Source organism: Chiloscyllium punctatum, chromosome 6 (assembly GCF_047496795.1).
Source record: "Chiloscyllium punctatum isolate Juve2018m chromosome 6, sChiPun1.3, whole genome shotgun sequence".
NCBI classification, from domain to species: domain Eukaryota; kingdom Metazoa; phylum Chordata; class Chondrichthyes; order Orectolobiformes; family Hemiscylliidae; genus Chiloscyllium; species Chiloscyllium punctatum.
In genome coordinates, this window is record NC_092744.1 from 46,132,657 (window position 1) to 46,204,745 (window position 72,089).

A 72,089-nucleotide genomic window follows, 5' to 3' on the forward strand; every position below is an offset into this window, starting at 1 on the left:
TGACTCTAAGTCACGTCCCTGTCCCTGGCCGTTGACCAATTCTTAAGTCATAGAGTAATAGAGTCATAGAGATGTACAGCATGGAAATAGACCCATCAGCCCAACTCGTCTATCTTTCCCCTTTCACTCTAAATCTATGCCTTCTAGTTCTGGACTTCCTCACCCCAGGGAAATGATTTTGTCCATTTACCCTATCCATGCCCCTCATGATTTTATAAACCTCTTTAAGGTCACCCCTCAGCCTCCGACATTCCAGGGAAAACAGCCCTAGCCTATTCAACCTCTCCCTATAAATCAAGTCCTCCAACCTTGGCAACATCCTTGTAAATCTTTTCTGAACCCTTTCAAGTTTCACAACATCGTTCCAATAGGAAGGAGACCAGAACTGGATGCAGTATTCTACCAGTGGTCTAACCAATGTCCTGTACAGCTGCAACATGACCTCCCAAAGCCTGTACTCAATACTCTAACCAAAAAAGGAAAGCATACCAAATGCCTTCTTCACTATCCTATCTACCTGTGACTCCACTTTCAAGGAGCTCTGAACCTGCACTCCAAGGTCTCTTTGTTCAGCAACATTCCCTAGGACCTTACGATTAAGTGTATAAGTCCTGTTAAGATTTGCTTTCCCAAAATGCAGCACCTCACATTTATCTAAATTAAACTCCATCTGCCACTTCTCAGCCCATGGGCCCATATGATCAAGATCCTGTTGTAATCTAAGGTAACCTTCTTCGCTGTCCACTACACCTCCAATTTTGGTGTCATCTGCAAACTTACTAACTGTACTTCTTATTCTCACATCCAAATCATTTATATAAATGATGAAAAGTAGTGGACCCAGCACCAATCCTTGTGGCACTCCACTGGTCACAAGCCTCCAGTCTGAAAAATAACCCTCCACCACTTCCCACTGTCTTCTACCTTTGAGCAAGTTCTGTATCGAAATGGCGAGGTCTCCCTTTATTCCATGGGATCAAACCTTACTCACCAGTCTCCCATGGGGAACCTTGTGGAATGTCTTACTGAAGTCCATATAGATCACATCTACCGCTCTGACCTCATCAGTCCTCTTTGTTACTTCTTCAAAATAGTCAATCAAGTTTGTGAGACATGATTTCCCATGCATAAAGCCATGTTGACTATCCCTAATCAGTCCTTGCCTTTCCAAATACATGTACATCCTATCCCTCAGGATTCCCTCCAACAACTTGCCCACCACTGACGTCAGGGTCACTGATCTATAGATCCCTGGCGTGTCCTTACCACCCTTCTTAAACAGTGGCACCGGTATCCATTTTGAAATAGATACATGCAAAACCAACTTACAGTTACTGCGACAACATGAAGACAATTTCACTCGTTATTTAATACTGGTGCACACTATTCATTTTGTAGTATGCTGGGCTTTAAAATGAATAATGGAAAATTAAAATTTTGATAAAGATTTGTTAAAGACTGCAGGAGTGCATGGAAACATAAGCTGAGTGAGCAGTTAAGTCGCACCTGCAATTCAGTGTAGAAGATGATGAAATTTTGAGTAAGAACAGGGAAAGGCAGTAATTACTGAGCAGAGGTGCTTTTTTAATTTGTTCGTGAGATACGGATATCACAAGCAATGACCTGTCTGATTTGTCCTTGAGAGATCATTGAAAAGCAACCATATTGCTGTTGTTCTACTCATTTGGTAAGGTCAGCAGATGTCTTTCTTTAAAATACATTAATGAATCACACGGGTTTTTACCACATTCTGTTGTTTCATGGTTACTATTAATGATGCTTGACTTTTTTTATATAGAATAAATTTAAATTCCCAGACCATTAGCCTAAATGTCTGAGGAACCAGGCACTGATGTTGCCACTATCCCATGGTCTCCTGATTTTGTTTCTGGAGCCACAGAATCAATATAACAACTCAAGATGACAAAGTAATTTTGTGTTTGTTACTTAGTAATACGTTGTTTACAATATCTTGTAAAACATGAACATAACAGCATCCGAAGAAGCGGAAGATTGATTTACTTGCATGTTACCATAATGTGGAATTACAATTCTGAAAAATGTGAACTTCATGGAGTGACTTAGTGGAGATCGTTAAGGTTATTTTGGTCTGTACAGTGATGAATTATTTATGCTGATCAGTGAGGTTATAACAATGGCACTAATTTAAATGTACTCTGAAATGAATGTTAGAAAATAATTTGAGTAGTTTGGATGTGAAATTTTCTTCCACAAACTGATGAAATTGCCTAGCATTTAGTTTCAAGGGAATAATGATTTAGAGTCACAGAGTCATAGAGATGTACAGCACAGAAACAGACCCTTCGGTCCAACCCGTCCAAGCCGACCAGATATCCCAACCCAATCTAGTCCCATCTGCCAGCACCCGGCCCATATCCCTCCAAACCCTTCCTATTCATATACCCATCCAAATGCCTCTTAAATGTTGCAATTGTACCAGCCTCCACCACTTCCTCTGGCAGCTCATTCCATACACATACCACCCTCTGCGTGAAAAAGTTGCCCCTTAGGTCTCTTTTATATATTTCCCCTCTCACCCTTAACCTATGCGCTCTAGTTCTGGACTCCCCGGCCACAGGGAAAAGACTTTGTCTATTTATCCTATCCTTGCCCCTCATAATTTTGTAAACCTCTACAAGGTCACCCCTCAGCCTCCGACGCTCCAGGGAAAACAGTCCCAGCCTGTTCAGCGTCTCCCTATAGCTCAAATCCTCCAACCCCGGCAACATCCTTGTAAATCTTTTCTGAACCCTTTCAAGTTTTACAAAAACTTTCTGATAGGAAGGAGACCAGATTTGTATGCAATATTCCAACAGTGGCCTAACCAATGTCCTGTACAGCTGCAACATGACCTCCCAACTCCTGTACTCTCTACTCTGACCAATAAACGAAAGCATACCAAACGCCTTCTTCACTATCCTATCTACCTGCCACCCCACTTTCAAGGAGCTATGAACCTGCACTCCAAGGTCTCTTTGTTAAGCAACACTCCCTAGGACCTTACCATTAAGTGTATAAGTCATGCTAAGATTTGATTTCCCAAAATGCAGCACCTCGCATTTATCTGAATTAAACTCATCTGCCACTTCTCAGCCCATTGGCCCATCTGGTCCAGATCCTGTTGTAATCTGAGGTAACCCTTTCGCCATCCACTACACTTCCAATTTTGGTGTCATCTGCAAACTTACTAACTGTACTTCTTATCCAAGTCATCGCATCCAAGTCATTTATGTAAATGACAAAAAGTAGAGTGCCCAGCACCGATCCTTGTGGCACTCCACTGGTCAGAGGCCTCCAGTCTGAAAAACAACCCTCCACCACCACCCTCTGTCTTCTACCTTTGAGCCGGTTCTGTATCCAAATGGCTAGTTCTCCCTGTATCCTGTATTCCATGAGAATAGAACATTTAGAAAATGATATTCTAATCAAGCAAAGTCAGCATGGACTCATGAAAGAGAAACCATGTCTGACTAATTTATTAAGGATTTTCGAGGAAAGTCTTAACAAAGTTGGTGGAGGGAAACCAATAGACGTTGTTTGACAAGGTACCTCTCAAGACATTAACTCATAAGATGACAGCCCCTGGTGTTAGAGGTAGTGTATTGGCATGTGCATAGAATTGGCTCATGGGCAGGAAAGTGGGGATAGGGGGTTGTTTTTCAGGTTGGCAACCAGTAACCAGTGGGGTTCCACAGAGATCAGCGCTGGGACTGCAACTGTTTACAATTTATGTTAATGACTTGGAGGAAGGAAGTGAATGTATAGCAGCCAAATTTGCACATAACAATAATAAGTGGAAAGGTAGGTTGTGAGAGGGAAACAAATTTTACTGAGAGATATTGATGGGTTAAGCGGGCAAATATTTTACAAATGGAAGATAATGTGGATAAAATGTGAAGTTTGTTTTGGAAGAGTAGAATATTATTTAAATGGGGAAAAACTGCAGAAAGGTGTAACACAAGGCCTTGGGGTTACTTGTCCACGAAACATGGCAAAGCGAGCACACAGGTGCAGTGGATAATCATGAAGACTAATAGAATGTTGGCCCTTGTTTCAAGGGGGTTAAAGTAGAAGAGTAAGGAAGTCTTACTGCAACTGTATAAGGAGCTGGTGAGACCACATCTGAAGTCCTACTGAACATAAAGGGTATGAATGCCTCCTGGAGCAAAGTGTCCAGGTAAGTCCACTCCTTCCGAATGATTGTTCGCAACTTTGACTCCCCACTCATCCATTCTGAGGCAGAGTTGCTCAAGTTCGGTTGTCAGGGGGGTGCAAAGAATTTCACACTTTCCCACATGTTGCAGTCAGGACACACTACCTTCTCTGTAATGTCTGCCTAATCTTACTTATTTGATTAATGGGTTAAGTAGTATAGCGACAAATTTCAGTCGCCTAGCTTGGAAAATAAAGAAGGACATCAGCAACTGGAGCAAAACAAAAACAACAGTAAAAAAGTAAGTACCAACTTCACAATTGCAATAAATTCCCTACTTAGCAATTAGTTCAGGAAGCACTCTTTGGAAATAGGCAGAGTGTAATCTAATTAGTAGAACCATGATTTCTAATAAATTGATAGATTCTGATGAATGTTTTTGTTCCTTTATGTTGGAAAAGTTTCAGCTCTAGGTTTCTAGTTTCAGGTTAACTGCTAGAGTCATAAAAATTGATACAACAGGCACTTTGTTGAGTGTTGAATTATTTATTACAGCTATATTTATTTGAAATTTGCATTACTTAGAACATATGTCTTCACAACCACAAACCAGTCTTTCTTTTAATTGAAACTTCACATATTTAAAATATACCACATCCAGAGGAAATGATCCAAGTGACTCTCAGATTTAAGCATGAGTTCCTCCAGTTGCTGCAGTGATTTCTTTGGCTCACTGTTCTGTATTATTTATATTAATATCTACATTCCATAAAATACTATTTACTTCACAAACCTAATTTAAACAACTTCCAAAATATTATAAATGGAATTTTGTTTTCCTTATGACAGCTGGCATATTAGCAACTCTGCTAAGTGTGGATCTCTGTGGCCATAAATTATGTCTCTGAAATTTATGATGAGCATATAGGATATAATATAGAACTTGGCCTGTTCACTTCCAACATCACTGGACTAGATATTCTGCGCTAATTAGCAGCACAATTAGAATTTCATCTTCACTATGGCATTTCTATATATGAACTTCTGTATATAAAATGCCATTGTTTGCCTGCTTCAGAAATGCTTTGTGAAAGCAAATTAGTAGCTGCAGCTTTAGAAATTTGCAGAATTATCACTGAGGTGGATTGGCAAAAGTGAAGATCGCAATTGCAATCAAATGGTAGAAGTTAATGAAGGCAATAGGGATCCTGGTGTCAGACAGCATTATCACTTGGGATGGAAGTGACCAGACAATTAACAAGGATCTCAGTATCAAATGTTGTGTAGGGGCTTTAGGGCTGTATTAGAACCCTTTCAAGATATTTGCCCTTTAATCTTTGAACTTGTGCATCCTCCTCTCATCCTGGCTGTATACAACATCTCAGAGAGGTAGAATTAATCCACTGTGAAATAGCTTCTATTCTAACTGAGGAATTACATCTCCAGCTGGAAGAATTATATTCCAATGTGTTTAGTGTAGCATGACAAATCTGTCTCTCTATTCACCTTCATCCATTAAGGAAATTGCATGTTTTGACTGTGGAATGTTTAAAACCATTGTGTGCCTGAAGGCTTTTGCTATCTGCCTAACAGTTAAAGATCCCAAGCATATGGAAACGTGCAAGAAATCATAATATGAGTGTTCAAATTTTTCACAATTATCATATTGCATTTTCCAGCAGATCAGCAGTGATTACTAAAGGGTTGTGCATTAACCTAAATGATGCAAAGAAAGTTAGTTTGTTTCTTCCTCTCTGTTACTAGCATTTGTCTCGGGTGATATCTTTAGCTCAGTCAGAAAAGAGTGATGTTGCTCGTCCACAGGCTGTTGTTACCCATATAAAGAAATCTGTTCCTTTTTCAATATTGATCTGTTATTCCAGGTTCTGTTTAAAGGGCCAATTGCTGGCAAATGGGAGGAGATTAATTGAGGGTATTTGGTTGGCACAGACAAGTTAGATCTAAGGGTCTGTTTCCATGCTGTACATCTCTGACTCTATCTCAATCTGGTGAGAATGTATAAACTACCAGTATAAAAATGCAGAGGAACTTTAAATGTTCCTCTTTAATTAGTATGTTGAAATAGATTGTGCACCTGCTTTAACATGTTACTGTTTGGATAATATAGATGTTACTGTAAGCATAAATATATAGATGAATGAGGAGCCAATAGCACAAAAATTTCAATGATATTTTGTGCCATCTGAAAAATATGTTACAGTTTGAACAGTGAATCACCATAAAATTTATCATTTCATTCCATTTGTGTTCTATTCTTCACAGACAGGATGCACTGAGTATGAACCTATAGTAATTATAATGATTAAAGGTGTAGAGTTTTTTTTGTGATTAAAAGGACAGATGTTGATCAGAGATAGCACAGTGCATGGAACTGACAGCATGATTTCAAAATGTATGATCTACAGAAAGATTAAACTAAATTGTGATGGCACTAGGGACAGGCATAATTGAGAAAAAAAATCACAGGTGGTTTTCTGTATGCTGGACATGAGCTCAGATCTTGTAATCTTTTGAAAGGCGGGGGCTGAATTCTTTATGGGCAGAGGGGACAATTGAAATGTCTGTCAAGATACTCATGTGTATGTGTCCAGGATTTTCTCAACATCGCCCAACCACATTATGCATTGTCTCACACATTTTGGTGTTGATGATGCCTTGCTACAAACAGAGCAACATTATTAGATTCATGAGCTCTTAGCAATTCTATGAAGAGGTACTGTGTGGAGCTGCGTGGGAAACAATAAAATCAAGTCTTCATATCTTTCAGAGCAGAACTGTTGTTGTGCTGGTATTTAAAACATGCTTCAATTCTCTGCTGTTGATATGCTATCTATACACTTAGAGCTGTGTACATATGGACGTTGACACCAGTTACTGTGGAACTATACCCCAGCACAGACAAAATCCTTTGGGAGGAGAAAAAGGAGAACTGAGGATAAAACTAGTCTGATGAAACAGGGTGGGGAAAACTCCTTGTTTGATGCTGCACTCTCCAATATAATGGGCTAGGCTGAACAGACCATGGGAGTCCCAGTTCCTTGCCAAATGTAATGGAAGGCTCATTGCTGTCTGGCTGAGAAAGGGAGAATTATTTTGTTTATAGTACTCAAGGAATGACCAATTGATTCTCCATGACCATCTTTCTCTCTCTCTCTGACACACACACACACACACATACCTACCAAGTTTACTTTGTTTTCTGTATTTATAACTGAGTTTACTTTACATTATTCTGTGTAATACTTCGCATTTATTACGAGAGCATTGCAATGCCAGAAGGAGTTGTAAATCAGCTATGCTTCCTTTCCAGTATGTTTTGTGATAACTGTTTCATGTAGGCTGGCAGGAATTAAGTACAGCTCCTGCATATTCATTTGGCATAAAGAGGAAACTGAGCAGTGGCTATGATGTGGCAGATAATTGATGGCAAACTTTCTTCCTCTGACTCAAATAAGACTCAAATGGCAAACTGGACATTTTGTCTTTTATCTCATCTTCATTTTCAAGAATTGTGCCATTGTTGGAAATCAGGTTTCTTGAAAACTGAATTCTTTGATGTTCCATATTTAAGAGATGTGACTCCAATGCAGAGCTGCTGGTTTCGAGGTAAACATGCTTTCAGCATTAAAAAGCCTTACGATCTTCTACCCCATTCCCACCTGCCAAATGCTATTCCACAATTCCTTTCCCTTTTCCCTTTGTTTTCCTTCCCTCCCCCACCCCCCTTTTTCCTCCTCCTCTCTCTTAGCTTCCTTCCCTTTCATTCGTCCACATTTCATTTTGCATTCTCTTCTTCCTTTTGCCTCACTCTCTCTCTTCCCACTTTGTTACTGTTCCCTCACCTCACCCCTATCTCCTCCCTTGCCCCCTCACCCCTACTGACCACTCTACTGTGTTATGTCTGACAGCCAGTGTGCAACATAGCTTTACAGAACATGCTCATGATGTTATCATCATGTCATGGCATGAGACATGATGGTATAAAGGTCTCAGCTTCCATCAGGCTGAATCTGGAATGTGACAGGCTGATAGAGCACTTGGAGGCAATTAACATTTCAGGTTGGCACTGCTTTGAGTTCTTGAGCTTGTAATTGATTGTAATTGTGATTTTGGAAGCCAAAACAGGAAATTGGATTAATATCTGAATGGCTATAAATTGTGAGAGAGGAATTTGCAATGTGACCTGGTTGTTCTCTACACTAGCTCTGAAGGTAAGCATGCAAGTGCAGCAGGCAGTAAAGAAGGCAAATGGCTTGGTGTCCTTCATAGCGAGAAAACTCAAGTACAGGAGCAAGGATGTCTTGCTGCAGTTATATAGGACCCTGATGAGACCGCACCAGGAATATTGTGTGCAATTTTGGTCTTATCTGAGGAAGGATACTCTTGCTCTAGAGGGAGTGCAGTGAAGGTTTACCTGACTAATTCCTGGAATGGCAGGACTGACATATGAGCAGAGATTGAATTGGTTAGGATTATATTCACTAGTGTTCAGAAGAATGAGGAGGGATTTCATGGAATCCTATAAAATTCCAACAAGACTAGACAGGGTTTATGCAGAAGGGATGTTCCCAGTGGCAGGGGAGTACAGAACAAGGAGTCACAAACTAAGGATAAAGACTAACACTTAGAACTGGAATGGGAAGATATTTTTTCCCTTTGCTACCATAGGAAATAGTTGAAGCCAAAACAATATTGTTTATTTTGGTTTCAAGGAGTTGGAGCCAGCACTTGGGGCTAAAGAGGTCAAAGAATATGGGAGAAAAGTGGGAAGAAGTTTTTTTTTAGATTTGGTGCCAAAGCTTGTTTGGCATCATTGCTCCTTATTTAGCGTGAATTTCCTGTGGTGAGGCTGAATCCTTTTACTACTGGCTTGTATCTCTTAAACATATAGCTGCACAATATTTTACATAATAAATGGATTATAATATTGCAAAATAAAGAAAATAGAAGAAAAAAAAGGGCTCAATGGCAAACGAAGTAAAATGAAGGAACAAATATTCTCTGCACTATATTTCAATTTTTATAAAGAAAGTATAGACATTCAACAAGAGATAGAAGGCCAACATTTAATAATTAATTAGGCAATGAGTGACACCTTCAGTGAGTTCCAGCTTTTTGAGCAATATATATGCAAGTGTATTTCACTGATCAAACAATAAATGGTCCGAAGAGGAGATTGCTGAAAGTTTATTTGTTAGTGACAAGGACAGGTTTCACAGAATAAATGCATTCAGTCTTTCAGAGGACAATATTTGAAGATGAGTTTAAGGTAAGAAACAATTTTCAGATTAACATTCTCCAAATCATGTTGCAGATGGTAAGTTTGGATGAATTTGTCACAACATGCCACAGCAAAGGGCATGGGTGTGATTTCTCTGAATAGGTGCGAATTGAATTATTAATTAGCTCTACATCAAAATAAGCCCTTTTGGAAAGATCTTCTAGGCAAGAGAAAGGACCATACCATTGATACCTTGCTAAGAAATGGGTATCAGCATAAGGTCATAGTGGGAAGCCAACATCAAATATGTGATGATTTTCTTATTGTTAATCTACCACACCATGATGTGCAGGTCAGGTGAATTGGCCATGCTAAATTGCCCGTAGTGTTAGGTAAGGGGTAGATGTAGATGTAGATGTAGGGGTATGGGTGGGTTACGCTTCGGTGGGGCGGTGTGGACTTGTTGAGCCGAAAGGCCTGTTTCCACACTGTAAATAATCTAATCTAATCTAATCTAATCTAATCTAATCATGACAATGGTACAAGGTAAGTAAGGAAGGTACAAGGTAAGGAAGAAGGGCTTATGCCCGAAACATCGATTCTCCTGCTCCCCAGATGCTGCCTGGCCTGCTGCGCTTTTCCAGCACCACACTTTTCAACTCTGGTCTCCAGCATCTGCAGTCCTCACTTTCTCCACACCACCATGATGAGTCTGGTTTGAATCTTAGTAGTTACTAAGCTTAGATCTGTGCAGAACAGTAGTCCTGCCTCTGCTGGCATACCGGTATTTATGAGATAGAAGACTTTGGGAATTCAAGGGGACCTTGTAAATGGGCAATTCATACTCCTTTTTAAAATTTAAAATGCTTTCTTGTAGGTTTACAATGAAGCTTCACATGTTGGGGTACATGCCTTATAGAATGCATAGTGATAATATGTTGGCATTAGTTCCTATATGATTTTGCCTTCCAGGTTGTGTCAATCTGGCTTTTTGGCATATACAGTGTTGATGTTTAAAACTTACCATCTGCAACATGATTTTTCAACACTTTTCAACTCATCATGGTGGTGAGAATTAAAGAGCTACAGGACTTTCTTCTTAAAAGACAAAGAGAATGAAGGAGATCTGTGCCCAGCAAGTCAGTGGAGAACTACCATGACTTCATACCAGACAGCGAGTGTAAATCAGAAATCTAGTCACAAATATCTGAAGATTAGCAAAGGTTTCTAAAACACACAAATAGCCCAGATGATATGATGTTATTACAAATCATGACACTACATCACGAAGCCAGTTTAAACCAATATACAATATGCCATCATTTACAGAGAGAGTGAGGAGGAAAACAGCAGCAACAACAATTATGTGGTGATGTTGAGTGACAATAACTGCAGAAATTTCTTCACCAAGAGCAATTGAGAATAACATATCTCTCTCCTGATGTGTACATGATCATCCAATCAGGATGTGTTATTAAACCTACTAAATGTATTGAATTATGCACTGAATCTTGTTTAACTCTGTATTAGCTATTTGTATGCTTATTGAACTGAAAATAGATGCCTATAAATCTCTTCAAGATTTTTTTTCACTTGAATGTTGTGTTATGTCTCACAGTTAGTAGGCAATATAGCTTTGAGGGACATGCTTATGACATTGGCCAGGGCATGTAAATTAACGGTGCTTCTGTGAATGAGTTAGAAAACTATAAGACATAGGAGCAGAAGTGGGCTGTTGAGCTCATTGAGTCTGCTCTATGATTCAATGAAATCATGGCTGATCTGCTAACCTTCAACTCCACTTTCCTGCCTTTTCCCCACAATCCTAGATTCCCTTACTGATTAAAAATCTAACTCAGTTTGAATGTATTTAATGATCCAAATTCCACAGTCTTCTGAGGCAAACAATTCCATAATTTCACTACCCTCAATGAGAAGGAATTTCTCCTCATCCCTGCCCTAGATCCCCTTATTCCGAATTTACCTGCTCCTACATTCTCCCACAAGGGGAAACCTTTCTGCATCTACTCTGTCAAGTCCCCTAAGAGTTTCAATAAGGTCTCTTATAATCCTACTGAATTGTAATGAGTGCAGGCTCAATATACTCAAACTCTCGTCATAAAATAGTCCCGACATACCCGATATCAAACTAGTGAACCTTCTCTGGACTGCCTCCAATGAAAGTACATCTGTCCTTAGATAAGGGAACAAAAACTGTTCACATTATGCCAGCTGTGGCCTGACTAGTGCCTTGAGTAGTTTTAGCAAAACCTCCCTACTTTTATACTTCATTCTCTTTAAAATCGAGACCATGATTCCATTTCCTCTTCTTATTCTGCACTAAAATTAAAAGCTAGCTTTTTGTGATTCATGTTTGAGGGTTCCCAAATTCCTTTGTTCTGTAACTTTCTACAGTTGTTCTCCACTTAAAAAAATCATTTCCTCTATTCCAGCCGCCAAAGTGCATAACCTCACATTTTCCCACATTATATTCCACCTGGCAAGATTTTCCCAACTCAGTTAACCTGTTTATATGCCTCTGCAGACTCTTGTCATCTTCAACTCTTCCACCTGTTTTTGTGTCATCTCCAAACTTGGCTATTGTACGTTCACTTTCCTCATCCGAGTCATTAATATATGAAGAGTAGAAATGTTTTCATTCTGTCTTAGCCAACAGTAATCCTTGACCAACAGCTAAAACAAGATCTAGTCACCTTTTTCATTGTTGTTTATGGAAGTTTGTTGTGGACAAATAACTGCTACATTACTACATTAGACTACACTGCAAAACTGCAGAGTATTATTCAGGATGCCCCAAAGTCAAGAAAGGTGATATAAATGTAAGCCTTTCTTCATTGTTACTGGTCATGGACAAATACCTTTCAGCATTATTAAGTCCCAACATGAAAGCTGCAAGTAATTTTGTTGTGCAGTTATCAATTTATCTTTACTATTACAATTTTGCTACACAAAGTGGGCTGAAAATTTCATTCTGAAGTTAGTTATCCCTGTCCATCAGCTTTTTAAACTGTTTCCTGAGTACCTGTGATCGACATCACACCGTCAGCATTTTCCAAATCAGACCTTTATCTGCTAATTATAGATAATTATCATTGCAGAACATTGTTCAATAAAAAACACTTCAAGCTGTGATAATTTTAAACAACTTTGATTTTACTTAAAGGCACTGGAACATATTCACAATTCACGCTTATACTTTTGGAAACACGACAAGTCTTTTGAAAGTTTAATTCACAGAAACCAGACAACAATACTGAGATTGTGCAATGAAACAAGCCAACTATTTCTCTTCATGCACTATCATAGTGTGGATTACAATGAAGAAAGTACTGTTCACTACAATAGTTGTCCAAGTTCGCAGTCTGAAACCAAAAGGATATTTTTAGGAAATTTGATAACATTGACATTTAAGTAAACATTTAATATGGAAGAGTGTACAATATCAAAACTGCAAATTCTGGTTTTAAACAGAGACAAAAATAATAGTTGTTTTTATAAGCTAAATATAAGATAGTTCTTTTAGAGGTAATTGAAAAACTTCTGCTTATAGGCACATTTAAACACATTAAAGCACATTAATTAAAGCCAATTACCAAAGAGCTGCAATTTATATGGTATTAATAATAACTCACTGACAAATGAACAATGTATTGAAACTTTAATAGGTATGCCTTTGGTGTTTTCACACTTCTTTATGTTTCAATCCTGGACAGCTGTGAGTCACAGGAAAATCAAACTGCTCCAGTAATTAAACTAATCAAATGTCAGATTTATTACCTCAAAGAGTCATATAGTCATAGAGATGTACAGCATGGAAACAGACCCTTCGGTCCAACCCATCCACGCCGACCAGATATCCCGACCCAATCTAGTCCCACCTGCCAGCACCCGGCCCATATCCCCCCAAACCCTTCCTATTCATATACCCATCCAAATGCCTCTTAAATATTACAATTGTACCAACCTCCACCACATCCTCTGGCAGCTCATTCCATACATGTACCACCCTCAGTGTGAAAAGGTTGCCCCTTAGGTCTCTTTTGTATTCTTACCCTCTCACCCTAAACCTATGCCCTCTAGTTCTGGACTCCCCACCCCAGGGAAAAGACCTTGTCTATTTATCCTATCCATGCCCCTCATAATTTTGTAAACCTCTACAAGGTCACCCCTCAGCCTCCAATGCTCCAGGGAAAACAGCCCCAGCCTGTTCAGCCTCTCCCTGTAGCTCAAATCCTCCAACCCCAGCAACATCCTTGTAAATCTTTTCTGAACCCTTTCAAGTTTCACAACATATTTCCGATAGGAAGGAGACCAGAATTGCATGCAATATTCCAACAGTGGCCTAACCAATGTCCTGTACAGCCGCAACATGACCTCCCAACTCCTGTACTCTCTACTCTGACCAATAAAGGAAAGCATACCAAACGCCTTTTTCAATATCCTATCTACCTGCCACCCCACTTTCAAGGAGCTATGTACCTGCACTCCAAGGTCTCTTTGTTCAGCAACACTCCCTAGGACCTTACCATTAAGTGTCTAAGTCCTGCTAAGATTTGCTTTCCCAAAATGCAGCACTTCGCATTTATCTGAATTAAACTCCATCTGCCACTTCTCAGCCCATTGGCCCATCTGGTCCAGATCCTGTTTTAATCTGAGGCAACCCTCTTCGCTGTCCTTTACACCTCAAATTTTGGTGTCATCTGCAAACTTATTAACTGTACCTCTTATGCTCGCATCCAAATCGTTTATGTAAGTGACAAAAAATAGAGGACCCAGCACCGATCCTTGTGGCACTCCACTGGTCCTCCAGTCTGAAAAGCAACCCTCCACCACCACCCTCTGTCTTCTACCTTTGAGCTAGTTCTGTATCCAAATGGCTAGTTCTCCCTTTATTCCATGAGATCGAACCTTGCTAATCAGTCTCCCATGTGGAACCTTGTCAAACGCCTTACTGAAGTCCATATTGCTAAACCATGTAAAACCTTTAAGAAAATAGGACTCGGTCTGACTTTAGAGAAAAAGAATTAATGTTTTGGGTTCAATATGGCTCTTTGACAATGCAAAGGTGGCATACTGAACATAAAACATTAACTCTGCTTTCCTTTCCACAGATGCTCTCAGGTCTGCTGAGTTTCTCCAACACGGTCTGTGTTTTCAGATTGCCAGCATCCACAATGCTTTGCCTGAATTTTGATAATGATGTGATTGTGTACAATGATGATAGCAAGTAGGCAGTCCATTTTAATTCTCTTGATTTTTAGTTTTATAGAAGTGAACTTGTAACACCAATTTTACAATTTATTTGTAATTTTACTTATTTTGCTTTAATCTTTGTGTTTTCTCCTCTCTCCATTTATCTGCATTTCACACTTATGATTTAATATTTATTGTTACATATTTATTACACACTCTATCAGTCCAGTTATTATTTGACTTTATTGATTTCAATAATCTAAAACCATTTGGGACTTCTCCATTCACAGTAATTGATTAGATTAGATTACTGGAGTGGCTTATTAAAACTATTAAATTCAAACTCAGCTGACATATAAAGACAGGTACAGACAAATGTCTTTATTTTTCAATTTGTTCATACCTGATCTTGTACAATAAAAGCCATTGAGTAATGTTGGGAGTTAGCATTAGAAAGACTCAGTAATTTTCACCTCTTTAGTGTGCTGTCTTCAGGCAAATATGCCGTGTTGTCATACAGTTCAACATGTTTTCCTGCTACAGTGTGAAGTTCTAGATCTTCTGTATGACTTCAGAGATTCAACTGAATGAGCAGACAGACATTCATCAAACTCTTTAGAGTCAACAGTTTGATAATATTCCTTCTCTTCCTTTGATGCATTTTGCTCACTTTCCTGATCCATGCTTCAATTTCTAGAGGTCATCCAAGTTTTGTTCGCCTCACACTGCATGGATGGTGTTTAGCCATTGGCAAAACTGCACCGTATCTTGAATTTTCCATTACCAGCAGCAGCAGCTTTTCAGTGTCATCCAGGTTGGTGCAGACCACAACTGTTACACATTCACTATTTTGCTTCCACTGTTACATATTTAATTGTTAAACATTAAGTAGTGAACTGGTAAAAGACAGTGAAACAGTTTAGTTTCATCCATGCTAAAAATGTCTCATTGTGCATGCACAATCAGAACACGAGTGAGAGCATTTTGCAGCCATTGCTGTAGGCTACTTCATCGTTTTCCGCTTCAACACAGCGTAGCCTTGCTCCAATTGGTCAGTGCAGTCCCAAGACAAATCTTTACAAATTTGGTTAGTGCAGCTACCAGTCCAGAACTTTGGCTTCCAATGCACATCCTTTTCCTGGATTTGATATTCTATCTGCAGGAATGGTTAACAGTTTCACCACAATCAGAGTTCAGTTTATCCACCGTTCTGAGGAAGGGTCACTGGACCCAAAACGCTAACTCTGATTTCTGTCCACGGATGCTGCCAGACCTGCTGAGCTTTTCCAGCAATTTCTGTTTTTGCTTCTGATTTACAGCATCCACAATTCTTTTGATTTTTATTCAGTTTATACTAATTTGACTTACCGCAATTTCACTGTTGCGTCAAATCATATTTTGATCTAAATGAGCTAACATGTTAACAAAGCAGGCAGTAGAGCACTTGTGAAATAAATCATCACTTCAACAACGTCTTAGTGCCACTCCAGGACTGGGTGCCCAAAAGTGGTGTGTGCATATTGCAGCCAAACAAGTTGTGACTCCTTCTAACATGGCAGACAGTAAGGCAGAAGAGTTTCCTGGACAGTCATGAAATACAAAGAAATCCGAGCCTCTACCATAAATTCTCCAGCTCTTTGATAGAACCAACATGTAAAAGTGTATGTTGTCACAACACTTGAAATCTTTGAGTGCTGGCTGGCTCAATTGGTTGGATGGCCACTATGCATCAGACTAGTTCGAAGTGCACAGAGTATGATATCTGTTCTGACTGGGATGGAGTTCACACCTACCTCCTTGTCTACGTATGCTGGAGGTCATAGCACAATGGATCAGGCTTGCCTTTGGGCAGCAAACTTGATAGGAAAGACCAAATGATTTACGCAATGTGTTTCTGTACGTTGTATGGTCAATTCAGCTCACAATATATCTCTGGTCTTCACACAGAAAGGTTATGTTATAATGTTGGAGAAACTCAGGAGCAGGTGTAAAGATGGAAGCAGAGTTAATGTTATGAGTCCAGTGACCCTTTGTCAGAACTGTTCTCTCGACAGATATTGTCAGATCTGCAGAGTTCCTCCAGCATTTTCTGTTTTTGTTTCAGATTTCCAGAATCAACACTTCTTTGTTTTATTACATTATATCAAGTCCAACTAGCCTAATCTCACTTCTAATTGACTTGCTTTGGTGAATGATTGATATTTTTCAGAGGGAACAGACTAAAGTAAACTAAGTAAAGCCTAATATATAAAATCCATATAATGGTAAATCCAAATTAATCCATAGATGTGAGTGACGTGGGAAATGTATCTTGATTTATGAATTTAGGCTACATGCTGGAAATTGTAAATAGATCACTTCTAGTACTTGGGGCAATTGCATGAGATAAATAATCATCAGTTCTTCCAAAAAAAAATTGCTTATATGGTTTTTGCCAAAATACTAGCATAAGAGGAGAAAGACTTGACAGCTAATCTTAACCAAGACGATAATTTCTTGTAAAAGCTCACAGATGAGAGACTTCATCTCAGTTTAGAACATTAAAGTTGGTTTTCAATTGGCAGCATTTTGATTCTTTTTCCTGTGGGGGTGCGTGCTTCAGTCCACCATTGACATGTTATATGGGAAAATATCTATACACATCAACAGCATGTTTGTACCGATTTATTCTGAGGTCACTTTCTCCATTTTTCACTTTGCAGGTAATCACATACCATGTATCAGCCTTCGCTATGTTGACAGGTCATCGCTGATAAGGCTTCTGCTCATAGCTCTCTAAAGCTAATTGTTCAGAAGTGTCCCATGATTGTTCAGTATGACACTTTCTTCAATTTGAGTCTGCTCTTGTGGAAATCCCCAGTACATCTCTTTACCATAAATTGGAATGATAGCAAAAGATTAATGAGGTTAATTTAAACTGCATTTTGCTCATAGTGCAAACATACACTAGGAATCAGTAAGCCAGTTTACACCAAGCTGATTTTCAAGAAGTTATAAATCTGTTTTGATTAATTTTTAGTGCATTTCGCTCTGCTGGATAAGATCAACTTCACTACCAAAATCTTCAATATGAAAGAGCCGTAGTAGCTGTGATTGCTTCCTCATAGATGTAGTTTTTCAACAGCTGCCTTAGGCCTGAGCAATAACTTACTTCAAGACCTACAAAAGACGTTTACAGTCTCTATATGTTTTTCTGATATTCACAGGATGTGGAAGTTCCTGACAAAGAGCAGCATCTATTGCCCATCACAAAACATCCTTTAGAAGGTGGTAGTGAACGGCTTCCTTGAACTATTGTAGTTCATGGGAGAGGGGGTGTTAAGAAAACGTCATGAAAAGTAGTTCCATGATTTGGAACCAACTACATTGAACAAATAGTGATAAAGTTCCAAGCCCGATTAATTATGCCTTGGAGGAGATCTTGCAAGAGGCAGTACTCCCATGGATCTGCTGTTGTGGTCCATCTGGGTAGTAGAGATTGCAGGTTTGTTCTCTAAAGAGACTGCAGTGACTTTTTGCAAAGTTTTTTTTATCCTTTCAGATAAAAAGGATAGGATCAGGAAAGGGGATGTCCTATGGACCGAAAGTTTTTAAAATGCAAAACTCACTTCTTTAGATATATAGTTGAGAACTTTGTAAAAAAAAAACTTAATCATAGTTAAAGACATAGTACACAATGTGAATAAAATCAACAATTTAGAATGGTCACAAAATGGCCATAACATTACATAATCCAGTCAATTAAGTTTAACTTGTATCCACATTCCACATTCAAGATATTATTCATAGTCTTCAATATCAGACAATGGTATCCCATTACAGGGACTAGATTCCAATGCAGTGCTGCGGGTTGTCATGCGGGTTACACTGGCAGAATACCATCCAGGTTTGGAACCTTGGAATTTTCGGCTACACATCACTTCTTTAAACATCTCTCTGAATCGAGTTGACATGAGGTTGTAGAGAATGGGATTGACTGCAGAGCTTAAATAGAAGAATACACCGGAGACAATATGTACACACTGATACAACCTGTGCAGTTCTTCAGTCCAGTTGTTTATCAGAATCCACATTAATCGATCTGTGTGAAAAGGTGCCCAGCAGATTCCAAACACAATCACCAGAACAACTGAAAAGGACAAATTTAATCATCAGTGCGAAAGTTAAAAATGGAATAATTTGCAATGCTGCAATCATTCAAAGTAACTATAATGTTTTAATGGCCAAAAGTAACAAAGTAACATTGAATTTCGTTAAAACGAGGGCTGAATGAGTCAAGAAGCGACCACTTACAGAACTTTTAAAGTGACATTCACCTGCTTTCTTTTGCGATACTGCAGAGGTTTGGGAGATATTTCTGTGGGGTTCACAACAGTTGTTAGAGAATGAAAGGATTTTCATGTGCTTGTCCATACTGTTGGGCTGTAGGGCTTTAAGAAAGTGCATTTTTATCTGAGGATCTTTCTCAAAATTTGATTGGGTAGGGAAAGAGAATTACATGCAGAAACCATAAATTTAACCATAAATTGCATTTTCAGCAGGTAGCCACAAATATGTGCACTCATAAGAATCCACATTCCCATCCAAAAGGAAGTCTAGAATACAAAAACTGGGAGATGTGTTTCAGATTCACAATGTTCTGATATAACTCATCTAAGTACTGCATTAAGTTCTGGGCATTGCTCCTCAATAAGGATACAATGGACGAGAATGTCATGAAGATTAATCAGAACAATACTGGGCTAAATGGATACCATTATGAGGACAGATTGCACAGCTTAGTTTTTAATCTTTTTAAACATAGAAAGTTAAAGGGTGCTTTAATTGAGGTGTTTAAAATGATTACAGGATTTGATAGATTAGGTAGACACTATTTCATCTGGTGGAGAAGTCAAGTAAAAAGGAGAATTTATGATAGGTAAGGGTCTAAAGGCTCAAGAACCAGGACAATATATGGAGTTATCATTTAGATCGGTTCTGGACTAACAGAATAATAGAAGAGCCTGAGGGGTTGAATGGACTGCTTGTGTTCCTATTTAGAGAGTACAGACCCAGGGCGATATGTATCTGAACTTTGAGAAGAACAGTCACTTTCCAGAGGAGCTGTCAGAAAGTTATGTTGCCTCCTGCAAACAGCTGCTGGCACAACATTTTCTGTGACAATCAAAATTCAATGCACAATGCAGCTCTGAATTTCTTTGCCTCTGGCTCCTTCCCAATCACAACAGGAAGTAATAGTAACATTAATCAGTCAGCATTTTCTGCTTGCATTCATCAGGTGCTAAAGCTATGGTTCCTAAGGCAAACACATCCATTACTTTTCCTGTGAATTTCTAGTTTTCAGGCTCAGTATTAAAATCGGCATCACAGCTATTGTGTGGTATAAAGATTTTAAAGCAATTTATTTGAATATTAACATACAAAGTAGCCTTGTTGACTCTATAACCTCTGTATCAAAATAAGATACAGGGCTTCTGTTAAGATAACAGACAAAGGAATTCAATTTGCTACCTTTTATATTCCAGACTTATAAATCTTATGGGTTTTGATTCCAATAATGTAATTTACCTAATGTGGCAATGATTAAGCTATCTGTCATCACAAGAAACCAGGCATGGATATCGTGGTGTTGAAGAATCTAATGGACATTTATTACGGCTCACTAATCTATCTCAATAATACATTCACAGGCACATCAGTGACTGGGCTCACATTAAGCGATTAAATTGTACAGAGCAGCAGGCTGCTTCTAGCATGCCATGCTTCAAGTGATCCACGTTTAGTTCAAATATGCAATCTTTATATCCTAAGGCCACATGCCAGGATATAGTGATGATGCCATTAGTATGTCTCCAAAAGGTATATTGAGTACTATATCTCTTAAATGTATATTCACACACTGATCATGAAACTTAACACAAAATCCTCCTGTACTCTCAGAAACTGTTGCAGCCAATTGTCCAGATTCTCTGAAGTCTAAAACTGCTGTTCAGTAGATCTTCAATCAATTTTCCTAATAACTACCACTGAGATCATGGATTACTTTTATTGAAGTCCATCACTGCTAACCATGTCCTCTTTGGTGACTTTACCTGATGTGGCAATGGTTATGTTTTCCCCTGTAACATAAGAAACTAGGTGTGGATATGGCATGGTGTTGAATCCAAAAGATAATTTATTAGCTCAGCCAGCTAAGGAGTTCAACGATATATACAAATATTGTATTTATTAGCACATCAATGTCTGGGCTCATGTTAAGTTTCTTGTCATGTGTCATGCTTCAAATGATCCAAATTAAGATGCTATTTCTAATTTCTAAACCCTCAAGTCACATGCTATGAACAGTAGTGATATCTTTAGTATGTCTCCTAAAGATATACTGACTCTGGCTTCACCGGAGGCTCACTGATGATGTTAGCTAGCATGGTGACGAAACGTCTGAAAATGAACCTTGCAGCTCAGCGAGCAAACTTACATCCAGAACTGACATATTCTATCCATTAAAGATATATTGACATACCAACAATGACATATAATAAAACTGAAAAAACTAACATCAAAGTTCAGTCTACAGCTTTTATACTGTATGATATTGGTAAAGTAAATGCATTTCAGAAAACCAATTGTTTGAACAGATCACTGAATTTAAACTGGCTGAGATGCAGATCCCCTTTTGTGCCATGTTCCTCATTGGTACAATACACATCACCGAAAGATGAAAGCTTTTACTTAATGAAGCTGAAACAAGTGAGATTATTTAATTGGTAATTATTAAGAGCTCAGACAGCACAAGCAACATTTTAGAACAGGCTTCTTCAACTTTTGTTTGATATGTGCTGGCATATGAAAATCTTCCCAGTGGATTTAACCTGGAGTGCTTTGGCCCGGAAGGTCTGAAGTCCTTCAGGGCAGTGGTTCATAAAATGCTCCTTGTCAACATTTAAGGGAATGTTTGGAAAGAAAAGGGAAACATAGGCAACTGTCCTCTTTGGTGAAGATATTGATACACCACTAGGGTCAGTGTAGGGTCCCATCATAGATTTTAGGGCACAATTTTAACAATTGCGAGTGATACAAATCTTACAAATGAAGTAAACAGTGATGAGAATAGAAGCAGTCTGGTGAAGTTGACAAATTTAAATTAATGCAGAGTACTGTAAAGTGATGCATTTTAGAAGATTAATAGGGAAAATAATATAAACAAAGTGGTACAATTTTGTGCACAAACAAAGGGACCTAGAAATTTACATAAACAAATTGATGTAAATGTCAAGACAAATTGATAGAGCTGCTTAAATAAAACAAAACTCCAAGCTCAAGCTGGTGCAGCTGATGATACTTCCTGCAAATATAGTTCTCTGAGACACAAGTAGCTTCCTGAAATTCCTAACTGGAACAGATTGATACTTAATAGGACACAGCTGAAATAGGTATTGCTGAAATGAGAAACATACTGCTGAACATTTCATCTTCCCCTCATTGGGACAGACATAAGAAGACCAAATTTCAAATGGCATTGAATGTCAAGATGTTGTCAGGGAAAAGCAGAGGGAGTGTATAGGCTCCCCCGTGCTCCTGGGTAATTCAAGAAAGGTGCAAGTTTAAAGCATTTTCTATTTATCAATAAATGTCCTGACTTCTGATCTCATGACAGATGATCATTATGGAAGCAACTCAAGATGTTTGGGCCCAGGCCACTACCTTGGGAAGTTCTGAAATGATATCCTGAGGCTGGGTTCATTGCCAATTACTGTCCTCATCCTTAGTGCTAGATATGATTTCAACCACTGGAGAGTTTTCTCCTTTACTCCCATTGCCCTCAATTCTGTTAGTGCTGCTAATGCCTCACTTGGTCAAATCTCGTCTTTATTTCAAGGTTACCACCTTTACCTTATCATGGAACTCAACTATTTTGTTTATATTTGGACCAAGATGCTGATGAAGTCTGGAACTTGATGAACTTGACATAACCTGCTCAATAAGGCTCAGTTTTGGTTATTTGTGAGTAGGTGTTTCTTGAGAGTGCCATTAATAACACCTTATAACACTTTGCTAATAATTGAGAGTAAACTGATGAAACAGTAAATGACCAGATTGGATTTATTTTTCTTTTTACAGACAGGATATTCTGGGCTATTTGTCACAATGTTGGCTCGCTTTTAATATCGCAACTTTTTGAGATTGCTTCTGCATCAGATTGAGTGTGAACAGTCTGAGCCAGTGGGCCAACTGTTAGATTGCTAGTAAGGAAGTTCTATTTATTTACTCCTCAAGGTCTTTTAGACTCCTGAAAAATACTGTTTTGGATAATCAGACCAGAGAATCTTTCAATTGCAATTCTTCTTCAGCCTCTAATAACTGAGCTTGTCCACCCATAGCTGGCATGACCACACTGGCAGAGAAAGTCAAGATTAGAGTAGTGCTGGAAATGCACAGCAGGTCAGGCAGCATCAGAGGAGCAGGAAAATCAATGTTTCGAGCAGGAGCCGTTCATCAGGAAGGCTTCTGCCTGAAACGTCAATTTTCCTGCTCCTCAGATGTCTCTAATCTCCAGCTTCTGCAGTCCTCACTTATGCCTGGCAGAGAAAGTGTCAGGCCTTTTTCTCTGCAGGCTATTTGGTCTCCCTGACCTCAAAGGGCCTCTCAGAGACCACTGAGTATTCTATTATCTTTGATCCCACCATTGGTGAGAAGCAAGTCAATCCCATCCATAGGCACATTGAGAATGGCTTCTCAATCACTGACCTTGACACAAGGTCACACTCCATTTGCACCCAGTAAAGGGGGATGGAAAAGCATCCTCGGTCAGTCCATTCTTCCAGCACCTTGGCACTTAACTGTACTCTGTTGTAGGAAGTCATGCCTTTTCCCAGCAACAGAGTTTGACTGGCCTCAGTATTCCTTGGTATCTCTGCAGGCTGTTTGCCTCTCCCTGTCAAAATGAGACTGTTCTTGCACAAGATGCAAAATCCCCGTAAATCTCAGGAATTTCTTTAACCTCATTCACACTCTAAGGAATGTCTTCACAGGGATTCACAGTTGATGTCTGAGTCATAGTCTTGCCTGATATGCTGTCTGACTGACTCCCATTCTTTGCACTTTTATATGTGCCCTGATAAGTCCCATTAGATTTTCTAATAGCTTTCAACAATTGATCTGAACATGCCCTGCCTTGTATCAGTTAAAATACATAGGCTTCTTACCTTTCAACTGAACACTATAATTTCTATCCTCAGAAAGATTTCCAGTATTTCCCTTTTTCCAATGTGGGCTCAATTTCCGATCACTCTCCCCACCTTTTGATATTAAGACATAGGAGCAGATGAAGGTCATGCTGGATTAGTGGTGCTGAAAGAGCACAGCAGTTCAGGCAGCATCCAACGAGCAGTGAAATCGACGTTTCGGGCAAAAGCCCTGATGAAGGTCAGTCAGTCTATCAAGTCTGCTGCACTGTTCAATGAGATCATGGCTGATCTGATCATTCTCAACTCTATTTACCTGCCTTTTCTCCATAACCATTGATTCCCGATTAAAATTCTGTCTCCAACTTGAATGTACTTAATGGCCCAGGCTCTACAATTCCCTCCTGTAAAGAATTCCATAGGTTCATCACCCTCTGAGAGAAGAAATTCCTCCTCATTTCTGCCTTAAATATGCAACCCCTTATTCTGAGATTATGCCCTTTGGTCCAAAACTCTGCCAGAAGAGGAAACATCCTTTTTGCGTCTACCCTGTCAAGTTCGCTAAGAAAGTTTCAACCTCTGCCTCCTCAAAGCTAGGGATTAAATGTAAATTGCCTCACCCTCACACCTCAGTCAATAGTGACTTCATGGGACCCAGTAGGATTCCTGTTTCTTAGTTTGAGCTGTCTTAATTCATACTCTTTTTTCTGTTGGATTTTCTTGAAACTCTCCTCCCTCCTTGCTCTTTGCTGTCCTGTCCATCTCTGTTATTTGTCTTTTTCTTAAAGTTCTAATTCCCTCTGCTCCAATTTTACCCTCTAATACTAATAGTCATTAATCTCATTATTCACAGTTTTCAACTGTAAATCATTGGCCACCCTGTTAATTTTTTAGAGTTTCTGACTGAACGTAAAACTCTAACCTTGAGTGTCTCATTGGATCTTTTAACTATTTAAGAGACTAAACATTTAAACCTTCAAAAGTAGCTAACCCTAATTCTACTAGGAATATACAGTCATTGAACGCAGACATTTCAAGACCTCAGACATTTCAATACGGCAGAAATGCAAACTCAAAAAAAGCTTTTCGCAGTTTTATTTGAACAATTGGTTTTAAAGTGGCAATTTATCATTTTAAATCTTATGTTTTATCTGTGGTTTTAAATCACAGTAAGATCCCGCGATTTATTATGAGCGGGACCTGGGTGAGGTTCCCTGACTTGTTAATAGTTCCAGATGAATATCTCAAACTGTAAAACTCCCGAGTGAGGAAGGATGGACCATACCCTTGTTTATTCAACAAGCCCCTTGTTGCAACCAAGTTCACTTCAAAAAGGAGTCCCTTCCCTTGTGGATACGTCTCTCCCGGACTCATATTGATTTATGGTTGACAGGAGCCAATTTAACCAGGCTTTTTCTCTCTCTTGAGTTAACCTAAGGAGTGAGTCACTTTGGCTTGTTCTAAAACATATTGCGTCTGAGAAAAAAAGAACCCACAAGGGAGGAGATTCATTTTTAAATTAACCTTGCTGCAACCAACGGAGGGGATTGAGTGGAAGGGGAACCGGCTCATCTCTCCTCAGCTGAGAGTGTAACAGGTTGGAGGGATCCCATCTGGAACTGGGACAAGTTGAGGAACCGCACTCGGGAGTCCTGTCAGAACAATGTACAGATTTCCCTCATTGCATCGCGCTGTTTCTACAACCTTTTTGGTTTCTCATTATCTATTTTTTCCCGCAATTTGCAACAGCATTGTTCCAGCTGTAAGGACCTGTGTGAATGATGTAGAAGTCAACTTACATTGGTGCACTGAAAAATGCCTCACCAGATTTCTTTTTTAAATCACCTCACAGTGGTGACTGATTTTGGAAATCAGCATTCTAATTCATTCAGACTACAATATCCCCACGAAGTGTTCCTGATGTATTTTTAAGGGAACGTACTCCTAGAGGTGTGAGGTAATAGTAAACTCTTCTGAAAACCTCGGCGGACATAAGGAATACCGTCCTTTCAAATGACTTGCTCCCTTTTGTTCGCAGAAGGTGGGGGGGGGGGGGAATTGTTTGTTCTTTTATTTCAAACTTACTGAGCATTTTGGTAACTTGGCACCTCCTAACCTTCTCTTGCTCCATGCGGGCAGTTTGATAATTGGCGTTTCGCAATCCCGGCTTGAAGTCGGAGATGACCTTCTCCCGTTTCAGTTGCAAGCCAATCAGTAAGTACAGCATACTAATGATGATCATAGGGACGACGAAAAACAGCACTGTAGTGATCTGAATGACGAGATTGTACATCCAGGCTGGCTTTAGCAGCATACAGATAGCGGACTCCTCAATGTGTTCCCCAAACGGGGTACTCAGATAATAGATGCCGTGGAGGCTGGTGTTGGGAATGGCTGAGCAGAGGGAGATCAGCCACACCGTTAAAATGACCCGTTTGGCGTGAGTTCTGGTCACCACATACTTTGCCTTAAGGGGATGCACGACGGCGATGTATCTCTCCACGCTGAGGGCCGTCACATTTAGTATTGAAGCAAAGCAAACCATCTCAAAAAGAAAGGTTTTAAAGTGACACCCGGCTTGACCGAGGAGAAACGGGTAATTCCTCCACATTTCGTACAGTTCCAAAGGCATGCCCAGAATCAGCACCAAGAGATCGGAAATGGCGAGGCTGAATAAGTAGTAATTGGTCGGGGTTCTCATCACTTTGTGCTTCGCGATAACGATGCAGGTCAGAGCGTTTCCGAATGCGCCGACCACAAAGATGCAAAGGTAAATCAGACAGACCGGCCCAAAGAAGGACGACCGCCGGGGACCCAGATACTTCTGCAGCAGCTCCTCCTTGCTCATGAAAAAGTCCTCCGGGATGGTGTTACTCCCGCTGAAGTTCTGCTCTCCGGAGGTTTTGTTGCAGAAGTACTGATAGACCGTTTGGAGAAACGCGCTCCGATTCCTCAAGGAGTCTATTTGAGAACAGTTTTGGGGGAATTGGTCCTGACTGGGTGACAGTTGCATTATCCTCTTCCTTCCTGTCCAAGACTAAATGAAAGTCAGTGAATATTCGAAGACATGTTGAAATCAAGTTGTCATCATTTTTAAACCCGTCAACTTTATCGCTTATTTCAAACTGAGGTCGGTATCATAAAACTGGGAATATTTTACATTAGTTTTATTTCGAGTAGAGACTTCGCCCTGAGTTGGCTAAAACTGTTACTTTCTGAAAAAATGCTGTAAAGACTCACCACTGATAACGAAACAACTCACGATTGCAAAACCGGAAGATTTCCGTGCTTTTTCAAAGCAGCAAAGTTCTGTTTCCCCGCTTCCGCATGAACTGAGTCTGTGCTGAGATCTGAATATTCCTACTCCTGGTTATCAGTTGAATTGGCTCCAGTAATCAGCGGCACTGTGTTTTCCTTTATGATTTGAGTTTGGACGTCAGTCTCCAGTCCGTGAGAGCTGATTTTCAGGCAGAAAACTCCACACTGTCCGTTCTTGGGCACTCAGCAGCAGTCTGGGCAACAGCTCCTGAGAGGAGTGGGCACGGCACTCCGCAATGAGCCGCAATGAGCCGCTGCGCCAGGTAGTTCCAAAGCCTTGAGGTACTGCCGCTGAAATAAAGACATAGAACTTTGCATCACTTCTGACGTCTACAAGGATTAATGAAACAAAGCAGTCTTCCGAATGATATTCCCGGAGGATTGATCAGCACTGATTTGAACTGATGATTTCTGCAAGGGAGACCTTTATGAAAAGAGTGAGCTTTCCATTTTAAACAAAAGCTGACCTTTCTGAGGTCAGAGACATACACACTCTATCGCCCCGCAACATTTTAAATGTGTGTTAATTTGACCATCTTTAGTGTTTGTTCTGAAGAAGGGGCTCTGGACCCGAACCATTAACTCTGTTGACTCTCCTCAGATACTGCTACACCTGCTGAGTTTGTTTTACCCCAGCTATTTCTGTTTTTGCTTCTCATTTCCAGCATCCGGATTTCTCTATTTTATCTTAGTGTTCGGCTTGTGAGGTCTGCCAAGCACTGGAGTAGGAAATGTAAGGATCCAGAACCTTTGTATCAATAGCTTAAATATAATTTTATAAACATTTCTTTGAAAATCTTTAAAGAAGGACTCCGCTAGTATTTCATATGTTTATGTTGAAAATATGAGTTTCCCGTTTCCTCCCTGTGTCTAAAATATGTAACCTTCGTGTCTTTAAAACAGCAGGCTACACAGTTTAGAGTTCCTTACAGGAGTGGAAACATTGGGAAGAAACGTGATGACTTTGATTTGATAATCTCAAATACATTCACAATTGGTGCTTTTTTTGTATAAAATCTACAAATCGAAATTGCTGGTGATTATAATAGCATTATTGCTGTGTCAAATCGATGTTTTGAATATTGTAATACTGATACTAGTTAAGTGCATTTTTCTTATGGACAAGTTTAAAACAAATCTTCCTCCCTATTCTCACAATCCATAAGAAAATTGTGATTGCATTTTTCCTTTCTATTATTCCCCCCCCCCCCCCCCCTCCCACCCCCCAACTACACTCACCCCACCAACTCCTCACTGTTTTTGGACTCAGATGTTGTAATAGTGCTATGATAAAATAGGACACAAATAAGCTCCCAGAAATGTTACAAAAGATATAGTAAAAGGGAGGAATTGAAGGAAATCAGTACTGATATAAAAAAATGGCTGAGGAAATAGATGGGCTCAAAAGCTAACAAATCACCAAGGCCTGATAATTGACATCCCAGTGTACGGAATCAAGTGGCCCTGGAATTACTGAATGGATTGGTGGTCATCTTCCAAATTTCTGTCGACTCTGAAGCAGCTCCTACAGATTGGAGGGTGACAGATGTAACCCACTGTTCAGAAAAGGAGGGAGAGAAAAAAAACAGAGAATTAAAGATCAGTTGACCTAGCATCAGTAGAAAGGAAAATGCTGGAGTCTATTATTATAAAATATGTGATAACAGAACATTTGCAAAGCATGAACTGGATAAGACAAAAGGTTTATGAAAGGAATATTATGCTTTACAAATTTACTGGAGTTTTTGAGGAAGTAACGAGAAGAATAGAGAGAGGAGAACAAGTGGATGCGATGTATTTGGATTTTTGGCAGGCTTTTGATAATGTCTCAAATAAGATGTTCATGGCAAAACTAAAACATATGGGACTTGGTGTAAAATATTGGGATGGATTGGCAATCAGTTGACAGTCACAAAACAGAGTAGGAATAAATGAGTCATTTTCCAAGTGGCAGGCTGTGGCTAGTGATCTACTGCAGGGATCAATGCTTGGGTCCCTATTATCATGATATATAGGGAACCAAATGCAACAATTTCAAGTTTTCTGAAGACATAAAACTGGGCAGGAATGGTCTGATAGATGCAAGAAGGCTGCAAGACAATTTAGACAAGCTGAGTGAGTGGGCAAACACATTTATTTACAAATAAATGAGAAGATACACTTTGATTTAAAAATAAACAGAATGGCAGAGTGTTATTTAAATGATGATATACTGAGAAATGTGAATACATAAAGGGATCTGGGTGTCATTGTACACTAGTCAATAAAAGTAAACAGGCAGGTGTAGCAAGCAATTAAGAAGGCAAATGATGTTTTGGCTTTCATGGCAAGAGGATTTGAGTTCAGAAAATAGGGATATTTTATTGCAGTTACACAAAGCCCTTGGTGAGATCACATGTGGATTACTACATGCAGGTTTGGTCTCCCTATCTCAAAAAAGATCTAGCTGCCATAAGGGGGTTCATTGGAGGCTCACTTGGCTGATACTGGGGATGACAGAACTGTCCAATGAAGAGAAGTTTGTTCGATTGGAACTGTATTCACTAGAGCTTAAAATAATGTGAGGTTCTGATTGAAATGTGTAAAGTTCTAATAGGGCTGCACAGATCAGGTGCAGTGAAGGTGAGGTGTTTACAACCAGGAGTCACAGTCTCAAGATACATATACGCTTTTAGGACCAAGATGAGGAAATACTTTTTCACTCAAAGGCTAGTGAAATTACAGCATTCTTCTACTACAAAAGGCCATGGAGATCAAGTCACAGAATATGTCCAAGAGACAGATAAGTAAGTTTTTAGTTTTTAAAAACATTGAGATAAAGCAGGGATATACCTTTGAAACAGAGGATCAACCATGGTCATATTGAATAGCAAAGCAGGCTTGAAGAGCTAATTGGCCTTTTCCTGCTTCAGTTTCAATGCTTTATGGTTATTACATGAAGTTAAAACAAAAGTTGGATTTATTTCACACACCATTAGAGAGCAAACAGTACTTTTCAGCGTGAGTATTGCAGTTATTGTAGGGAAAACATTGGTATTGGTGTGCACGTTTCACACCCTCCTTTAAACTCATCTTCCTTCAGGTGGCTCCCTTTTTATTTAGCTCTTCTCTTACCATCTGAGTGATTTTATGGGTGGCTGTGAAAGGCTTGGCTGAAATTCTTAGACTTGTGAATGAAGGAATAGCCATCAGTGGTGGCTGCAGCTAAATGGCCATTCCTGCTCCATAAGGTTGGTGGGTCCGGAGGCAATTTTTAAAATTGTTCCACGAACATCAACTTGTGTAATTCATCATAGGTACATCATATTTTTAGATTGGACTCATCAGTCAAAAATGATTTGACCTCCAGCTAATGTTTCAAGCATTTATTTGGAGCAGTCTGAAATTGTTGGCAATATGCCTCTAAGACCAACTCATCAGTACCAAGGATGGCAACTTCTGTCTCCTCAAAGCCAGCAGATATTTAGCAGGTCCTTTTAGAAGGATCCTTCAGAGAGACATTTAAAGGGAGCTTTTGAGCCTTCACTGTTAACTAACTCTGAACCATTTTATCTGTCCAATTTAACGACTTAGGCTACTGATCAGTTTATTTTGCTTTGTTTCTTATACAGGTATTTAGACTTCAGTCAGATTTTGTATCCTTTGGCTAAATGTTTCACAAATTTTGTTTGATCTAATCCGGATGGGAGGCTGAGTTTCTGTATGGACGGATAGCATGTTTTAAAGCAAATCTATACTTACCTGTACTTGCCACCTTTATAGAAGCAGAACGTGATTTAATTTTCTTTTTATTTTAGACAACAAGGTATATTTCTCCATTCCTTCTGTTTGTGGACTTTGACTTTAAGAGGACCAGAATAACATTACAATAAACTTAAACCCAAAGTAAAGATTATTTCATGCATGCTTAGATGCCGATGAATAATTGTGACACATCACAGGAGAAAAGCAAGAAACAAGCTGCGGATTGTTTTTATAATCAGGACCAGTTGTGAGAGTTAGGAATGCTCGGCATAGCACCACCTCTCTGGCTCCTGGACAGATGAACTGCCTATGTGCTAACAATACAGGGAGAGAAAGCCTTCTGATTCTAAGAAGACATCTTTTCTCTACTTGAAGAGAAGTAACAAAAAAATTAGAAGATAGCTCACTATTCTCACTCACTATTTTTCAATAAGCTGCTGCCTCTAATTAGTGACTGAAAGACTGAACAATTAGTGTGCCAACTGCCCTGTGGCTTCAGTAAAGAACTTAAGAAATTTGGAAGGACAAGCTCCGAGATTAGAAAGGTTTGGAAGAAGCAAAGGCTCTCTGTTGAATTCTGTGGACTGGTGCTATTAAACTGGGTTCCTTTTTTCTCCCTCCACCATCCATAATATTTTGTTTTTGTTTATCCATGTCTGTCCGCGCATTGTCTGAAAATTTAAAGAGGGGTAGAGTTGAAGTTTGAGATTTCTAGGTTGATCATTTCGATTTTGTTTGCCTATGGTTCAACTCATTTATTCATAATAAACAATTGTTTATTAACAATCTTGTTAAGTACAGAAATATAGTTACTGTTTTCTATCAACTTGGCTTGTCAGCCAAATGGACTAGGGATTTTAATTAATTTAATGAAATCTTTAACTTTTATGATAATCCCAGAAGTTGCAGAGCTCATGTTTCAGGCTTGCTTTCCTAAATGGATCATGACAGGGCAAATGTGTATGCTGTAAAGAGTCACAGCTAAGCCGTCCCTGCACTGTAAGGAAAAAGAAAATAAGCTTCTCTCTTTTCCTCTCTCTCTCTCTTTCTCTCTCTGGTGGAAGCCAAAAAGCAAGTGAAACAACAGTCAAAATGAAACAGAATATAGGACTTTCCGCTGACCTGCAAAATCAAGGACTTCAGCATCAACTGTTCAGCTACCAACACCAGTGTCACTGGTATCACTGAACATGATGGAGATAATATCCCAGCGTCTACTTTTCAGAGACTGATCTGAATATCTTTTCCAACTTTTTTGTGGACTTGCCTCTCATTTATTATCTGTGTACATGTGTTATTGCTTCTCGCATTTAATAATTAATAAACTCTCTCTTTTGTTAAGCCAAGATAGTTTTGTTAAATTAATTGTATTTAAAACATAAAGTCATTTGTTTCTGATTGAAAGACACCCACATATAAAAGGATTCTTTAAAAATTAACCTTGTTGCAACCAACCAAGTGCATTGGTGAATAAAGAAGGGTAACCAGTTCATTCCTCCTCACTCATGAGTTTGACAATTTTGGGTATTCATATATAATATCATATCCATCCAATAAGATATCTAAGCTTAAAATTATTCCTGAAAGTCATTCTGATGATTTTGCAAGCAAACATTTGGCTATTTAAGAAGATTTGTAGCTCAGGTTAAGATTCTGGTTGTAAGTTTGCTCACTGATCTGGATGATTTGTTTTCAGACATTTTGTCACCATACTAGGTACAATCATCTGTGTGACTCCGATGAAGCACTGGTGTTATGTCCCACTTTCTAATTATGTGTCTTGGTTTCTTAAGGTGGATGATTCATTTCCAGTTTTTTTTTCTTAGAGGATGGTAGGATTTGTTGAGAAATTAGTGTCATCACAAAACTGAATAAATTAGAGGAAACCTACAACACCATCAACAATATCCTTACTGGCATAAAATTCACAAAAGAGGTGGAGAATGACAACAGACTCCCATTTGTAGACGTGACAGTGGAACGAACAGTTATGGAGAACTACAAACCAGCATCTACAGGAAAACAACACACACAGACCAAATACTTAACTACAGAAGCAATCATCTCAACACCCACAAATGCAGCTGCATTATATCAATGAGCCACAACAAACTGCAACACCCAGGAACTACGAACAGCAGAATATAAATACCTATACAGCATATTCAGGAAGTAGGTACCCAATAAACACAGCCCACCGATTTCTCAATACCAAACCCAAACAAGCAGACACAACGTGCCCAGAACCTCTAGCCACATTACCTTACATCAAAGACATTTCTGAAATGACTTGCAGACTACTCAGATTCCTTGGCATCATGGTAGCCCACAAACCTACCAACACACTTAAACAGCGGCTAATGAGCCTAAAGACCCTATACAAACAACCAGCAAAACTAATGTCATTTACAAAATACCAGTGCGAGGACTGTAACAAACACTATATCAGACAACTAGGCAAAAAACTAACCAGCAGGATATGTGAACACTAATTAGCCACCAAAAGACATGACCCACAATCACTAGTATCCTAACATACACACGAAGAAGGAATTCGATCAATAAACACATTGATTTGGACCCCATCTACCATCCTCTGAGGAAAACAACTGGAAATGATATCACCCAACTTAAAAAACCAAGACACCTAAATAGAAAGAGAGACATAACACAGGCTCGTTGATGATTGTACCTAGTATTGTGATGAAACATTTGAAAACAAATCTCTCAGCGAGCAAATTTACAACCACATATGATTACTATTAACATCAATGTACCCACCATCACAATCTCTGATAGATCAAAATGAATTCGATGACAATCTAAAACATTTAGTCTGACTGAGTTTTTGAATTTTTTTAAACTCATTCATGGAATGTGGATATCACTGGTTAAACCACCGTTATTTCTCATTAGTAATTGCCCAGAGGGCAGTTAAGAGTCTAACACATTGCTGTGGGACTGGAGTTATGTGTGGGCCAGACCAGATAAGGATGTCTGGTGACAAGACATTAGTGAACCAGATGAGATTTCTGACAATCAGCAACAGTGTGATGACCATTCCTAATTCCAGATTTTTATTTAATTCAAATTCCACCATCTATCATTGTAGGATTTGAGCCTGTCCCTCCAGAACATTAACTGGGTCACTAGATTGATAATCCAGTAAAAATGCTACTGAGCCATTGTTTCCAACCAATCATTTATATAACTCGTAAAAGTTATAACTTGTCTTGATCAGTTAACCCTGGTTCTAAAAGGAGTCATTTGTAAAATATGGCATAGGCAAGTGCAACAGTACTGAAACTCTACTGCTGCGTACAAATCATAACTTGACTATCACCATGACAACCATTGGGTTTCCGTACAAATAGAATACCATAAGGATTCACCCTCTTGCCAAACATTGCACATGAATGACTACACATCCACTCAGCAGAGGGAGGTTAAAAATGTTAAAATAACATATTTCATGAGGGCAAGTAGAGTGTAGGATGAACCATCGACTCACTAAGCAAAGGTTGATTTCCATAAAGGTCCATTTTGGAATCTATAACGTGAAAACACATAAGTGTCAGAATGGAAGATGTTTTTGTAAACAAAACTTGAATCCAATTGATCTCACAAAAGGTTACAAAACTTTCTGCAGAGAGGACCTCGAGAAACTATTGGCCAAAATCATAGGAGCATACGTTGGGAGCATAGGCTGTCAGGGAAGGATGTGGTGGAAATGTGTAACTTTTTCAAAGAGCAGATATGACGTGTCCATGATATGTATGTACCTATCAGGCAGGAAAGAAATGGTTGTGTGAGGGAGCCTTGGTTGACGAGGGAGGTTGAATGTCTAGTAAAGAGGAAGAAGGAGGCTTACATAAGGTTGAGGAAACAGGGTTCAGACAGAGCAGTGGAGGGATACAGGATAGCCAGAAGGGACCTGAAGAAAGGGATTAGGAGAGCTAAGAGCTGGCATGAAAAATCATTGGCGGATAGGATCAAGGATAACCCCAAGGCATTTTATGTGTATGTGAGAAACCTGAGAATGACGAGAACGAGGGTAGGTCCGATCAAGGACAGTAGTGGGAGACTGTGTATTGAGTCGGAAGAGATAGGAGAGGTCTTGAACAAGTACTTCTCTTCAGTATTTACGAACGAGAGGGACCGTATTGTTGAAGAGGAGAGTGTGAAACGGACTGTTAAGCTAGAAGAGATACCTGTTAGGAAGGATGATGTGTTGGACATTTTGAACAACTTGAGGATAGACAAGTCCCCCGGGCCTGACGGGATATATCCTAGGATTATGTGGGAAGCAAGAGAGGAAATTGCAGTACCGTTGGCAATGATCTTCTCGTCTTCACTGGCAACGGGGGTGGTACCAGGGGACTGGAGAGTAGCGAATGTTGTGCCCCTGTTCAAAAAAGGGAATAGGGATAACCCCGGGAATTACAGGCCAGTTAGTCTTACTTCTGTGGTAGGCAAAGTAATGGAAAGGGTACTGAGGGATAGGATTTACGAGTATCTGGAAAGACACTGCTTGATTAGGGACAGCCAGCACGGATTTGTGAAGGGTAGGTCTTGCCTTACAAGTCTTATTGAATTCTTCGAGGAGGTGACCAAGCATGTGGATGAGGGTAGAGCAGTGGATGTAGTGTACATGGATTTTAGTAAGGCATTTGATAAGGTTCCCCATGGTAGGCTTATGCGGAAAGTCAGGAGGCATGGGATAGAGGGAAATTTGGCCAATTGGATAGAAAACTGGCTAACCGGTCGAAGGCAGAGAGTGGTGGTAGATGGTAAATATTCAGCCTGGAGCCCAGTTACAAGTGGAGTTCCGCAGGGATCAGTTCTGGGTCCTCTGCTGTTTGTAATTTTTATTAATGACTTAGATGAGGGAGTCGAAGGGTGGGTCAGTAAATTTGCAGATGATACGAAGATAGGTGGAGTTGTGGACAGTGAGGAGGGCTGTTGTCGGCTGCAGAGGGACTTAGATATGATGCAGAGCTGGGCTGAGGAGTGGCAGATGGAGTTCAACCCTGCCAAGTGTGAGGTTGTCCATTTTGGAAGAACAAATAAGAATGCGGAATACAGGGTTAATGGTAGGGTTCTTAGTCAGGTGGAGGAACAGAGGGATCTTGGGGTCTATGTACATAGATCTTTGAAGATTGCCACTCAGGTGGATAGAGTTTGTAAGAAGGCCTATGGAGTATTATCGTTCATTAGCAGAGGGATTGAATTCAAGAGTCGTGAAGTGATGTTGCAGCTGTACAGGACTTTGGTTAGGCCACAGTTGGAGTACTGTGTGCAGTTCTGGTTGCCTCACTTTAGGAAAGATGTGGAAGCTTTGGAGAGGGTGCAGAGAAGATTTACCAGGATGTTGCCTGGAATGGAGAGTAGGTCGTACGAGGATAGGTTGAGAGTTCTCGGCCTTTTCTCATTGGAACGGCGAAGGATGAGGGGTGACTTGATAGAGGTTTATAAGATGATCAGAGGAATAGATAGAGTAGACAGTCAGAAACTTTTTCCCTGGGTACAACAGAGTGTTACAAGGGGACATAAATTTAAGGTGAAGGGTGGAAGGTATAGGGGAGATGTCAGGGGTGGGTTCTTTACCCAGAGAGTGGTGGGGGCATAGAATGCGCTGCCCGTGGGAGTGGTAGAGTCAGAATCATTGGCGACCTTTAAGCGGCATTTGGATAGGTACATGGATGGGTGCTTAATCTAGGTTAGAAGTTCGGCACAACATCGTGGGCCGAAGGGCCTGTTCTGTGCTGTATTGTTCTATGTTCTATGTTCTATGTTCCAACTGTCTTGATATGTTTATTTAAACGTTTTGCCAGGTCTATGATAACATGATAACCAGAACCACGAAAAGCAGATGCTGCAATCTTTCTATTTTTTCTCATGTTTGTTTCTTTACTCATCTATTTATATGCCTTCAGAAACTGGAGTAAACAATGAATTTTCATTTCCGGACACATGATAAATTATGCAATATTTGCATCCTCTGTCCAAAACTAGGATATTTGAAGAGCTTGATCAGAAGTTCTTCCTTCTTGATGACCATGCTCTTTTTTTTACCCACAAAGAGAAAGATCACAACATTATCATGCACTGTTTCTTGGATGCCAAAAAGAAATTTGGCCTCACAATCAGTCTACCTGGAATGAAAGTTATATCCTCACCTGCCCTGAAAATCCCTTATGTCCAGCATTATTATGGAAAGGCAGTGCTATGGACTAGACCAAACCTTCTCAAGGTTTATCAAGGAGATAGCCTAGACCCTAACTGTTACCTTATTTAGGCATTGTATTCCAATGTGATTAAATTGGTTGCACTCCTTGGCTTCAAGCACAATGTATTTTATTCTTACACCACAGTTAAAATACAAACAAAAAATGAATAATTGGTATAACTTTAACAGTATTAAAATACTTGACCAAAATAATATATATTTTAGCTACTACTCATCAATTTTTCCAATATAACAGCATCCCATAAACACACCCTTGGCAGAGGGTGATCTGTGTGAATCTAATTCCACCATTCGTACTTCCTTTGTCTAATTAAAAAAATATTTAATCTGTTTTCCATGGAGCAGGCACCTCACCACCGGATTGAAAACAGCCCTCTTCAAAGAATCAGGACAGAACAAAGCCCCCTTAAAGGCACTTATCATCACAGTACATCATGTCTACATTGGAAAAAAACATCTACCTAAGAAATGACACATTGCATGGTACACTGCTAAATGCTGGCGTGAACTGTGGATTGTTTAAATTTGGTAGTGCTTTTAGAAAGTTCCATATTAGTGAAGGCAAGAGATAGAACAAATATTCAACAGAACACATATTGGAAAACAATTAGGCTTTGCAGTCACTTGGAACCCATAGCCTGTTTTAATTATAGATGAATCATATGCAGCATCATAAACGGCAATGAGAAAAGTTTCATTAAAATCTGTTTGAGTAATCTGTTTGCATGTGGAATCATAGCCCATTAAAAATGACCCTGTTCCATCCGTAAGCCATTCAGAAAAATCTTCCACTTCTTTAGCATTAACGTGGGATGCCTGTAGATGGTAGTGTGATACATCTTTCAACATTGGGCTTGTCCTCCTGACCTGACATGTCACACAAAACATTTTCTCATATTGTAAATGTTATGGACCAGGCCAGACCTGTCAAACATTTCAAGAAAGTAGCCCAGTCCCTAACTTTTCTAGTCGTTTTAAGCAGGTGTAAGTAGATATTCCAGGAGTAATGCAGCTGCTCCAACCACTCAGTTTAAAATAAAATACAGATTTTATTCACACACGAGTAAAAGAGAACAGAATATAAAATAACATAACATACTTGAAAACTCAATCGACTCCATTGCAACATAATGATGCTGTTCCAATTGCTTGCAACATCCCCATAAACACCCTTGTGGGATAAAAAGGTAAAATCAAACACAGGTTCTTACAGGAGGGATGTCAGAGGGAGAGAGGATCAGCATGGAACTGCTTCTTTCGGTCCCTAGCAGCTTCTCTGAGCTCCCAGCTAAGACTTGACCAGCAAGTGCAAACAAAATCGCTTGCTAAAACCAAACCAAGCCAAACCTGAACTGGGAGAACTGGCCATTCATTGTACAAGTGCTTTTTTTGAGAAAAAAATGCACTTAAAAGCTTCTTCAAGTAGATAAGCCCAGACATATTGGAACCTCTGCCTTTTTGATCTGTCTGACAAAAAAACCAAGAACAACATAACTTTGTTAAAGGAGCAGCATCATCACATAACAATCACTAAATTTCAAAACTATTTAATTGACTGCAAAGTATTTTGAATCATCTTGAGATCCTGAAGGCTGCTGAATGAATACAAAGTTTTTTTTTGTTATTCATTCATGAGAACAAGGCATCGCTGGCTGGCCAGCATGTATTGCCCATCCCTAGTTACCGTCAAGATAGTGGTGTTGGGCTGTCTTCATGAATCGCTACAGTCCTCCTGCTATAGGTTGACCCACAATGCCATTGGGGAGGCAATTCCAGGATTTTGACTCAACAAATGTGAAGAAACAGTGTTATGTTTCCAAGTCAGGATGGTGATTGGCTTGGAGGGGAACTTGAAGGTGGTGGGTGGTTTTCCCATGTATTTGCTCCTCCTCTCCTTCTAGGTAGAGTCGTGGGTTTGGAAGTTGCTGTCTGAAGATCTTTTAGTGGAACTCTGTGGTGCATCTTGTAGATAGTACACACTGCTGCTACTGAGCGTCAGTGGTGGAGGGGCTACATGCTTTTGAGTGTGGTGCCAATCATGTTGGTTGCTTTGTCCTGGATGGTGTCCAGCTTCTTGTGTGTACTTTGAGCTGCACCCATCCAAGCAAATGGGAAGTATTCCATCACACTCCTGACTTGTGCCTTGTAGCTGGTGCTCTGGGGAGTCAGGAAGTGAGTTACTCGCCACAGAATTCCTAACCTCTGACCTGCTGTTGTAACCATTGAGTTTATGTGGCAAGTGCTAGTGAGTTTCTGGTCAATGTTAATCTCCAGGGTGTCACACCATTGAATGTCAAGGGGTAGTATTAGATTGTCTCTTACTGGAGATGGTCATTGCCTGACATTTGTGTGGCATAAATGTTACTCGCCATTTGTCAGGCAAGCCTTGTCCAGATCTTGTTGCATTTGAACATGGACTGCTTTGGTATCTGAGCAGTCATGAATGGTGCTGAACATTGTGCAATCATTGGCAAACATCCCCACTTCTGACCTTATGATGGAGGCAAGGTCATTGATGAATCAGCTGAAGATGATTGGGCTTAGGACACCACTCTGAGGAACTCATGCAGAGATGTAATGGATCTGAGAGAACAGACATCCAATAACCACCATGTTCCAGGTATGGTTCCAACCAGCAGCGAGTTGGCCCCCAATAACCATTGATTGCAGTTTTGCCAGGGCTCCTTGATGCCACATTCGGTCAAATGCAGTCTTGATGTCAAGGGCTGTCACTTTTACCTCACCTCTACAATTCAACTCTTTTGTCCATGTTTGAACCAAGGCTATAATGAGATCAGGAGCTGAGTGGCGCTGGTAGAACCCAAATTGGGCATCAACTGAGCAGGATATTCACAACTGGATATAACAGACCTGCAGAGCTTAGATCCGATCCGTTGGTTGTGGAATCACTTAGGTCTATCTATCACTTACTGTTTATGCTGTTTGATGCATAAGTAGTCCTGTTTGATAGCTTCACCAGGTTGACACCTGATTTTTAGGTATGCCTGCTACTGCTCCTGACATGCTCTCCAGTTCTCTTCATTGTACAAGGATTGCTCCCCTGGCTTGATGTAACTCTTCAGGAGGGAACACATGGGCCACGAGGTTGATAATTGTGCTGGAGTACAATTCTGCTGTTGTCGATAGCTTACAGCACCTCATGAATACCCATTTTTGAGTTGCTTGATCTGTTCGAAGTCTATCCCATTTAACATGGTTAGACGACCACACAGCACAATGGAGGTTATTCTCAATTGAAAGTGGGACTTTGTCTTCACAAGGACTGTGTGGTGATCATTATTACCTATACTGTCATGGACACATACATCTACAACAGGCTAACTGGTAAGGATGAGGTCAAATATTTTCTTCCCCCTTGTTTGTTCACTCACCACCTGCCACAGACCCAGTCTAGCAGCTCCTTTAGAACCTGACCAGTTCAATCAGAAGCACTGCTGCCGAGCCACTCTTGGTGAGAGACATTGAAATCCCCAACCAGGGTATTTTGTGCCCTTGCTCCCTTGCTCCTCAGTGCTCCCTTCATGTCTGGTTCAACATGGCAGATTACTGATTCATCAGCTGAAGGAGGGTGGTACGTTGTTATCAACAGGACTGAAAGCCACAAGACTTCATGGGATCCTGGGTCAGTGTTGAGGACACTCAGGACAACTCCTCCTGACTGTATCCGACTGTGCTGCCATCTTTACTGGGTCTGGACTGCCAGTAGAACAGGACATATCCAGGGATGGTAAAGGTGGTGTCTAAGACATTGTCTGTAAGGTATGATTCTGTGAGTATGAATATGCCAGCCTGTTGCTTGACTAGTCTATGAGACAACACTCCCAATTTTGGCACTAGCTTCCAAATGTTACTAATGAGGACTTTTCAAGGTCAAAAGGACTGTTTCTGCCATTGTCTTTTCCTATGTCAATGTCAATGTCGGGTGGTCAATTTAGTTTCATTTTTTTGATGAGACTTCATCATGATTACTACAACTGGATGCCTTGCTTGGCCACTTCAAAGGGCAGTTGGGAGTTAACCACATTGCTGTGGATCTGGAGTCAGATGTGGGCCAGACCAAGTGAGGAGGATAGATTTCCTTTCCTGAAGGACATTAGTGAATGAGATGGATTTTTCCAACAATCAACAACAGTTTAATCATCATCAGTAGATTCTTAATTACAGATTTTTTTATTGAATTCAAATTCCATCATCTGCCATGGTGGGATTCAAGCCCAGGTCCCCAAAATATGAGCTGCGTTTCTGGATGATTAGTTTACTGATACTATCACCAGGCTATTTCTTCCATTGACTATAGAACTACCTTGTCTTTGTTAAAGGTTTCAGCTCTGACTACCATAGTTTGTGAAATAATAATTTCCTCCTGCATGTTCGAAAACATGCTGTGTCTGCATCACTCACGTTAATTAGATTTTAATTATTTATTTGCATTTTTAACTTATAACAAAATAATTATTATCCTTTTCCAGATGTCCTTGCACTGCTAAAATATATCTTCAGTCAATATTATGCTCTTTGTGATATATCTGCAAGTTAGTAATTCATCTAGCTAGTTGGAGCATACGTTCTGTCTGACTCCCTGTTTGTCTTGTTGTGATCAACAGTGCTGTAGCAACTTGGGACAGGGAGGAGGGGAGCAAACTGCTGCTTGGGCTCCATTTCATTTCCCAAGATGCAACTGAGGTGAAATTATTTGTATGTATTGATTTATCTGAAGCTCTAGCACACTTGGAAAATGCATCATCAATTTAAATTATTGTTCTGGCTATGGTTAGATGGTAACATCAACAACACACGAAAATTAATTAATAATGAAACGAAAGCAATAAAGAATGGAGCTAAAAGAAACAAAGTTTGTAGCTTTTACTGTAATATTATTGTTTCTCTTTATTATGTATTGTTTTAAATTCAGTGCAAGCTATTGACATTTTACATAATAGACACAGTAGAGTACTTCTTTTCTATTTATTTCTAACTGCTATGGTCCAATATTCCCATTGTCATTGCAAGCTGTAGATGTTAGATGATGGAGAACCAGAAAAGATACTCAGTTTATGAGTAATGGTTTTTAGAACTACTTGTTGAAAATGAACAATGTAATTTGCATATATCAGTGGGTGTATGTATGCATGGTATCAGAGGTTGTGCAAGAGATTAAATAATTGGAATGTCAACCTTTGAATAAATTAAAAGATCATGATTTATTAATATTCAACAAAGAGTAAAATGCTAATACTTAAATTATATGTTAGGTGAGATGAGAATTATTGTCCTTGACATTAGTGCAGCAATTAGTCATGTATGTATCAAGGAGGTCCATCAAAACTGGAGCCAATAAGAATCAGTGAAAACTCTCCACAGATAGGAGCTTGTTGGAGGTCAATAATCTTAGTGCAAGAATATCATTACAGGAGCTTTGCAGTTCAGTGTGCTTAGTTAAATCATCTGCACTGGTCTTCCTTCCAGCATGAGGTCAGAGTGGATGTTCATGAATAATTTCACAATATTTAGCACCACTTGTAGGTACTGAAGCAGTCCATATCCATATGCAACAAAACTTGGACAACATCCAGGCTTGGGCTCTCAAATAACAAGTAACATTTGCACCACAGAATTGCAAAGTGAAGGCCATTTCCAGCAACAGAGAATCTAATCATCACGCCTTGACATTCATCACCATTGCTGATACTTCCACCATCAACAACCTGAGTTTTATTCATTGATCAAAAACTGACTGGATCAGCCATATAAATACTGCGGCTATAAGAGCAAGTCAAAACCTAGAATTGTATGCCCAGTAACTCACCTCCTATATCCCAATACCCATTTATCAACCCAAAGGTACTGATTGGGACAATAATGCAATACTCTCTGCTTTCCTGGATGAGTGCCACTGTAACAACACTCATTGAGTCATAGATTTGTATAGTCATAGTCCTTCGGTCCAACCCACCCACGCCGACCAGATATCCCGACCCAAACTAGTCCCACCTGCCAGCACCCGGCCCATATCCATCCAAACCCTTCCTATTTATATACCCATCAAATGCCTCTTAAATGTTGCAATTGTACCAGCCTCCACCACATCCTCTGGCAGCTCATTCCATACATGTACCACCCTCTGCGTGAAAACGTTGCCCCTTAGGTCTCTTTTATATCTTTCCCCTCTTATCCTAAACCTATGCCCTCTAGTTCTGGACTCCCCAACCCCGGGGAAAAGATTTTGTCAATTTATCCTATCCATGCCCCTCATAATTTGTAAACCTCTATAAGGTCACCCCTCAGCCTCCTATGCTCCAGGGAAAACAGCCCCAGCCTGTTCAGCCCCTCCCTGTAGCTCAGATCCTCCAACCCTGGCAACATCCTTGTAAATCTTTTCTGAACCCTTTCAAGTTTCACAACGTCTTTCTGATAGGAAGGAGACCAGAATTGCACGCAATATTCCAACAGTGGCCTAACCAATGTCCTGTACAGTTGCAACATGACCTCCCAACTCCTGTACTCAATACTCTGACCAATAAAGGAAAGCATACCAAACGCCTTCTTCACTATCCTAGTATTGAAACAAACCCTCCAACACGTCCATGTTAACAGGTATCCTAAATTAATCCACTCCTATTTGTCAGCATTTGGCCCATATCCCTCTGAACCCTTCTTATTATGTACCTGTCCAGATGCCATTTAAATCTTGTAATTGTACCAGCCTGCCCTGCTTCCTCTGGCAGCACATTCTATTTGCACACCACCCACTGCATGAAAATGTTGCCCCTTAGGTCCGTTTTAAATCTTTCCCCTCTCATCTTAAACCTGTGCTCTCTAGTTTTAGACTTCCCCAACCCAAGGAAAAGGTGTTGGCTAGTCACCCCATCCACGCCCCTCATGATTTTGCAAAGCCACCCCTCAGCCTCCGTTATTCCAAGGAAAACAGCCCCAGTCTATTTAGTCTTTACCTATAGTTCAAACCCTCCAACCCTGCCAACATTCTCGTAAATCTTTTCTGAACCCCTTTCAAGTTTCACAACATCCTCCCTATACAAGGGAGACAAGAATTGAAAGCAATATTCCAAAAGTGGTTTCACCAATGTCCTGTACAGCACAACATGACTTCCCAGCTTCTATAGTCAATGCACTGACCAATAAAGGACAGCGTACCAAACGTCTTCTTCACTATCCTGTCTACCCCTGACTCTACCTTCAAGGAAATATACACCTACTCCCCTAGGTATCTAAGTTCCACAACACTCCCCAGGAGATTACCATGAAGTGTATATGTCACGTCCTGATTTGCCTTACCAAAATGCAACACCTCATGTTTATCTAAATTAAAGTCCAACTGCCACTCCTTGAAGCATTGGCCCATCTGGTCAAAGTCCCATTGTACTCTGAGATAATCTTTTTCACTGTCTGCTACACCAGCAATTTTGGTGTCATCTGCAAATTTACTAACCATGCCTCCTATATTCACATCCAAATCATTTTATAGAGTGACAAAAGCCAGTGGACACCACTGGTCAGAGGCTGCCAATCTAAGGAACAACCATCCACCACCACCCTCTGTCTCTGAGCCAATTTTGTATCCAGTTAGCTAACTTTCCCTAGTTTCCATGTGATCTAACCTTGCTAAGCAGTCTACCATATAGAACCTTGTTAAACACCTTGCTGAAGTCCATATGGACAACATCCACTGCTCTGCCTTCATGCATCTTGTTTGTCACTTCAAGACAAACACTTAGGAAGATGACCACCATCCTGAACAAAGCAGTCCACTTGACTGGCACCTTTTCCACCACTTTCAATATTCTGTTCCTTCACTACCAATGCATAGGAACAGCAGTTATACAAGCCATAAGATATACTGCAGTACTCACAAGTTCCCTTTGGAAGAACCTTTCATCTCGAGTTCGATCACCTGGAAGAATGAGGGCAGCTGATGCATGGGATGCTACTACCTGCAAATATGAAGATCAAAGAACAATGCAGCACAGGAAAAGGCCGTTCGGCCCTCCAAGCTAGCACCAATACATTTTCCCTTCCCATACTAAAACTATCTTCACTTACAGGATCAGTATCTCTCTATTCCTTTCCTATTCATGTATTCATTCAGGTGCTTCTTGAATACAGCTAGAGTCTGCTTCCACCACCTCCTCTGCCAGTGCATACCAGACACTCACCACCCTTTGTGTGAAAAACATGACTTGCACATCTCTTTTAAATATCTCCCCTGCACCTTGAACCTTTGTCCACTGGTAATTGAGCCCTTAACCCTGGGTAAAAGCCTCATACCTTGTATCATCCACAAACGTACTAATTAGACCAGCCACATTTTCCTCCAAATTATTTATGTAGACCACGAACAGCAGAGATCCCAACACTGATCCCTGTGGAACACCACTAGTCACAACCCTCCATTTGGAAAAGCATCCTTTCACTGCTACCCTCTGCCTCCTATGACCAAGCCAGTTCCGTGTATCCATCTTGCCAGCTCACCCCTGAGACCATGTGACTTCACCTTTTGTACTGCCATGAGGGAGGTTTTACTGATGTCCATGTAGGTAATATCAACCACTTTTCCCTCATCAATCATCTTCATCACCTCCTCAGAAAATTCAATAAAGTTAATGAGGGCTTGACCTCCTCCACACAAAACCATGTTGTGTATCACTAATAAGTCCAGTTGCTTCTAAATGCATATAGATCTTGTCCCTAAGAAGCTTTTCCAATAATTTCCCTACCACTGATGTGAGGCTCACAGGCCTATAATTTCCTGGATTATCCCAGCAAAGTTTGCAAGTTTTCCTCCAAACAACATACCATTCTGGTTTGGAACTATGTAACTGTTCACTTACTCTCGCTGAGTACAAGGCCTGGACCTACACCTTAGGGACTGCAACAGTTCAAGAAAACAGCTCACTATCACCTTCTCCAGAGCAATTAAGAAGGGGCAACATATGCTGGGCCAGCCTTTGATGCCTACATCCCCCGATATTTAAAAAAAAACATAAGTAACATTGTCTTTGCTAAGTTAAATTTTAATTTTATCCTTAACCTCGTACAAATTTAATTATAAATTTTGTGCCACTATTTTGCAGTCAGCTGTAATTTTAATCTTACAATTTTAGTGTCCTTGTATTAAGACTGAATAGATAAAGATTATGTCCATAGAATTGAGATTGATTTGATCATTCTTCTTGCATTTATTTGGGTTGATACTTCATTTAAACACAACTGCTAAAATATTGTTGGGGTATTAGCTATGAGGAAGTTAATATTTTGAGAGAATTGAATTGAAATGGTAAATTTAATAAATATCTTCAGAGTTCTTGTCATTCCAACTGTGCATTTAATTTAACTTTTGCAGCGCTGTCATGCTTAATAACTACATCTTACCAATTACTTAGATATTACCTTGAAAGTTAAATGAATATAGTTGAACTAAAAGCTAAAAAGTCATGTTAGTATTAATCACAGTTCTTTGTGATAGCTTGGTTTTTCAAAGGACCATAAATGAGGAAATTATTAAAAAATACACATAAGGATAACAGCTACCTCAAGGTACAATGGGATCTTGATCAGATGTTTCAATGGGCCGAGGAGTGGCAGATGGAATTTAATTTAGATAAATGTGAGGTGCTGCATTTTGGAAAAGCAAATCAGAGCAGGACGCAGGACTTATATATTTAATGTTAAGGTCTTGTGGAGGGTAGCTGAACAAAGAGATCTTGGAGTGCAGATTCATAGTTCCTTGAAAGTGGAGTCTCAGGTAGATTAGATAGTGGAGGAGATGTCTAGCATGATTCCCTTTATTGGTCAGAGCACTGAGTATAGGTGTTGGGAAGTACTGTTGTGGCTTTAACATCGGTTAGGCCACTTTTGGAATATTGTGTACAATTCTTAGTCTCCCTCCTATAGGAAGGATGTTGTGAAACTTGAAAGGTTTCAGAAAAGTTTTCCAAGGATGCTGCCAGGGTTGGAAGGTTTAAGCTACAGGGAGAGGCTCAACATGTTGGGGCTGTTTTCCTTGGAGCATCGGAGGCTGAGGGGTGACTTTACAGAGGTTATAAAATCAAGAAGGGCACGGCTAGGGTAAATAGATAAGTTATTTTCCCTGAGTGGGGGAGTCAGAACTAGAGAGCATAAGTGAGAGGGGAAAGGTTTAAAAGAGACCTAAGGGGCAACATTTTCACACAAAGGGCAGTCCGTGTATGGAATGAGTTGCCAGAGAAAGTGGTGAAGCCTGGTACAATTATAGTATTTAAAAGGCATCTGGATGGGTACACGAATAGGAAGGGTTTAGAGGGATATGGACCAAGTGCTGGCAAGTGGGACTTGATAAATTTAGGATATCTGGTTGGCATGGACAAGTTGGACCGAAGGATCTGTGTCTGTGCTGTACATCTCTATGACTCTAAGAAGTAATTAATCTAAAACATGGAACCCACAAAGCCTGACCTGTTCCTGCCAAAACTAAAAATGGAAAATATGAAACAAAATGATGAGTGTCTGAAGGAGAATGATATTGTTGTTTTTGATGTAAACCATCTTTTCTTTTCAGTTCCTGACATGCAACATATTTCTAGAAAATGTTGCTGTTGGTTCAGGTTTCCAGACTTCCCAGTTTTTCATTATAGTTTTACTGATCTAGTCTGGGTCCTTTTGTCTGAATAATGCTCTCATTGCTTTTTGTGAAAATGAAATAATCAGAATTTTTGCAATATTCTACATTCCAACAGTTACTTCACAAATGGTAATTTGGAACAACCTTTGATATTCAGCACAAAAAAAGGTCTCATACATATATCTATTATTTTAAAGTTATTCTGGAAATATATCAAAGGTCAAAATTAGAATATTTGTAATTTTCCAAATTACGTTTGCATGGTTAATACTCTTGAGCTGTTGAAACATTTGAAATCCAAATAAGCTGGTCAGATAATTGTATCATGTGAGAGGAGTTCACTGACATATTCTATTCTACAACTTAACATTTTGAAAAAAAAATCAAGATATGAAAATAGGTTTTGTCATTTATTATACCGACACAAATATATCACATATTTCAAAAACTTAAAATTTCATTAGATTTGTCCACATAGGAGCTAATTTATACCCATTGGCTAACGTGACAGGTTATCTCAGTTTAGTTGCTGTCAGCATGTGGCAAGTAATTTGAACATGACAAATAGGGTTGTTAAGTAAAAAGCACTTGCTGCCTGTGAAAAGGATGCAGACAAGCCATCCAATTGTAACTTCATGGTAGGAAACAGTTATAAGTCTTTGATTCTGAACGTGAGTCTGTGTATCCCTATGGATTCAGTTATCACTATTTGATTGAATCCCCATTAGCCATTTTTCGACATTTTGTCATACAGGAGCAACTTGTGTTTTGTGTCAAAACAAGTCAGATCAAGTCTTGTTACATGTCTTTTGTAAGCATGTAAACTAGTTATCATAAGAACTAGTTATGCAAATCAATAGAAGTTATTTTCACAACAAATGCTGTAAAAATTGTGATTTGGTTCATTTTCTATGAGAATTTGAGTAACAATATTTTTTAAACCCGAGTTCATCTGACAATGTGGAAAGTTGACCATGATGTCCTGCCCAGATATTACAGGACAAACCTTTCCAGCCTGTTACTACTCCATCAGTCTACACTTCATTGGCAGCAAAGTGACGGAAGCTCTGCTACCTGTGCTATCAAGCAGCACATGGAGTCATAGAGTCAAAAAGCTGCACAGCGTGGACACAGGCCCTTCGATCCAGCTTGTCCATGCCAACCAACTTTCCTAAATTAATCTAGTCCCATTTGCCAGCATTTGGTCCCTACCCTTCTAAACCCTTCCCAACCATATCCCCAACCAGATGCCTTTTAAACGTTGTAATTTGTACCAGACCCCACCACCTCCTGTGGTCGCTCATTCTATACATGCACCACACTCTGTGTAAAAAAGTTTCCCCTGAGGTCCATTTTAAATCTTTCTCCTTTCACCTTAAACCTATACCTTCTAGTTGTGGACTCTGCTACCCACTTAATCAACAATAAACTGATTACTCATGCTCAGTTTACATTTCACCAGCCCAATCATTACAGCCTTGGACAAAAGAGCTGAATTGAAGAGGTTAGAAGAGACTGACTGCTCATTATGAAGTCAAAATTTAACCAAGTGTTGACCAAGAAGCCAAAGCAAAATTGAAGTCAAAACTATCCAGTGGATGGAGTCATTTCTAGTGTAAAGAAAGATGGTCGTGGTCATTGGAGACCAATAATCCCCCAAGACATCACTGGAGGATTTGAGCTCTAGGGGGAGGTTGAATAGGCTAGGGATGTTTTCACTGGAGCATCGGAGGCTGAGGGGTGACCATGTAAAGGTTTACAAAATCATAAGGGGCATGGATAGGATAAATAGACAAAGTCTTTTCCCTGCGTTAGGGGAGTCCAGAACGAGAGGGCATAGGCTTAGGTTGAGAGGGAAAAGACATAAAAGAAACCTAAGGGGCAACCTTTTCACGCAGAGGGTGGTACGTGTATGGAATGAGCTGCCAGAGGAAGTGGTGGAGGCCGGTACAATTGCAACATTTAAAAGGCATTTGGATTGGAATATGAATAGGAAGGGTTTGGAGGGATATAGGCTGGGTGCTGGCAGATGGGACTAGATTGGGTCGGGATATCTGATCGGCATGAACGGATTGGACCGAAGGGTCTGTCTCTGTGCTGTACATCTCTATGACTCTATGACTCTATGCAGGAATTCCTCAAAGTAGTGTTCTCGGCTCAAACATTATTCGCTGCTGCATCTATCATGAAATCAGAAGTTCATTGGTGATTTCAAGGCCTTCAGTACAATTTGCATCTCTTCAAATATTGAAGCCATCCATGTCTAAGTGTAGCAGGACCTAGACAACATTTGGGCTTTGGCTGATAATTGATAAGTAACATTCATGACGTATAACTACAAAGCAATGAACATTTCCAACAAGACAGAGAATCTAATCATCTTCTTTGACATTGAACAACATTACCATTACTAGATTCCCCAAGAATCATTGGACAGTACTGTGGACTACCATAGCTCAGAAATTTAATTGGACCAGACATATAAATGCTGTAACTGCAAAAGTACATCAGAAGCTAGAAATTCTGAAATAACCTGTATTCTGACTTCTCAACACCTGTGCACAAGTGAAAAGGTAAGAGAATGATAGATACATTTGGCTCCAGTAATAGTCAAGATATTTGACATAGGGACAAACCAATCCTCTTGATAAACTCTCAGTCCTCTACCTTGAACATTAGTCTATCCTCCACCAGTGCACTGTATACAAACGCAATGCAGCAATTTATCAAAGTATCAAAATATTTCACCGTTTTCAACAAATGACAATAGAAGTTAATATAAAAGTCTAAACAGTAATCGAATCCACATCATACAAATTATAATTTAATATCCAAACATAACCTGAGGTAAACAAATACTAGGCAAATGTTCCAAGGAAAAGACCAAAAAGCAAATGTAATCAAGACAGATCCCATGGATTTCTCACCAATGCTCCTGAGAAGTCAATGACATGATGGGGTCATCAAATCTCATTAAAACTTCACAGGAAAGTTTAGTTCTTTACTTTTGACAACCTGGTCTCAAAGTGCATTTAACATCTATTCCATCATAGACTACTCAATGAAAGTCATAGCCCAGATCCATATATCTTTAAACTTTTAAACTTTTTGGATTCATTTCTGATTTCTAATTTACGTATATGTGTGTTGCATTATTATTTCTTGTCATGTTTAGTAACGGATAAACCTGTGATAACTGATAATGCCTGTTTAAATTGACTCCTTAAGATATAAATTCCTTTGTTCTGGCAGGAAGGTGTTTATGAAGGAGGAGATCCTATGTGAGTTAACCTCATTATGGCCAACTTGGGGATAAGAAGTTCAGCCCTTCTTACCCTGGAGCTTAATGATTTGGGGTATCTCAGCTAGGACCACAAAGGATACACCAGCCAAATCCATCAGTTATACTCCACTTGAATTATTTTACAAACACCAAGTATGAGGGCCTATGAAATTACTGAAATATAGGTTTTTAGAACAGAAGTAGTCACCATTCTCCGGCACCATCTTAGTATACAAAAAAAAAGGATTAAAAGCAACAGCCAAAATAAAAGCAACAGCCAAAAGAAAAGGAAACATCCAGATCACTGCCTGCTATGAGTTCACACCACCAGAGAAACAAAGCAACAAAATCCCAAACTACCAACAGTGCCCCCAAGGTCCCGCCAGAGATTCTACAAGCCCTTGAAGTGGCCCAAGATAATCTCCAAACAATCACACAAAAATCTCCCAAATGGTGATGAAACAAAAGGTAGACAAATATGCCAGCACCCAATTCTGTCAGCCATCAGACTATGTGACAGTACTACCAATATCAGATAAATCCTTAAAAGTAATAACTTAGGAAAACTTGCCTGAGCTCTTATAATAAAGTGGGGGACTTGTGGCAGTGATTTGAGTTAACAGGCCAAACAGAGAATTGGTGTGGGTAAATTGTCCCTTTGAAACCAATTTTATACAACAAACTGTGTAAGCCTTGCTCAAGTTTGCACTGCTATAATATAGGGGTGGCTACATTCAGTATCATGTATTCTGAGCAGAATCACGGGATGTCATTCTAAGGATTTGAAAGCTCTATCCTTCAAACAGGTAATAATTTCAATGGGATTAAACTTTTGCTTAAAAGTTGGAAAATCAAAAATTTTAAATAGGATATCCAATGGTTTACATTCAGAAATTGAAGACAATGAAAAGGATAGAATAAAGAGATTAAAAATGGAGCACCAGTGATTAGAATTTCTAGAAAATGAGAAAGAAACATGGATGTTCTCTCCTTGGCCTTTTGAATGGGTTTGACCAGCTTCCCTGTAATAACCCGACACAATCGAAGATAACAGCATCTACAGTGAATTGCGAGGATCCTGCTGAGGTCAGAGCCTGCCATTTTCCCTGACTGTGTAGTCATGTCGTCCATGGCCAGGCAAGCCCACACAACATTGACTGAGGTGACACTGCAAGCAGAAAACCCTCTAGTCTGGTTATCCGAAACCTTTCTCAGGAATCAAAGGATCCCAACAAGATAATTAATCGAACATCCTTTATAGCAGCCCAGGAGCTGGCCCATTTTCAAAAACACCACTTTCAACTGCTCCCACTGAAGCTGAGGCAAAAGCAGTCCATCAGTGCAATTGGGGAAGAGGAGACTCCCTCACAGACCTGAAAATGCAGAGTGGATTGTGACCTACCAGCTGGTGGTGCTGCTGAGGTACTGTGGGTAAATACTATAGCTTAAGTGCAAAGTTTCAATGGCTGGTACATGCAAAACCTAAGTTTGCATCAGCCAGCAATTTTACAAACCAAAGCTACACAAAAATATAAGATTTTGCAGAACCTGCCATACCTACCACGTTGCGGGAAACCCCAATGTGCAATTAGATCTGAACCAACAATTCCCGTATTGGCCTTTGCAGAACCATTCAGATGTTAGTGAACTCTGTGGGACCCTTGCCCAAAACAAAAGGGACCTACCAGGTATTCTTGTGTCATGGATATAGCTACACTTTTCCAAGAGTCTGTTTCCCTGAAATTTTGCCAGAACAGTAGTGAGGAAATTGATCCAAAGCTTCACCCGACATTATTTGCCCACCGTGATCCAGTTAGATCAGGGTGCAAATTCCTTGTCCAAATCTTTCAGGAAGCAATGAGTAGCTGGATGTGACCCAATGGAGGTCTTCAGGGTTTGCAGGATTAGTACAACCAATGATTAGGGCATACTGCTGTGTGTACCTTCATAACTGAGAAAAAGGACTATATTCTCTCCTGTTAACCACCAGGGACATACCCATCAATTTTATTCCATCAATTTTATTCCATTCGAATCAGTTTACAGGTACTAAGTGTGAGGGCCTCTGAAACTACACAAACATAAGTTCTTTTTAGAATAGAAGGTCAAAGTATCCATTTGGACTATGTAGCAAAGTTCCAACAGAACTCTCCCAAATCCTTAAAGTGGCCCCAGAACATATGAAAATTTCTCAAACAGTGATGGAACTAAAGGCAGACAAGTATGCTAGGGCCCAAACCTTTCAGCCATCAGACCATGTGCTAGTGTACCCACAAATGTCCAGTGAACTCTTAAAGGCCTGGTTTAGCGGCCCACATGGAGTAGTCAAAAAGCTCAAGCAAATGAATTATCTGATTGAGACCCTAGATCACGGAAGAAATCAAAGGCCATGTTAGGTCAAAATGCTAAAGCACTACCACTGCCAAGAAAAGAACAAATAGGTAAAAAGGTAACTGCGGGGATGAATTGGAAGAAAATGTGGGTGAGACTCACAGTTAATCTACATTGTCTGAACGTCAAGGGGAATGGATTGTAAATGCAGCGAAGTTTGCGAAACTCCTACAAGGCACTATTCAGACCACACCTGAAACATTTTGAACAGTTTTGATTCCCATTTGCAGGGACAGACATATTGGCATTGGAGGCACTTCAGTGAAGTTATTTCAGTTGATCCTGGGTATGGAGTTTTTCTTACAAGGAGAATTTGAATATGTTACTCCTGTATTCACTGGAATTTAGAGAGGAGACCTATATAACTTTAAGGAGGCTTGGCAGCGTAAGTATGGAGAGGTTGTTTCAGTGGAAGAGGCTAAGATGAGAGGACGTAATCTCAGACAAAAGGGTCACCTATTTAAGACAGAAATATGGCGGATATTTTTCTCTCAGAGGACAGTGAATCTGTGGAATTATTTATTTCAAAGGGCTATTGAGGCTGAGTCATCATTTTCGTGGCTGGGATTGACAGACAAAGTTTTAAGCATGATCATGGTTAATCTGATAATCATCCTCAAATCCACTTTCCTGCCTTATACCTATAACCTTGGTTGTTATGGTAAACTTGCAACTTTTCTGGTTGCATCCAAGTACAACTGAATATTTATTTGTAAGCTCAGTTTCAAGGGACACAGCTTTCTTACAGTTGTCTCCAGTTCCATTCTGTTGTCATATTTGTTTAGAAATGCTGGCTGCTATCAAGACTAAGTCCTGAAGAATAGTGTCAGCCCACCTTGACATAATTGCTCCCTCTCCTATGTGAGATTTTGTGATAATAGATAGTTCAGCAATTCATGAAGAAATTTTAATTCAAGGGATTCTAAGTAGTTTTACTGATCAATTGCTATGAACTGGGTGGATATAATTTGTATCTCTAAAGTAATAACATCAGACTGCTTTTTTCTTACATATTTTTGCAATTTCTCCACCTGTGAGAGAATTCTGTTTCTCAATTACTCTTTCCATTTTTTTCCCCTTTCTGTTGTATAATTAAATGTCAATATTTTATTTCTGAGAAAGCTGTTCAACATTGATCCTTTCCATTCCAGTAAAAAGATCCTGTTATTTATGAGGAGCAGAGAATGTGTATGTGTGTGTGTGTGTGTGTGTGTGTGGTGCTGGTGCTGGTGATTGACTGGTTTGGAGTCAGGAAGCTGGGAAAAATAAGTGGCCTTTGTGACTGGACTGAGAACAATCTTTCCTCCCATATACTTTTTAACATGGTAATTTGTTTGAATAAATGTGCAGATTATTTCGCATAAACCTTATAGGTTTTGCTCTCAAGCTCGGTGCATCATTATGACATACAACAAGATATCCCCCACCATAGACAGATTTCTATTGGTAAACAGCCTGTCTGTGTATCAACAAAGGATTATTAATAGCCTTTGACTCTATCTGAAGTACCTAACATGCTAATTGAAGTGGCATTAACATGGCACAGAATGCATGGCAAGGCATGGATGCTAGAGGCATACAGGTAGGTGCTAAGTAAGCAGGTGTTACAAGAGTATGTGAACAGCCCTGAGATGAAATCTGATCCAATCTGAGATCTGGGTGCTTTTCCCTGTTCACAGAAGTTTCCATGTAGCAGCCGTTTAATGCAAGCTGTTGATAAACCCTAAATTGCAGGTCTCAACTTTTAAAGTGTTCTGCAAGTGGATACAAAAGATTCCATGAGGATCCTGAGGGGTTGGAAATTATCGGATTCTTGGAGAAGGGATGCATGTAGCTGGTTGTCGTAGATTATGTCCTGAGATGTTGTAGTTTGGTGCCAAAGAGAAGGCCAATGGGGAGCTGAAATTGCCAGGTCTGACCTCCATGTTGAGAACTCTCAATGCCTACCTTGCTCATGGTATTAGAACGTTGTGTACTAATGAAGCCAGATTTGCAATCAATAAGATAGTTAGCAAACAGTAACCCCTTAATAAGTAGCTCCCCGCTGCTGAGTGAGAATCTCATCTCACTCCCAGAACTTGTTCAAAAGATGCAGTGAGTTGCTCCTAATGTTGACATAGACCCTGTTGGCTTTCTTGTTCAGGTCGACCACATTTATCATTATTGGCCACAACTTTCAGTAGCCTATAATATTCTGCCTTTCCTTTTAAAAACAGCAGGTTTTGGACATAAAACAGTTGTGTCATGGTGAAGTTTACTATACAGGAGTTTGAAGATGGTTTTGAATGTTGCTGAAAGTTTTCTAGAAGTGGAGGATATAGTGGTGGATTATATGAGATCCTTGACAAAAGCTAAACTGAATGGTTTTGTAAATAAAGATAAAATTGGCTTAGAAATTGCAGAATTTGCAAGGGTCAAAGAAATGCTGTGGGATAAGGGGTTTAGATCTCTCAAGTGGGAGAACATTTTTCAGCATGTAAACGAAATTATGCTCATGAAAGAATTCAGAAATAGTAATCTGACATATTTAAAAATATGTTTAATTGAATACTAAGTATTCTGGATCAAGAATCAGCAATTCTGCTAGATACCAATGAAAGTCTGTGCAGAAAAATGGATGGAAATCCACAAGGAAATTGGAGTAATCAAATGTCTACAGATAGAAGTATTAGTTTTAGAGAGCAAAGTAATAATGGAGGAAGAATGAAAACTTGTATAAAGACAGTAACATGCTCTAATTGAAATAAGACAAAGCCAACTGTTGGAAGTTAAATTGAAGACTGACTGCAGTAGTAGATAATTCCACAAAAACATTAGAAAAGGGGCATCAGGAAAGGGGGATCTCACTAAGCAGAGACAGATGGCTTAGCACAGTCATGTAAGTTCTTTGTCAAATATTGACAAAAAAAAATAAGACCACTGAAGGGCTGACTAATTTCTCAAAAGGGGAGTATTACATATGCTTTGAATCAAGGAGGTAAACCAATAAAGACATTGAGATACATTGGAGTAAGTCGGTCATTTATGATGGTTGCTGATACAACTTGTCTTCTGGAGACATTAATGGGGCAGAAACTATAAACTGGAGGTAAAAAATGGAGGTTACAAACTAGTCTCATGATACAATGCTGAGTGATGCCACACCCCACAAAAGCACAACAAAAATTTTGGATGAGTGACTTGGTTAATGGATAATTTGTCGTGGGACCAATGTCACAAATTCCTACAGAAGAAATTAATTTTGGTTTGGAAAATGACCTAGCAGGTTCAAGAATATTCAAGAATATGTTGAGAAACGGACAGTGGTGGGAGAAGAAACTGAAATTTTACAAGATGAATATCCTGGATTATTAATGACGAGTCATCTAGACTCTAAACGTTAGCTTGCCCTCTCTGTACAGATACTGCCTCACCCACTGTGAGTTCCAGCACAGATTCCAGCATCAGCAGTAATTTGCCCCTATCCTGGATTGTTTCCTGACTGTGTTGTCATTAGTTCTCAGGTCCATTGAATTAGACAGGAAGAAAAGGAATCTATGAAATAGATAAAAGCAAATTACTGCGGATGCTGGAATCTGAAACCAAAAGATAAAATGCTGGAAAATCTCAGCAGGTCTGGCAGCATCTGTAAGGAGAGAAAAGAGCTGACGTTTCGAGTTTAACTGACCCTTTGTCAGAGCTTTGACAAAGGGTCAGTTAGACTTAAAACGTCAGCTCTTTTCTCTCCTTACAGATGCTGCCAGGTCTGCTGAGATTTTCCAGCATTTTCTCTTTTGATCTGTGAAATAGAGTTGATTTAGAAATCCAGTTGTTGGTTATAATTTTCAAAGGCTTAACTAAAAAGGATGACACTAACAAGAAGGAAATTGATGTTTAGCTCACCATCTTTAGAGTCATAGAGTCATAGAGATGTACAGCATGGAAACTGACCCTTCAGTCCAACCTGTCCATGCTGACCAGATATCCCAACCCAATCTAGTCCCACCTGCCAGCACCCGGCCCATATCCCTCCAAACCCTTCCTATTCATACACACATCCAAATGCCTCTTAAATGTTGCAATTGTACCAGCCTCCACCACATCCTCTGGCAGCTCATTCCATACACGTACCACCATCTGCGTGAAAAGGTTGCCCAGAGAATAGAAATGCAACAAATGAATTTGAAAGTGGAAATGTTATGCCAAAAAGCCTATTCGGAATTTGGCTCAGAAACAATACCTTACAATTATTACTTGACAAAACAACAAGTAACAATTGAAGGTAACCATAAATGTCAATGGATGAGGATTTGACTTGATTCATAATGTAATAAATTCCATTTGAGTGGCTCACGAAATTTCAATTGCATGTCACTCAGATATTAAGAAAGCATAGGCTAAAATATGAAAATATTCTTGTCAGACAGGGTACATAAGATGCAATTAAATATTTCTAGACATGCTATCTATGTCAACTATTGGAGAAACCTCAGTCAGAGACAGAAAAAAAACCTGCAGATGCTGGAATCCGAGGTAGACAAGGAGAAGGCTAGAATAACACAGCAAGCCAGGTAGCATCAGGAAATGGAGAAGTTAACATTTTGGGTTTAACCCTTCTTCAGAACTGGGGGTGGGTGTAAGGGGATCTGCAGATAAATGGGCGGGGGGGGTGTTGGTGAGAGAGTTTTGGATGGAGAGAAGAACTCAGTGGTGAGTTAGTGATATGTGAACACAGCGAGAGGGTACAGCCTGGTTGGTTGATGGGAGGAATGAACCCGGTTGGTAGCTGGCAGGAAGGGTCAGTCAGAGGATTGAAAGGGAGGGGAACTGGCTGGAAAGGGAGTTAGAGGATGAGAAGGGAGGTGATGTGAAATTGGAGAACTGCTGTAGGTTGCCCAGGCAGAAGATGAGGTGTTGTCCCTCCAATTTGCAGTCTGATTCACTGTGACAATGGAGGAGGCCTAGGATGGTCATGTCAGAATGGGAGTGGGAAGGAGATTTAAAATGGCCAGTGACTGGGAGGTCAGGCCGGCCCCTATCACCCGCTGAGATACTCAGCAAAATGTGCCCAAGTTAAGGTTTGGTCTCCCCGATGTAGCGAAGACAACACTGGGAGCACCAGTAGAGTTAAACTAGGTTAGAGGAGAGGAAGATGAGCTTCTGTCTGACCTGAAAGGACTGTATGGGGATTTGGATGGAGGTGAGGGGGGTGGTGTGCCAGCAGGTTTTGCATATGTTACCGTTAAGGGGGAAGGTACCTGATGGTTTGGGGGGGGCACTGGGAGGGAAGGTGGGGCAAATCAAGGATTGGCAAAGGGAACAGTCCTTGCAGAAGCCGAGAGAGGTGGGGAGGGGAAGATGTTCTTGGTGGTAGGGTCTAGTTGGAGTTGGCAGAAGTGGATGATGCATTAGATGCAGAGACTGGTGGGTGGTAGGGGAGATCAAGGGAGACCCTGTCTTTATTGCATTTGGAGGGGGTGGGTTTAGAGCTGTGGAGTGGGGAATGGAGGTGGTGTGGTGGAGGGCTGTCTGGATGACGGGGGCGGGGTAAGCATGGTGTTCAGAATAAGTGAACACCTGGGAAGCTTGGGAGCGGAATGTCTCCTCGTCAGAACAGAGGCTGAGGAATTGAGAAAATGGGATGGAGTTCTTGCAGGATACCAGGTGGGAGGAGGTGTCATTCAGGTAGTTACGCGAGTCTGTGGGTTTATAGTAAACGTCCATCTGTAGACTGCTGCCAGAGATGGAAACACAGAGGTCAAGCAATGGAAGGGAGATGTCCGAGTTGGACCAAGTGAATTTAAGGGCGGGGTGGAAGTCGTGGGCAAAGTCAATGAACTGTTCCAGTTCAGCCTGGGTGCAGGATGCAGCACCGGTGCAGTCATCGATATAACAGCGGAAGAGTTAGAGCATACTGCCTATGTAGGTACTGAAGTGGGGCCGTTCAACGTAGCTGAAAAACAGGCAGGCGTGGCTAGGGCCTATCCGAGTGCCCACCCATCAATTAAATCTGTGCCTTCAGTACCAACATAGGCTTTTATAGAACAATTCAGCAGGTTCTTAATAGATGTAAAGATGTAAAAGATGTAAATAGATCCCTGTCTAAAACCAGTAATAAGAATTAGCATCTTTTAGTGCTTATGGAATTTTCCACAAAATTTCCTGAAGCACTGCTTTGTGGTGAAATTATTGCAAAGGTTTTAACTTTTGAAAAGTTAGTTCAAGTTTGTGCCAAGATTTCCTAAAGAAATATAATCAGATCAGTATTCAAATTCTATATCACAAATATTCAAAGAGCTGATGGCTGATTTTGGAATATCGCAATTCACATCTTCTGCTTATGACCCACAATTTGAAAGTACATTGGAAAAATGACATCAAACTTTGAATTCTATGATTAGAGCTGATAGCCAAGAATTTCCTAACGGTTGAGCTAAAGGAATTCCTTTTGTAACTATTTACCATTAAGGATGCTACCAATCTGGTCCTTTTGAACTAATACATGGATATGCAGTGAGAGGACTACTTAAATTGATTAAAGAAAAGAGATAAACTAAACCTCAAACATTATGCTTCAGACTCATGTTTCAAGTTTCAGGGGAAAAATTGACCAAAGCATGTAAGTTGGCTTAAAAGCATTTGAAAGATGCTCAACGAATAATATAAAGGATAGCAGTCAAACAAGAGGACAAAGTTTGAAGTTGTGTTGCTGGAGACAAGGTATTAATGTTGCCACCTGTCTCTGGGGAACCATTAAAGCAAGATTTATCAAACCAAAAAGCAATTCAATTATGTGAGTTATGTAGTGAATACCCCAGACAGGAGAAATAATCAGTGAATGTGTCGTGTTAACATGTTGAACCGATATTAAAATTGGAAAAATAGACAAGGGAAATGTGAGAGTGATACAGAAATATCAGAACAAAAATCAGAAATTGAAAATTCAGAAGTTGATTCACTATCAATCAGAATTGAAAACACGGAGTTTTTAAAAAGTTCAGATCGAATAATTTTTTTTAATTTCCAGAAGTTTATCAAAATAGCTTATTAAGACTTACAGATTTGTAAACCAATCTGTGGAAACGGGCCAGGAAAAATGGTTAAGGCTGTTCATGATGTTAATGTAATTATGTGTTATCTTTAAATCAACACCTTTACAAACTAAATCAGTCTATTGAATTGCCTGAGTGAGGAAAAGAGTAAGGTCATGAAAGGCAATGACATTAGTGAGCTACTGTAAATGAATCTCACCTGGCATGAGATCACTTGAAGCTTTCCAATCTTGCATCAGTCAAAAATATTAATACTCTTTGACAGACATTAATGTGATTCTTGGAAGAGACATTGAAATAATACCAGCATTGCCTACATTTTCAGTTGTGTGTGGAAACCTTGGAAATAATTGAATTCACATTGTTGTGAAAACTATTGGAATTCCCTTCAGGTAAATAGTGATCTAGTATCTGATGTTACCTAACTTGAAATATAATGGTGAACAATATGTCCAAGGCTCAGAGAACTAGAAGAAAGTGAAGACTGCAGATGCTGGAGAGTCAGAGTTGAAAAGTGTGGAGCTGGAAAAAGCACAACAGGTCAGGCAGCATCCAAGGAGCAGGAGAGTCGACATTTCAAGCATAAACCCTTCATCAGGACTAAGCAGAATTATAGAATGCTACTAGAACTTATTCCCATTAAGGAGAATTGTGGCAATGAAATGAGACATATAAATGGTAAGAGAGAGATATATGACTCTGTACAGGAATATCATTGCAGGTATCTTGTACTTAAGAACTGCCTCACTCGACTCCAGTTCAGTGATAGATGGTGTATAGATGAGTCATGTGTCCAGCTTTCAGTCATGTCACCAATTTAGTAGGGCCATTAAGCATTTACAGCACTAAATTGTCATTCATGGGGTTGTCAAGGTGACAGTGGTTGGCTGAGCCATATTTGATCTTGATTGTTAAATTTATAACAGTTATAGATTTCAAGCCACTTTTCAACACAAAGCTATTTTATCACGCTTAGAACAATCTCCATATCAGTTCAGAATTATGTCAAAATAAAGGCCAATTAATATTTTTGTGCATCTCATCCAATACTGGTCATTAGTGCAATAATTCTGACATCTTTTGGTTGCTTAATGAGTTTTGATAGAATCTCATAATTGCCTCAAACACTCTCAGGGATTTTTCAATAGCGGGCTTGATTACTTGCCATTTTTAATCGTGCTGGAACAGGACATTTTGAATTCTAGATATGGAAAACAACACTTTGCATTACTAGTTTCTCAAAGTAAAATGAGGTAAGTTTGGAAAATGCTTGTGTGAACTCTATGCAAAAACATGCTGGGCTGCATGGTCTGTTTCTGTATTTCAATTTATATGCAATTAACATCTTTAGTTTCTTTTTAAATAGATTTTTCAGCCATTGCAATTAAACATTGTACAATTAAATTTGGTTGGTCATTTCAACCTAGGTTTAGGGGAGGATTGGAGACAGTTTGCAATGATGTCCAAGAACTGTTTTGGTTTATGAATAAAGAATTGCAATTCAACAAAATATCAAAGTGTGGTGGACCCTTAAGAAACTCTAAGTGGAATTCACATGGAGTTGGATTACCCACCTCCACCCACCCAAATGTCAGTTGGCTCCTCACTAGCCAGTAATCCAGCCACTCTACAGTGATATTAAGCTGGATCGCCTTGGATGAGAGTGGGACTTATGTCCCTGTCAGTAAACCATAAACCTGTGCCTCCTAGTATTTGACATTTCTGCCTGGGAAAAAAGATTCCAACTATCCACCCTATCTAAGCCTCTAATCATTTTATATACTTCTATTGGATTGTCCCTCAGACATGACACTCTAGCAAAAACAATCCAGGTTTGTTCAATGTCTCCTGATAAATAATATCTTCCAATCCAGGCAATGGCCTGATAAACCTCATTTACAACTTCTCCAAAGCCCCTACTTCCTTCCAATAGTGTGGTGACTAGAACAGTAGAAATACTCCAAATGTGACCTAATTAAAGTTTGTACAGTGACAACATAACGAGCCAACTTTTATACTCATTCCTTGACTAATGAAGACAAGCATGCTGTACACCTTCTTCACCATCTTATTCCCTTGCGTTGCCGTTTTCAGGGAGCTATGGACAAGATCCCTTTGGATATCAATGCTTCTAAGGGTCCTACCATTTACTAGGTGAAAGTGAAGTCTGCAGATGCTACAGATTAGAGTTGAGAGTGTGGTGCTGGAAAAGCACAGAAGGTCAGGCAGCATCCAAGGAGCAGGGGAGTCGACGTTTTGGGCAAAAGCCCTTCAGGACGCTGCCTGACCTGCTGTGCTTTTCTAGCTCCACACTCTCGAATCCTACCATTTACTGTACACGTGACTCTTGCACTTGATTTTCCCAAATACATCACCTCACATTTATCTGGATTAATCTCCAAATGCCATTTCTCCGCATAACTTTTCAACTGATCCACATCCTGCTGTATCCTTTAACAATCTTCCTTACCAATCCACAACACCACCTTGTGGAATATCACTGGTCACAGATGTCCAGTCAGAAAAGCACCATTCCACAACTACCCTCTGTCTTCTATGACCAAACCAATTTTGTATCCAACTTATCAACTCACCGTGGATCCCATGTGACTTCATTTTCTGGACCAGCCTATCACAAGGGACCTTGATAGATCCCATCGAGCTCTGCAGATTTAGCTACCTTAATTGTTTTCAAAGTACTTAACACTCCTCTTTCATAAAATTGACATGCTCTAGAATTTCGACATTTACCCTCGCTGATCTTTTTCATCATCTAAGTCATTCTCCTTCGTGAGTATCAATGCAAAGTACTCATTAAAGATCTCATCCACTTACTCTAGCCCCATGCATAAATTCTCTCCTTTGTACTTGGGTGGACCTACCTTTTCCTTACCTCTTAATATATGTATGAAATGCCTTTTGAATCACCTTAATCTTACTTGCCAAGGACATTTCAAGGCTCCTTTTAGCCCTCCTAATTCCCTTGAAGTTCTCTCCTGCTGCCTTTACACTCCTTAGGGGTCTTATTTGACTTCAGATTTTTACATCTTACACATGCCTTCGTTTTCTTTTCGACTAAAATTTTGTGATGATGCTGCCCCTTTAACAAGGTTATTTTGCTCTTTGTTTTTTTTTCGAGAGGGGTTGTAAAGGCAGAGGTTCTGATATGCCTGGAAATATCTACTTGAAAATTCTTTTAAGTTTTATTTTTAAAACAATTGTACAATGAAAGGGGCATGATTAGAGTAGTGCTGGAAAAGCACAGTACATCAAGCAGTATCCGAAGAGCAGGGAAATCTACATTTTGGGCAAATGAGGCTCGGAGCCTCATTTGGGAGCTGCAAGAATGAGGCTTGGAGCCTCAGGGGTGGAGAGATAAATGGGAGGGGCATGGGGATGGGGGGGAAAGTGGCTGAGAGTGCTATAAGTGGATGGAGCTGGGGGTTGAAGGTGATAGGTTGGAGAGGAGGTGGAGCGGATAGGTGGAAAGGAAGATTGACAGGTAGGACAGGTCATGAGGATGGTGCTGAGCTGAAAGGTTGGAACGGGTAAGGTGGGGGGAGGGAAAATAAGGATACTGGTGAAGTCCACATTGATGCCATGGGATTGGAGGGTCCTGAGGTGGAATATGAGGCATACTTCCACCAGGCGTCGGGTGGTAAGGGAGTGGTGATGGAGGAGGCTCAGGGCCTGCATGTCTTTGGCAGAGTGGAAGGAGGAGTTAAAATGTTCGGCCCCGGGGCAGTGGGGTTGATTGGTGTGGGCGTCCCGGAGATGTTCTCTGAAGCGCTCTGTGAGTAGATGCACAATCTTCCTAATGTAGAGGAGACTGCACTGGGAGCAATGGATGCAATAAATATCATGTGTCGAAATACAGGTGAAGATTTGATGGATGTGGAAAGCTCCTTTGGGGCATTGAATGGAGGTGAGGGTGGAGATATGGGCGCAGGTTTTGCAATTCCTGCATTGAAAGGAGCTGGGAGGGGTAGGTGGGCTGTTAGGGGGCATTGACCTAACCAGGTAGACGCGGAGGGAACAGTCTTTACGGAAAGCAGATAGGGGTGGGGAGGGAATTATATATCTCTGGTGATGGGGTCCGTTTGTAAGTGGCAGAGATGTCGGCGGATGATGCAATGTATACAGACGTTGGTGTGGTGGAAGGTGAGGACCAGGGGCATTCTGTCCTTGTTGTGGTTGGAGGGGTGGGGTTTGAGAATGGAGGTGTGATGCATGGATGAGATGCATTGGAGGGTTTCTTCAACAATGTGAGAGGGTAAATTTTGGTCTTTAAAGAAGGAGACCACCTGGTGTGTTCTGTGGTGGAACTGGTCCTCCTGGGAGCAAATGCAGTGGAGGCGGAGGAATTGGGAATGGGGGATAGCATTTTTGCAGGAGGCAGGGTGGGTGGAGGTGTAATCCAAATAGCTTTGGGAGACAGTGGGTTTGTAGAAAATGTCCATGTTGAGTCGGTCACCATTGGTAGAGATAGAGAGGTCCAGGAAGGGGAGAGAGGTGTCAGAGATGGTCCAGTTAAATTTAAGATTGGGGTGGAATGTGGTGGTGAAGTTGATGAACTGTTCAACCGCCTTGCAGGAGTATGAGGTGGTGCCAAAGCAGTCATCAATGCAGCGGAGGAAAAGTGGCGAGTGGTGCTGGTGTAACTCCGAAAGACAGATTTTTCCATGTAACCAACAAAGAGACAGACAAAGCCGGGGCCCATGGCCACCCCTTTCATCTGGAGGAAGTGGGAGGATTCAAAGGAGAAATTATTGAAGGTGAGGACCAGTTCGGCCAAATGAATATGAGTGTCAGTGAAAGGATACTGTTGGGGACGTTGAGAGAAAAAGAAATGGAGGGCATTGAGGCCCTTGGCATGGCAATGGAGGTGTAGAGGGACTGGATGTCCATGGTGAAGATGAGGCACTGGGGGCCAGAGAAATGGGAGTCTTGGAGGAGGTGAAAGGTGTGGGTAGTGTCCTGAACATATGTGGGGAGTTCTTGGATCAAGGGAGATAGGACAATATCAAGGTAGGTGTAAATGAGTTTGGTGGGGCAGGAGCAGGCTGAGAAGATAGGTCGGCTGGGGTGGTCAGGTTTGTGGATCTTGGGTAGGAGGTAGAATCGGTCGGTGCAGTGTTCCTGAATTATGAGGTTGGAAGCTGTGGGTGGGAGTTCCCCTGAGGTGATGAGGTTGTGTATGGTCTGGGAGATGCTGGTTTGGTGATAGTGGGAGGAGGTCATGGTCAAGGGGGTGGTAGGAGGAGGTGTCTTTGAGTTGGTGCCTGGCTTCATCAGTGTAGAGGTCAGTGTGGCACACAACTACTGCACCCCCCCTTGTCCTCTGGTTTGATGGTGAGGTTGGGGTTGGAGCAGAGGGAGTTGAGGGCTGTGCCTTGTGAGGATGAGAGGTTGGAGTGGGGAGGAGAGGTAGACAAGTTTAGTCGATTAATGTCCCGGCGGAAGTTGGAAATAAAGAGGTCAAGGGTGGGTAACAGACCAACACGGGCTGTCCAGGTGGATGGAGTGTTTTGGAGGTGGGCGAAGGGGTCTTGATTTAAAAGGTAAGCTTGAAGGTGGAAGTGGCAGAAGAAGAGTTTGACATCACAACGCGAATTGAATTTGTTAATGTGTGGACGGAGGGGGATGAAGGTAAGGCCTTTTGATGGGAACTGATCATTTTTCCTCAGTGAGGGGGAGGTCTGGGGGGTTAGTAAAAACCTGGCAGGGCTGGGAACTAGCACCCAGTATAGGACTGGAGCTGGGAGTGGGGGTAGAGACTGTAACTGGAGTGGGTGTGATAGTGGGGGAACGGGGGTGACGTTGATTGTGGAAGTGATGCTCACCCCGGGGTTCTGGGGAGCAGGGGTGGTGACAGTGAGATCCACAGGGAGCGTGTCAGTGGTGTGCAGGTAAGTAACGTTAGTGGGGGCAGAAATGACGAAACGCGTGGTGTACATGATGTTGGGGGTAGACGTGCCTGTGGTAGCGAAGGGGGAGGAAGACATGGAACGCTTGGCGTGAGTGATGTCGGAGGGGCGGAAGTGATGAAACATGTGGCATTGGTGATGTTGTTGGGGGCGGAAGTGGCTATGGCAGCGGCCAGGAAGGGGGCAGAAGTAATGGAACGTGTGGCATGGGTGATGTCGGGAAGGCGGAAGTGGCTGCGGTGGCAGCAACAGAGGAGGCGGAAGAATGGTTCCAGTTAGGCCTTGTGTTGGTCTCGGTGACGGCAGAACTCGTGGTGATTGCGGCGGTGGTTGTCTGTCCAGTGGTTACAGCAGCTGTAGTCTGGCCAGTGGTTGCGGAAGCAGCATGAGTAGCCATGGCTGCAAGCTGCCAGGCAGCGGGGACAGAGATGATGTCATCGATTGCTGCAGTGATGGTGGCTGGCACAGCCGGGGGAACTTTCTAAAATGTTCGAGGAATGCTGACTATTGAGGGGGGAATATGAAAGTTTGTTGTACTTACAGTTTTTGATGTTGGAAATGTTGTAGAAATATTGTCAGTCTGTTGAGAGTATGAATTCTTCTGAGGACATAATACAGTCAGGGTCCTTTGCAGTTCTGAGAGAGTGTGGCCCTCAGTTGAGACATAGCTGACTACAGAGAGGTTAGTTGGCAGTGCATGGCTGCAAGTGTGGAGCGGAGGATCCAGGAGGAGAACTGCTGCTGGAGGTTTTGAATTTATAGTCTGTACTGGTTGTCCTGTTCAGTTCAAACTGTGTTGGTCTGAATGTGGTTAGGAATCCATGTGGGATCAATTGGTTCCATAGTCAGGCACTGAGGAAGGAGACGTGGCTGTGGTAGCGAGTCTCTTTGTGGATGTGGCTGAAGAGCTTCAGGGCAGAAGATGCAAGACCATAAGACATAAAAAATAGGAGTCGAAGCAAGGCCTTTCAGGCCATTGAGTCCACTCCGCCATTCAATCATGGCTGATGGGCATTTCAATGCCACTCACCCACACTCTCCCTGTATCCCTTAATTCCTTGCGAGATTAAGAATTTATCAGTCTCTGCCTTGAAGACACTTAATATCCCGGCCTCCACTGCCTTTGTGGCGATGAATTCCACAAGCTCACCACTCTCTGGCTGAAGACATGTCTCCTCATTTCCGTTCTACATTGACCCCCCTCCAATTCTAAGGCTGTGCCCACGGATCCTAGTATCCCCACCTGACAGAAACAATTTCCAGCATCCACCCTTTCTAAGCCATGCATTATCTTGTAAGTTTCTATTAGATCTCCCCTCAACCATCTAAACTCTAATGAATACAATCCCAGGATCCTCAACTGTTCAACGTATATTAGACCTACCATTCCAGGGATCATCCATGTGAATCTCCACTGGACATGCTCCAGAGCCAGTTTGTCTTTCCTGAGGTGTGGGGCCCAAAACTGGACACTGTATTCTAGATGGGGCCTAAATAGAGCTGTATAAAGTCTCAGTTGCATATCACTGCTTTTACATTTCAACCTCTTGAGATAAATGACAACATTACATTTGCTTTCTTAACCACGGACTCAACTGCACATCAACCTTTAGAGAATCCAGGAATAGAACTCCCAGATCCCTTTATATCTTGGCTTTATGAATTTTCTCACCGTTTAGAAAATAGTCCGTTCCTATATTCTTTTTTCCAAAGTGCAAGACCTTGCATTTGCTCACATTGAATTTCATCAGCCATTTCTTGGACCACTCTCCTAAACTGTTTAAATCTTTCTGTATCCTTCTCACCTCCTCAGAACTATCTGCCTGTCCTGCTAACTTCATAGCATCAGCGAACTTTGCCAGAATGCCCCCAGTCCCTTCATCCAGATCATTTATATATAAAGTAAACAGCTGTGGCCCCAACACTGAACCCTGAGGGGCACCACTTGTCACCAGCTGCCATTCTGAAAAAGAACCTTTTATCCCAACACTCTGCTTTCTGTCAGACAGCCAATACTCAAACCATGCCAGTAGCTTACCTCGAACACCATGGGCCATCACCTTATTCAGCAGCCTCCTGTGAGGCAGTTATCAAAGGCCTTTTGGAAGTCCCCTGGGTTTCCCTGGTCTAACCTACTTGTTACCTCTTCAAAGGATTCTAACAGGTTTGTCAGGCATGACCTCCCCTTACTAATTCCATGCTGACTTTTTCTAATCCAACTCTGCACTTCCAAGGATTTAGAAATCTTATCCTTAACGATGGATTCTCGAATTTTACCTCCAACTGAGGTTAGGCTAATTGGCCTATAATTTTTCATCTTTTGTCTTAATCCTTTCTTGAACAAGGGGGTTACAAGAGTGATTTTCCAATCATCTGGGACTTTTCCCAACTGTAGTGATTTGTGAAGGATCACAACCAATGCCTCTGCTATTTCTTCAGCCACTTCTCTCAGAACTCTAGGATATAGCCCATCCGGGCCAGGGGATTTATCAATTTTTGGACCTTTTAGCTTATTAAGTACTTTCTCCTTTGTAATGGCCACTATACTCCACTCTGCCCCTTGACTCTCCTTAATTATTGGGATATTACTCATGTCTTCCACTGTGAAGACTGACACAAAATATTTATTACGTTCTTCAGCTATTTCCTTATCTCCCATCACGAGCCTTCCTGCATCAGTTTGGAGCGGCCTAATCTCTACTTTTGCCTCTCATTTGTTTCTTATGTATTCAAAGAAACTTTTACTATCAGTTCTAATATTACTGGCTAGCTTACCTTCATGTTTGATCCTTTCCTTCCTTATTTCTGTCTTTGTTATCCTCTGTTTGTTTTTGTAGTCTTCCCAATTTTCTGATTTCCCAGTGCCTGTGGCCACTTTATAGGCTCTCTCTTTTTCTGTGATACATTTCCTGCATTCCTTCATCAACCATGGTTGTCTATTTCCACTCCCCCCCACCCCCACCCCAGTAATCTTTCTTTTCTCTGGGATTAATCTCTGTACTGTGGCCTCAATTACACCCAGAAATTCCTGCTATTGTTGCTCTATTGTCTTCCCCACTAGGCTCTGCTTCCAGCGATTTTCGTCAGTTCCTCTCTCATCTCCCTGTAATTACCTTTATTTAACTGTAACACCATTATATTTGAATTTGCCTTCTCTCTTTCGAACTGCAGACTGAACTCTACCGTATTATGATCGCTGACTCCTAACTGTTCCTTGACTTTAAGGTCTTTTATAAAGTCTGGCTCGTTACATAGTACTAAGTCCAAAATAACCTGCTCCCTTGAGGGGTCCATCACAAGCTGGTCCAAAAAGCCATCCAGTAAGCATTCCATGAATTCCCTTTCTTGGATCCACCATCAACATTATTCACCCAGTCTATTTGCATGTTGAAGTCTTGCATGATCACCGTAACCTTACTTTTCTGATATGCCGTATCTAGTTCCTGCGCCCCTGGTCCTGACCACTGCTGGGAGGTCTGTGTGTAACTCCCGTTATGTTTTTTTTTTGCCTTTGTGGTTCCTCAACTCCACCCACACAGAGACCACATCATCTGACCGTATGTCATTCAGTGCCACAGATTTAATCTCATTCTTAGCTAACAAGGCAACCCTGCCCCTTCTGCCCACCTCCCTGTATTTTTGATAAGTTGTAAATCCTTGGATGTTTAACTGCCAGCCCTGAACCCCTTGAAACCACATCTCTGTGATGCCTACCACATCATGATCATTTACAATGATTTGTACTGTTACGTAATCTGCTTTGTTACGAATGCTTCGAGCATTCAGGCAAAGCACCTTAATGATAATTTTATTATCCTCGTGATTTCCATCACCTCTACCTAAGTTATCCTTACTTTTTGCTTTATTCCTAGTCTGCCTTATACTTAAACCCTGCACACATGCTAACCTGCTGCTTATCTTTCAACTTGATCCATACTCCCTGTTGCTTTCCCTTTCCCTTCCCCCCGACTCACAAGTTTAAAGTCCTAGTGACCACCCTATTTCTCCTTTTCACCAGATCACTGGTTCCAGATCAGTTCAAGTGGAGACTGTCCCATTGGCACAGATCGGTCTAGTTCCAAAACTGATGCCAATATCCCTGGGGATGACCTGGGGGTTGCAGTGACAGAGAGACTCACTGAGATCCTTGTAGAGAGAGGAGGAGAACTTCTTCAAGGTAGGCATCCTTGAAAGAGGATTCACAGTAAGTTTAAAATCAATTAGGCAAAAGTGGGTACTGCAGTTGCTGGAGATTTGAGTCAAGATTAGAGTAACAATGGAAAAGCCCAGTAGGTCAGGCAGTATCCGAGGAGCAGGAAAATCAACTTTTCAGGCAAAAGCCCTTCATCAGGAATGAGGCCTAAAGCCTCAGGGGTGGAGAGATAAATGGGAGGAGGGTAGGGTTGGGGGGAAGGTAGCTAAGAGTGCAATAGGTGGATGGAGGTGGGGATGAAGATGATAGATCGGAGAAGAGGGTGGAGCGGATAGGTGGGAAGGAAGATTTGCAATTGGAACAGGTCATGAGGATGGTGCTGAGGTGGAAGGTTGGAACTGAGGGGTAAGGTAGGGGGAGGGGATATGAGGAAACTGGTGAAATCCACATTCATGGCATGAGACTGAAGGGTTCCGAGGTGAAAGATGAAGCGTTCATTCTCCAGGCATCGGGTGGTAAGGGAGTGGTGATTGAGGAGGCCCAGGACCAGTATGTCCTCGGCTGAGTGGGAGGGGGAGTTGAAATGTTGGGCCACAGGGCAGTGTGGTTGGTTGATGCAAGTGACCCGAAGATGTTCCCTAAAGCGCTCTGCGAGGAAGTGTCCAGTCTCCCCAATGTAGAGGAGACCGTTTGGGAGCAACAGATGCAGTATATGACATGTGTGGAAGCACAGGTGAAGCTTTGATGGATGTGGAAGGCTCCTTTGGGGCCTTGGATAGAGGCGAGGGGCGAGGTGTGGGCGCAGGTTTTGCAATTCCTGCAGTGGCAGGGGAAGGTGCCAGGAAGTGCGGGTGGGCTGTTAGGGGGCATCGCAGGTAGTCTGACCAGGTAGTCACAGATGGAACGGTCTTTACGGAAAGCAGATAGGGGTGGGAAGGGAAATATATCTCTGGTGGTGGGGTCCATTTGTAATTGGCAGAAATGTCAGCGGCTGATGCGATGTATAGGGAAGTTGATGGGGTGGAAGGTGAGGACCAGGGGCATTCTGTCCTTGTTGCAGTTGGATGGGTGGGGTCCAAGGGCAGAGGTGTAGGACGTGGATGAGATGCATTGGAGGGCATCTTCAACAACATGGGAGGGGAAATTGCACTCTTTAAAGAAGAAGGCCATCTGGTATGTTCTGTGGTGGAACTGGTCCTCCTAGGAACAGATGCAGCGGAGGCAGAGGAATTAGCAATAAGGGATAGCATTTTTGCAGGAGGCAAGGTGGGAGGAGGTGTAATTCAGGTAGCTGTGGGAGTCAGTGGATTTGTAGAAAATGTCCATGTTGAGTCCCCACTCCAACCTCCCACACTCACAACCCACTTGGAGTAGTTGGGCTAGCTACATCACTCCTAGAATATCCACACTACACCTGCTTAAAACAACTAGAAACATTATGGTGTGGGCTGCCTTCTTGAAAAGTTTTGAGGGGGTCTGGCCTGACCCATAATACCTTTGTCACCCAAGGTTTGAGAATTTGCCATTCTAATGTTTCCTCCTTA

General features: G+C 40.8%; 1 protein-coding gene across 2 annotated transcripts; it reads right to left on the bottom strand.

The window, feature by feature from the left end:
* Positions 1 to 12,605: 12,605 nt before the first annotated feature.
* On the bottom strand, positions 12,606 to 27,596 carry nmur1a (neuromedin U receptor 1a). Of its 2 annotated transcripts, XM_072572561.1 has the most exons (3): positions 27,053 to 27,596; positions 25,898 to 26,849; positions 12,606 to 18,759 (listed from the first exon to the last, which is right to left on the bottom strand). In XM_072572561.1, exons 2-3 carry the CDS (start codon positions 26,823 to 26,825, stop codon positions 18,410 to 18,412), a joined length of 1,278 nt encoding a protein of 425 aa, XP_072428662.1. In that variant the 5' UTR covers positions 26,826 to 26,849; positions 27,053 to 27,596; the 3' UTR covers positions 12,606 to 18,409. The 2 variants fall into 2 exon arrangements, with proteins under 2 accessions (XP_072428662.1, XP_072428661.1); XM_072572560.1 differs by having other exon boundaries at positions 25,898 to 27,596.
* Positions 27,597 to 72,089: the final 44,493 nt, after the last annotated feature.

Bases quoted from the DNA above. Each gene is read 5' to 3' on its own strand.
- nmur1a (XM_072572561.1), bottom strand. From the start codon at position 26,825: ATGCAACTGTCACCCAGTCAGGACCAATTCCCCCAAAACTGTTCTCAA. The intron at 18,760-25,897 runs GTAAGTTTGAAA...TGTCCTTTTCAG, and splicing joins CCAAGTTACCAAAATGCTCA to TTGTTCTGGTGATTGTGTTT.